At 51.9% G+C, this 71,090-nt stretch overlaps 1 protein-coding gene across 2 annotated transcripts; it reads right to left on the bottom strand.

Moving 5' to 3' along the window:
• Window positions 1-12,679: 12,679 nt before the first annotated feature.
• On the bottom strand, window positions 12,680-36,649 carry POFUT2 (protein O-fucosyltransferase 2). 2 transcript variants are annotated; one of them, XM_064279570.1, is made up of 10 exons: window positions 36,500-36,649; window positions 34,240-34,490; window positions 32,414-32,558; window positions 31,507-31,617; window positions 22,510-22,576; window positions 19,031-19,156; window positions 18,141-18,203; window positions 17,752-17,932; window positions 17,355-17,478; window positions 12,680-14,529 (listed from the first exon to the last, which is right to left on the bottom strand). In XM_064279570.1, exons 1-10 carry the CDS (start codon window positions 36,628-36,630, stop codon window positions 14,376-14,378), a joined length of 1,353 nt encoding a protein of 450 aa, XP_064135640.1. In that variant the 5' UTR covers window positions 36,631-36,649; the 3' UTR covers window positions 12,680-14,375. The 2 variants fall into 2 exon arrangements, with proteins under 2 accessions (XP_064135640.1, XP_064135641.1); XM_064279571.1 differs by lacking the exon at window positions 18,141-18,203.
• Between the last annotated feature and the right edge of the window lie 34,441 nt (window positions 36,650-71,090).

The raw sequence follows: 71,090 nt of genomic DNA on the forward strand, positions 1-71,090 counted from the left end.
TCCCACGGAGGGACTCCTTTGAAATATAGAGGACCCTTTTAAAATGGGTCATCTTCGAAAAATACAAGGGAAGTCACTTGTCCAGGGAGAGCCTTAGCTCAGCCATGGGAAAGTGAAACTGGGGACAGAGTGACTCCTGGTCTGAATCATCTGAGAGAGTGTGGAAACCAAACTCCCATCGGAGCCTGGGAAGCTGTGTTTCTCATTTTGTAGACCAAGGCGTCCTGGTTAGCTCTTTCTGCGTAACATATCACCCTCAAGCTTAGTGGCTTAAACAATGACATTTTATTCTCTTTCATGGTTTCTGTGGGTCAGGATTCTGGAATGGCTGTGCTGGGCTAGGGGTTCTGAGGTGGAAAATATAATCTGCCATATGAGGTGGCTGCCTCGGGCTTGAAAGATCCCACTGCCTCAGGCTCGAAGATTCCACTGCCCGCACCTGGGGCCCAGGAAGCATCTCCATGTTGTTTGAGAACCTGGACTAAGCTACTGCCACTTATTAGCTTCACTGGCCACTGGGGTCCCCACATTGTCCACCCACATGGTCTTGGGGGACAGGTGCCTGTATGGGCAGGCCCCAGGTGTGACCACAAGTGACATCCTCCCAGGCCAGGAACCAATACCCTTCTTGATCAGACACACACGTGGATTTCTCTGGCCAACATTTTGTGCAAGGACCATGTGGCCTTAGCACCTTTCTTCCGCCATTTGGGGCTTCTTCCTGTCTCATGGCTTGCAAAATGGAACTCTGCTTCCTGGGCCTTCTACTCGAGGTCTTCAACGTCACTCTCACGGCCAAGGCACAAGACCCCCACTCTCCTGCTGGGGCGGGGTGCTGTCAGGAGGCATCCCCATTACTTTCTTCTTAGAAATTAACACTCTGGAGGTAGGGACTACAGGTCACCTCTGAATGGCGGACACATAATAGGTCCTCACTCAGTCAGTGGCAAGCAGACGGATGGGTGACTCACAGCTAAGGGCTTGCGGTCCACAGCCAGAAGGCTGTCCTGTCCTCAGAACGTTGGGCAGCATGAAGGCATTGAAACAGGGAGACGGAGACCCTCTCGAAAAGCCTGTGAGGACACCCCAAAGCAGTTAAACTTACGAGTGCTTACCAAGCACCTGTCGCTGTTGTTAGCTGCCGTCACTTCTGACTCGTGGCAACCCCACGTGTACGGAGTAGAACTGTGCTCCATGGGGTTTTCCAGTCTGTGACCTTCGGGAAGCATATCAGCGGGCCCGTCTTTGGAGGTGCCTCTGGGGGGTTCAAGCCCCCAATCGTTTGCCTAGTAGTCGAGTGCCACCCGTTTGTGCCACCCAGGGACTCCCTACCAAGCACCTGTTATATTCAGAGCTCCGGGCTGCGCTCCGAGGGAGAAGCAAGGATGGCGGAGACACAGCCCACGCAGGACAGGAGGTCGTGGTCCCACGGGGGTGCACAGAACACTAGACACCCCGAGTCCAGCAAAGGTTTAGGAAACCAGTGATGTGGGTCCATGATGGTTTCTCAAAGGCGCTGAGCCCGGTCGCGCCCTCTCCTCCCCGGCTCCTGCCCACCCCTCCCCATCTTCCACTATATCCAGGAATGTGACATTCACTGTCCATCTGTTATGGGTTGAATTGTGTTCCCCCCAAATCGTGCTGGAACCCTAATCCCTGTGCCTGTCACCTAATCCCTGTGCCTGTCACCGTGATCCTGGCAGGTTTCCTTTGTCATGTTAATGAGGCAGTTTAGGGTACGTCCTGAACCCAACCCCTGGTGGGTTACAAGCACAGGCACAGAGACAGGAACACAAACAGGAAAGACAGAGGCCACAGGCAGATCCCCAAGGAACCGAGGAACACTGGGGCTAGGGAAGTTGAGGCAAGGGTCTTCCTCCACAGCCGACAGAGAGCCTTCCTCTAGAGCTGATGCCCTGAATTAGGACTTCTAGCCTCCTGAACTGTGAGAGAATAAACTTCTGTTCTTTAAAGCTTCCCACTCATGGTTACAGCAGCACTAGGAGACCCAGGCAGTATCTGACTTCTTTGTGTTGTTTGCTGTCTGGGTCCCCACAGGATGATGACTCCAGGGCAGGGAATGTTGCTCTTTTTTCTCCTCTGTGTCCCAGCCCAGGGCAGTGCCAGGCACAGAGCTGGGTACATTGAAGAGTGAATGAGGAGTATCTTGTCTAGAGAAGTGGGAGTCCTGGGTGTGATGTGGGGAGTTGCTTAGCAGCCCCTCCCCCCAGGACAAGGAAAGTTATTACTCAATCAGGCAGACCGGGATCCCATGGGCTGAATCTGGCTAAGGAGCTGTTCTACCCACCTCCCGACACCTCCACCTCTTTCTGGTCTGTGTCTCCCCCGTCCCCTGGGGTGAAGGCTCCCTGCCAGGGCCTTTATCTGCCTGGGCCTTGTGGGCTTCCTGCTTTCTCAGGTGGGCCCCACATTCCACCCAGCTCTGACTGGGCCCCTCAATCCTCCTCCTTCTGGATACTTCTTGTCTTCTTTGGTGTTCTCAGCTGTGCTGGGCAGACTTCTGCACGTGTGCAACCCAGAACTGACGTACTCACACCCCCCCCAACAGATGGGGAAACTGAGGCACAGGCAGGATGGCCTCTGGTCAGCTCCTCAGGAGGCTGGTGTCTCCCAGCCTGGTGATGCCTGCTCCTCTCACATCTGCTACACACATCCGAGTGCCCATCTTCACCCAGCCTCTGCCTGGAAGGACGGGGTGGACGCTCTCAGCTCCCTTCCTCCTGAAGAGGCAGTTGTGTCTCCCTTCCCCCCTCCCCATCACATGCCCCTCAGGGCCACTGCAGAGACCCAGCTCTGGGGCTCTGCAGTGTGAGCCCCACTGTGGCTGGGCAGGGACCCTCCCTTGGGCCTCACCCTCGCCGGCTTAGTCGTGCAGTGCTGAGGACTCGGGGTGACATGGGGTGGCTGCCGGAAGGTTGGGCTCCCAGCCAAAGGGGATGGAAGGGCAGGATGAGGGGTCGTGGGGCCTGAAGTGGGCTGTGTCTGTGGTGGTCCCTGTCCTGGGGGACCCCTGCCACTGTACCAAGACACTGAGGCCACCAGGGGTGAGAGAGCCTGCTAGGATGCGCAGCCCTGGGACTCAGAGGGACGTGGGGGCGTGTGCTAAGGAGGACAACACGTGTAGCTTGTTTCTGTCCCTCCCTGGGCTGCTGGTGTCTGTGATGGCAATGGTCAGCCCCAGGCAGGGGGACATGGATGAAGGGGTGTCAGAGAAAATGCCCCGAGGTCTGTCCTGCTGGAACTGGGTTCTCCTGGCCCTCTCAGCCCTTGCAGAGTCCCCACAGGCTGGGGTGACCCCCTCCCCAGACAGAAGACCACAGTGGGGCAGTTGGCCCAGCTCCAAGTGAGCACTGGGGGACTCCAGCACCGCTGTGCACACAGCCCAGCAGAAGCCAGTGGGGGAATGTCACGGCCATGTAGCTCACCTCGAGTTGCCTCTGCCCTGGTGTCCGCTTGGTCAACTCCCTCCTGTCCTGCCTTCTGTGGGCCTGCCCCTCCCCCCGTCACCCATGGCTCTGGCCATGGCCTCTTCCCTGCTGTTGGTCAGTGGGACTGAAACTTGTCCATTACTGAGGACAGCTTTGTGGCTTCCTAGCTCAGCCCCTGCTCCCAGATCTGGGAGGGAGAGAAGGCTGGCATCTTTCTTGCCACAAATGAGAACTGAAAAGCAACACCGTCCAGGGATCAGACTGAGGAGCGAGGCCTGAACTTGTCCACTCACAGGCTCCCCTGAGGAATTAAAGTTTCATTCTCAGGGTGCAGGCACAGGGGAGGGGTTGTAGGCCCCAGACACAGCACAACGCCCCTTGTCTGGAGGAGAGCAAATGGGGGACTGATCAATCAGTACCTCAGATGGCAGCTCCCCTCAGTCTGCCACAGAGAAGCTGTCTCACACTCACAGGTTTAGATGGCATTAGGCGTCTGAGGGTCCTGGGGCCGCCGTGACAAAGTACCACATGCCGGCCCATTTATAGGAACAGAAACTTCCTGTCTCACCATCCTGGAGGTGTTGGCAGGGCAGAGCTCCCTCCCAAGGCTCCAGGGGAGGGTCCTTGTCTCTTTAGCTTCCTGGCAGCCCCCCAGGATTTCTGTCACTTCTGGACAGAGCCTCACATGCTGTCTCCCCCTGCATGTCTCTGTCTCCATGTCTGTCCTCTTTCATAAGACACTACTCAGAGGGTAATTAGGGTTAGGGCCCACTTTTTTTTTTTTTTTTTTTTTTACCCTGGGTCAATGAGATGGACTGACACAATAGCCCCAATAATGGGCTTAAACATATGAACAATCACGAAAATGGTGCAGGACTGGGTACAGCTCACATTCTGGTTGGACTTCATTGACTTAACAGATAATGAAAGAAAAAAAAAAAAGCCCTGTTTCCGAACAAAGTCATGTTCACAAGTACAGGGGTTAGGCCTTTGACACAGTTTTTGGGGACATAACTCAACCCATAACAGAGACTGTCCAATATGTCATTGGCAAAATGAGGTTTGACCTCAGTCCCCGGAAGGCCCCCCGCCCAGGATGTAGGAAAGGGGAGCTCACGGTGAGACACTGTCCCTGCACTGCCAGCAGCTGCCCCCCTGTGCAGAGGGCACACTGTGAGGCACGGCCCCTCAGGCCAGACCCCCACCCCACAGGGGAGGCTGCGCTTGGGGCTGGCTGTCAACTGGACATGTGGTGGCTTGGCTTGGCACTGGGACCCGAAAAGGAGAAGATCACAGCACAGCTCCACTATCTTTCTGCTCCAGGGCCTGAGCCCCAGCTTCCTTGCTCAGCAGACTGGCCATGGATGTGGCTTCTTTGAGGGGCGTCGGGCCACACAGAACATGACTGATCAGAATGGGCTTTTGTCTGGCAGTTTCCGAGTCAGCCAGTTCAGGGTCAGACTGTGTACAAAAGTTGCAGCCAAGGTCAGGGTCTGCTTCCACCCAATACTAACTCTTTAGAGCCAGCTTGTCAACGAGCAAGAAGCAAAAGATGCTGAGAGGCTTTGCTGGTCTGTGAAGGGAGCAGGGGCGATGCAGGTCGCGTTCCCTCAGCCCGACCCTCCTCAGCCCGACTCTCCTCAACTGGACCCTCCAGGACCATCTTTGCTCAGGCAGGCAATAGGCCAGTGGAACCCAAGACAAGGGGCCTGTTGTGGGTTGAATTGTGCTCCCCAAAAGATGTGCTGAAGTCCTAACCCCTGTACCTGTGAACGTGACCTTGTTTGGAACTAGGGTCTTTGCAGATGTAATTAATTAAATTCACATGAGATCCTACGGCGGGGGGAGGGGAGGGGGAACAGTTGTTGTGGAGTCAATTGTGTTCCATAGAGTTTTCAATGGTTGATTTTTCAGAATTAGATTGCCAGGCCTTTCTTCCAAGTTACTCTGGGTAGGCTTGAAACTCCAACCTTTCAGTTAACAGCCAAGTGCATCAACCATTTGTACCAGCCAGGGACTATACCGGAGTAGGGTGGGCCCTAATCCAATCTGAGTGGTGTCCTTATAAAAGAGGAGAACAGACACAGAGAGAAGACAGCTGTGTGAAGGAGGCAGAGGTTGGAGTAATGTATCTAGGAGTCAAGGAAAGCCAAGGACTGCTGGCTGGAACAGAAGCTGGGAGACAGGCAGGGAACAGAGTCTCCCCTCAGAGGCTCAGAAGGGATCCACGTGCTGGCGTCCCAATCTCGGACTCCCAGCCTCCAAAATTCCGAGACAGTACACTTCTCCTGTTAGAACCACCCAGTTTGTGGTGTTCTGTGATGGCAGCCCTGGGACACTCAGACAGGCAGATGGGGGAGCATGGAGGACATGGAACATAGTCACGGTTATGGCAGAGGGGAGCAGGCCCAGAGGGTGGGGAGAGGTGGGGAGGGAGGTCACCGGACCCTGAGGGGCCAGAGGGAGAAAGAAGGGCGACTTCAAGGCGGGGAGGGGCTGAGGATTTTGGAGCAATTTTGCCATCTCAAGAAAAACCATCACAGCAACCACGGTGATACCCACGGAGACTCTGAGCTGGGCCTGTGCTTCTTCCAGCCTGGTGTCAAAAACCAAAAAAACCCATTGCCGTGGAGATAACTCCGACTCACACCGACCCTACAGAACAGGGTAGAGCTGCCCCACAGGGTTTCCAAGGAACTGCTGGTGGATTCGAACTGCCGACCCTTTGGTTAGCAGCTGAGCTCTTAACCACTGGACCACCAGGGCTCTCGGTGTCCCGCCTTATCTGCAGGATATGTTCCGAGACCCCCATGGATGCCTGAAACCACACAGATAGTCGAACCCTATACATACTGCTTTAACCTATACATAAACACCTATGATAAAGTTTAACTTACAAATTAGGCACAGTAAGAGATTAACAATAATAACTAATAATAAAATAGAACAGTTATGACAATACACTGTAATAAAAGTTATATAAATAGGAGGGATGGATTGAGAAGGCGTGAGATTTCACCAAGCTAATCATTTAACATTTTCGGACCACAGTTGACCACGGGTAGCTGAAACCAAGAAAGAGAAACTGCGAATGGGGCGGGGGGGTGGGGGGAGCTACACTATATTTGAGTTCCTTGTGAGGGCTCTGTGTAGAACTTGGGTCTAAGCTTCCTCAGCTATGAGCCCCTAGAACCAAACCAAGAACATCTGTCCCTCCCGTCACATGCCTGGTGGCTGGGCCAGTGGTGCAGAAGCGTGGGGACCACTCCCTGGCTGTGGAGGAACAGCCCGAGCAGCAGAGAAGGGGTACGATTATGTGAAGTCCCAATGCTCTGATCCACCGTCCATGTTTGCCCACGTGGGAGCCCTCGCTCAGGCTGCCCAGGTGGCCTGGGGGTGTGACAGGTGGACCAGACTCGACAGCATTTGGAGAGCTTTCAAAATTAAGAACAATTTAAGAAACTTCCTCATGGGTTTGCAGAATGGAAATGGCTATCTCACTTCAATTCTGGGCTGAATGATGCTGTAGGAAGGTGGAGTCCTTCTGTTGGGCCCAGCTGCCGGGGGACAGAGAGCCTGAGGTTTGGGGCACCTGACTGTGGGAATTGCTTCAACCACGTGTGTGTGTTGCTCCTCTGTCTTTTACATAACATCAGCCGGGAAATAGGGTGACTCTGTTTCCCTTCAAGACTTTGTTCAAGCTGTGGCCTGGGTCCTGGGCCCAAGGTAGGTGGTCTGGTTCCTCTGTCCCTGCTTTATGGGCAGCATCTGCTCCAGGTGGACGGGAGACCTGGCCAGGATCAGCTCCTCTTCAGCCCGAGTGATCTTTAGGAGGTCACACCTCTCAGTGCCTCCATTTCCCCATCTGAAATAGTGCCCGTGATGGTTAAGGTTGTGTGTCAGCTTGGCCGGGCCATGATTCTAGGTGGTCTGGCAGTTATGATGTAGTTGGGTAGTCGTATAATGATGTCATCACCTCCATGATGAGATCTGATACAATGTGATCACCTCCATGATGGATCTGCTATGAGTAGCCAGTCAGTTGAAAGGAAGTTTCCTTGGGGGCGTGGCCTGCATCCAGTATAGGTGGTCTCTTGGGCAAGGCTCATGGGCTTTTGCTCACTCTGGATCCTTCAGCTGGCTCCTGTTTGTCTGACCTCCAGTTCTTGGGACTTGAGCTAGAAGCTTACCTGCTGTCTTGCCTGCTGATCTTGGGACTGGTGGATCTTCGCAGCCTGTGAGCAAGAGCCCCGCTGTCTGACCTGCCCATCTTGGGCTCGCCAGCCCCTGTGGCTACAGCAATCAGGAGAAGCCTCCAGCCTTGGACTTGGGAAGTTCCAGCCTCTAAAACCATGTGAGCTATTTCCTGATATAAATCTATTTGGAGCTCTGGTGGTTCAGTGGTTAAGTGTTTGGCTGCTAACCAACAGGTCAACAGTTTGAATCCACCAATTGATCCTTAGAAACCCTATAGGGCAGTTCTATTCTGTCCTATAGGTCACCATGAGTCAGAATTGACTCAATGGCAACGGGTTTGGGTTTTTTTTTTTTTTTTACAGATATTATATGCTTTACTGGTTTTCCTTCTCTAGAGAACCCAGCCTAACATAGTGTCTAAGCCCCTGCCTGCCCCACAACTTTTCTGGGGCTGGAGCTGCCTCCATGGGGTTGACTGGGCCGCGCCCTGACTCCAGCAGCTCCACTGAAGCCAGTCCCAGGCTCAGTTCAGGGAGCCGGGAAAACAAAGATGAGCCACCCTAGGTGGGCCTGATTCAGAAGCTGATCCTTCCTTTCCCAGGCCCCCGGCCCCCTCCTTGGAGTCAGAAACCGTAGCAGTGACATATAAACAGTCAGAACGGACATGGCTGCTTAGAGTGGCCAGGACTGATCTCCCAGGAACCTCGGGGAGTTGCCAGATACAGAGTGAGTGGCCCCTGGTCCCTGCTGGGCAGGTCACCCCCACGGGGCCCTTGCACAGTGAGGGTTGGGGGTATCTCATGGGGCCGCCTGTGTTGGGCTGAGGACACAGGGACAGACATTACCTTGCCCCTGGACGACCACCATAAGCATCTGACACTGACGCTCTGGAATCTAATTACAGAGGTGCAGAAAGACAGCAGTTGGGAGGGGGCCCTCGCTCCGGTGGGTAGTATAGTGGGTGGGAGAAGGGAATTTATCTCTGAGGTCAGGCCTCACTCGGCTCCCAAGGAATTTCGAGTTTGTTTGAAGTCCACAGAATAATTAGTACATCAAACTCATTCCTATTCATGAGGTGAAGCGACAGCCCATCCTCCTGACCTTCTCTGGAAATTGTCATGGCTGGTCCCGCTGGCAGCTCCATGGTGGGAGGAGCAGGTGATATGGAAAGTTCACCTGTCTGTGTGCGGCGCTTCCCTTTTGTCTTTAAAGATTACATGGAAAAGGTTAGAAATGACTGATTGGTCCTTTGTCAGGGTCCGCAGGAAGGCACGGTGGCTGTCCTCGGACGGTGGGGGTGCGGAGGGCATTGTCCCCACTCTGCCCAGGCCTCCTTCTCACATGTGGACTACAGCCCAAGTCTCCCAGGGTGATGTTGTCCACCCCACTGTGTGACTCTGAGCGCTGCCCCCACAGCTCAGGATCGCCTCTCCTTCCAGCCAGGGACCTGGGGGCGTCCTGGGTCTCCCCTCTCCTCTCCTGCAGGTTAGGTGGGCTCCATCTCCAAAGTACACCCATCCTTGAGAGCACCTGGGTCTTCATGGCGTGAGAACGTGGTCTAGTCTCTAGGGTGCCTGAAGCTCTAAAGAGCATTCCCTGAATCAGACCAGCAGCTCTTCATCTTTCCCGCCAGGTGTTTCTTATAATGTCATCTCCTCAGAGAGTCTGAGCTGCCAACAGGGGCTCACACGGGCCTGTGGGATGGGGGCTGGGTGGGAGTGTGGTGGTGAGGGGGGCTTGCTGTGACCCTAGGACAGAAGAGAAACTTTCACTAGAGCAAAAAGAAACTGGAGGGAAAGTGAGGGGGTCTTTGAGAACACCGATGAGGGAGAAAGAATGTGTGGTGATGGAGGCGGGTGAGGCCCTTGGCCTTGAGGGGTCCTGTCCCCAGTGTCCTCCCACGGAAATGGGACCCCATCCCGGCAGGATCCCAGGGTGCTTGGTCTTCCTTCTCCTGCTGCCTCTCACTCTTACCCTCCCCACCTCTCACCTCTCACCTTGCACCCCCACCCCGAACCCCGTGTGCCCTCGCAGGAGCCATGTCTGGATGAGCAATCCTGGTCCCCCCACCCCCCAGTACCATCTGCTGGAGGATGCAGGGACCACATAGCTTGGACCCACGTTAGCAGTCGCTGCTGCAGGGATTTCACACAGGGTTGGCGGTCCCGGCTTTAACATCTGGGAGAGGTTATCAGCGGAGACTTGGGCCTTGGGTGGCATTGGTGCTGAGAGTGATTATCCTAAGAGTCTCCTGGAACTGCGCTTGGCGCAGACGTGACGCCAAAGGCACGACTGCAAACGGCTGTATGCACATGCTCCCTTCTGAGTCCTCCTCCACCCCAGCGCTCTGCTGCATGGACCAGTAAACTGAAGCTGCACAGGCCGTGCCGCCACCTTCTGGGCAGGCATCCCCATCTGCACTGTCCCTAGAAGCGCCCTCCACTCTGGGCAGCCCAGCGGCCACCATAGCGCCTAGCCATCCCGTCCCAGGGGACAGCATCTGAGGGACCCAGCTGAGATGCCCACTGACCAAGCTGGAGGGACCCTGGCCTGGGCAAGGGCTTCCACCCCAGCAAAGCTGCCTTGCCTTCCACTCCTGGGTCAGACTGTTGTGGAGGAGAGAACTGCCCCCCACATCCACACAGAGCAGAGTCATGGTTGGAGCCAGCTCATAATAAACTAGGTGGAGCCACGGCCACAGGCTGCTGTGAACCACGGAAGCCTCAATGTGTCAGCTGCGGGGACCTGGTGTGAAGGGTCCACGCCACTGTGCTAACCCCTCCCTTCTCCCCTTGCATCTACTCATCACCCCTCTCCTGTGCCCTGTGACCCTCACGTCCCCTGGTAGCTCAGATCCCTTGTCTCCCCCTCTTGCCTTCTTATGTTCCCAAGAGAGGCAGTTCTTGGGATTAGAGTCTCCCTCCTCAACGATGCTGACTTCCGCTTTCAGTTGGACCACATTCTTGGAGCTGCCCGCTAGTAGTGATGCAGTGAATGCTGATCCCAGACACAAAAAAGGGGTGTGGGGTGTGGTGTTGAACCGCTAAGCGGTCCAGGGAGCTACCCACTAGCCCCTAGCTTCTTACTGTTCTGAGGCATCCACTGGCCTGAACCTCCCGGGGCACTGATCATTCCTGTAGACACCTCCATGCTGTCTCTGCAAACAGTACCGGAGGCACCCACCTCATCCGGATCAGAAGCCCCCTCCACTGTCCCACCCGCCTCCCTGACATTGCAATGTAACCCTGTGGAGAATGGGGATTTCAGAACACTTAATTATGCTCATGAGAAACTTGTACATGGATCAAGAGGCAGTCGTTTTAACAGAAGAGGGGATACTGCATGGTTTAAAGTCAGAAAAGGTGTGCATCAGGGTTGTATCCTTTCACTATACCTACCCAATCTGTTACACACTGCCATCAAGTCGATTCCAACTCATAGCGACCCTATAGGACACAGCAGAACTGCCCAATAGTTTCCAAGGATCGCCTGGTGGATTCGAACTGCCAGCCTTTCAGTTAGCAGCTGTAGCACTTAACCACTACACCACCAGGGTTTCCTATTCAACCTGTATGCTGAGCAAATAATCCGAGAAGCTGGACTATACGAAGAACAGGGCATCAGGATTGGAGGAAGACTCACTGACAACCTGCATTATGCAGATGACACGGCCTTGCTTGCTGAAAGCAAAGAGGACTTGAAGCACTTACTGATGAAGATCAAAGACCACAGCCTTCAGTATGGATTACACTTCAACGTAAAGAAGACAAAAATCCTCACAACTGGACCAATGAGCAACATCGTGATAAATGGAGAAAAGGCTGAGGTTATCAAGGTCGCTGTGAGTCGGAATCCACAATCAACACCCATGAAGCAGCAGTCAGGAAATCACAAGATGCATTGCACTGGGCACACTTGCCGCAAAAGACCTCTTTAAAGTGTTAAAAAGCAAAATGTCACCTCGAGGACTAAGGTGCGCCTGACCCAAGCCACGGCATTTTCAATTGCCTCATTTGCATGCAAAAGCTGGACACTGAATTAAAAAAAACCCACTGCTGTGGATTCCACTCATAGCGACCCTACAGGACAGAGTAGAACTGCCCCAAACAGTTCCCGAGGAGCGCCCGGCGGACATGGACTGCCGACCTTTTGGTTAGCAGCCGTAGCGCTTACCCACTACGCCACCAGGGTTTCTGGACAACGCTCAAGGGAAACCGAATTACAGCTGAGGCCCTCAAATTGTGGAGTTGGTGCAGAATACTGAATATACCACACACTGCCAGAAGAACAAACACATCTGTCTTAGAAGAAATACCACCAGAATGCTCCTTAGAAGGATGGGAAGACTACATCCCGCATACTTTGGACATGTTATCAGGAGGGATAACCATGCTTTGTAAAGTGGAGAGTCAACAAAAAAGAGGAAGCCCCTCAACGAGATGGACTGACACAGTGGCTGCCACAATGGGCTCAAGCATGGCAACAATTGTGAGGATGGCGCAGGACCAGTGTTCCGTTCTATTGTGCACAGGGTCGCTATGAGTCGGCACTGACTCCACAGCACCTGAGGACAATACCACATCGTTCTCTCATCTTTTCCACCAGAGAGTGTTGTATCCTTGGTAGCCTCCACATTTTCTGTCAGTTGGAGCCCTTCCTCCCAGAGCCCCTGCTGTGACCTCCAGGCTGCTGTGGGTGGTGATGAGGCTGGTGATAGGCCCAGCACCTGCTTGCCCAGCCCCTCGTGCTGCCGACCTGCTAGGGGTCAGCTCCATGAGGACCCACAGGCTGGTGGGTCTCCCTCGGCCAGCCTGTTGCCCCTCTGAAGACCTCCCGCAGGCACACACCCATCATGATGCTGGCCCTCACCCCACCTCCTGAGACCTGAAAGGGCCCCCCACCCAGCCGCAGCCTGAACTCTGCACATGGGGCAGCTCACTTTCCATAAACACAAAGGCACGTGGTTACGCTGCCAGGATGTGTGCTCAGCCCTCAGCCTGAAGAAGTTCATGAAAAAGGCACCACTAACAGGATTTCAGCTTTCTAGAAAATTTTCTTTATTAATAATATCTGAATGTACAAATGGAAAAAGAATAAATATTTCATCATTTTACCCTGCACAGCTGTGAGGAACACCACAAACTCTCACACTGAAGTCAGAGTGGTAATGACAAAGGCATGTTTTAAAAGCTTTGGGAGAAAAATGCAAAGAAACACTGCACCCAGGGCCCTAGAGCCTGCAGGTGGCAACCAAGGATAGCATTTGAATTCCAGAAGGTTCTGCAGACTCCCTGTTCTCTCTCACCATCCACCAAGAACCGGGTCTGGATTCCAGAAGGTTCTGCAGACCCCCTGCTCTCTCTCACCATCCACCAAGAACTGAGTCTGGATGCCAGGAGGTTCTCCTTGTCATCCCTTGTCTGTCACCCGTCAGGCCCAGGGCTTGATGGACCATGTCAAGATGCCACTGGCAGACATGGAAGTGGCTTCCTGTCTTGGGAGGCCAGTGCTGGCTGGCATGGTTGACAGTTACACACATTGTGGTGGGAAGTGACGGTGGGGCTGCTGGATTAAGAAGGGAAGGGCCATTGCATCTCGGGGCGGTGGGACGGGTGCCATCAACGACATCGTCCGGGCCCAGCCTCAAAACTCAAGCCACCCCTCTAGACAGCACATGTCCACATGGTCGAGTCTGCGTCAGGGTGCTTGCTCCTCTTTGGCAAAATGCTCCTCACGGCGGCAGCACTGAAGCACCTGGAAAGGGCATCTTCACATGTGGAATGGAGCCCTGACTGGCAGGCAGTTTATCTGAGATGCCCCCTTGAAGCTGGTGGGTGCTGCTGCTCACTCTTTTCAGCAGTGACACAGGTTTCTGGTGGCCCCTGCACCCACTGCTGTGCTCTTACAGCGCTTCTGTGGCTGTGCAAAGGTGGGTGTGTGCAAGTAACAGGAGGCTACAGCCATGGGAGAAGCCATGGCGTAGGCGTGAGCACACGGAGCAGCTGGCACCCTGAAGACAACTCGCGAGGTGCCCCTCCCCCTGAAGACTGTTGTGGAACATTCCAGCACTCCCAGCATCTGGGGAGAGGAGAGTGCATGCTCCCCACTTTCCAGGGCCCCTCAAAGCCTCCACCCGGCCTGACTTTGCCTCCCACAAGGAAACAGAAATCACACGTGGGCCATGCTGGGAGGAAGAGTGAGGGTAGGAGTGAAGGAGATTCTTTGGTTGTCACTGTAGAAATTTAAAATCATCCTCGTACAGACCCAAAGAACACGTGTGTCATGTCACAGCCAGGATGGCAGAGCACTCACCTGGGCCCCCCAGCATCATCTGCGACTCACTCAGAATAAGGAGGAAATGGGGCAGTCGGACAGCTCACTAAAACTGAGGCTACCATAAATACTCTCTGTATTTTCTCATCATCACAGCGTAAGTGCTGCTTCACAGACCCTGACTAGACACACGACCCGAGTCCCCGGAACACAGCAATGCTTTCTGCCAGCAGACACCGCCAGGTGAGACCCAGCCACGGCCACTGCTCACACCACACCTCCAGGTTCCACCACGCGCTGCTCTGAGCGCAGCCTCCCCCGGGCCTGAGACCCTGTGACAGACTGTCGGTCTGCCCCCACTCCCCGCTGGCTGGGCACACAGAGCAACCCCTCACAGTGATGAAGGGTGTATCCAGAGGTAGCACACCGCGGGCCCAGGGAGGATGAGGCACCACTTCAGTACACGATCTCCCAGTGGGTGGGCTGCTCACATGCTTTCTCTTGGTCCCCACAGAATCTGTTGTATGTTGTCTTGGGGTCAAACCCCAGGATTTCTCTTTCCTCGTGAATCCGAAAGGAAAATGTTGAGACTGAGGTGCCGATAAAAAACCTGCAGAGTAACGTAAGAGGGTGAGCAGAGTTACACGGAACCAGCAAATCACACACACAACTCCAGATACTTGTGTAGTCACTGTCCCTGTAATCCTGAGGGACATTCCCTCTGACAGGGTGCTCGCTGTGGCCGCCCCCTCCCCCCATGGGGCCTCCATGGTTGTTTTCACACAATGCTCAGCATCCGACAAAAATGATCAGACACGTGAAGAGGTTCAAGAAGCTAAGCAGACCTCAAGCAGGGTAAGTGCACACATTAAACTGTTTAAAAAACAAAAACTAGGAGAAACTGTTAAAAGCAGCCAGAAGAAAAGACATACTCCCTTCAGGAGGGCAGTGCTGGCTGCTTGTAGGACCGTGTCTAGGAGTTGATGTCTTTCATCATTTTGGGCAGTTCTTGGACAGTATCTCTTCATCTATTGTTTCCTCCTCAATTGTTTTATCTTTTCCTTCTGAGATCTCAATTATACACATTAGATTGTTAGACCGTGTCTCACTTATCTCCTATGCTCTCTTCTGTTTTTCCACCCTTTTAAAAAAATCTTTGTGCTTCGGTGTGGAGATTTTCAATTGGACAGTCTTGCAGTTCACCAACCATGTCATCTCCAAAAAGTTCTTAATTCCAGATACTGTATGTATGTCAATTTGATTCCTTCTAATCTCTGCTGAAGTTCTGTATCTTTATTCTTATTTCCTTTTAACATATTAACCACTGTTATTTTAAAGCCCTTATTTGCTAACTCTAATACTTGGATCATCTAGTGTGAAGGGTCTGCTTATATGATTTTTTCCCCTCTTAACTATCAGTCACATTTCATGACTCTTCACATGCCCAGGCATTTTTTTATTACATGCTGGACACACGATAAACGCTGGGACTGGTCTGTTTCTTAATTTGGTTGCTGTGATAAGAAGCCCAAACTCCATTTTTTGATGCCTCACCATCTTTTTTCTTCCAGCCTCTGATTAAACATTACTTATTTCTCAACAGCAGGACTGCCTGCCTTCCTAATCAACTCCACATGTTCCTCCCTGCCAGCTCTCCCCATCCCCACTGACACTGCATCTGTGAATCTAGATAGGGACCCCTCTCCTCCCTGCTAATTCACGCCCCCAGACTCCCGGTTTCCCACTGCTTGCTTTAGTCAATCATGCCTAAGCCCATGAAATAAAGCACACTAAGCCCAGGTCCATTCGCTCTCTGACTCTCCCCTTCTTTGGCACCCGTATGAACTCTGCGTGCAGCCCTCGAGTGTGATCCCCTCTAGGACATTTCTTCACTTGCGTTGTTGCACATTAAAGAGTGGCTTTGTATCTGAAGAAAACCCTCACTTAGTATCCACGTGGGTGGTCTCACCAGCTGACCCCATCTGGGTACCTGGGTGTGTCCTTCTGCACTGGGCTCTCATTTACCTGTTCATATTTATCTAACATTAACACAGCCACGGTTACAGAATTGTGCTTGTCCACTTTGTGGAAATCTGTTGAATTGTACACTTAATTTCTACACTTTTCTGTATGTATATTACACTTCAAAGAAAATATTAACATAAAGTAATAGATGGATTAACCCCTAGCAGGTCAAGAAATGATCAGATGTGTGCCTCTCAATGAACACCTTTAACCTCTTACTAAATGAAAAATAAACTTAATTCAGAAAGGAGACCCGAATGACCAGCCAGCAAATGAAGAGATGTGCAAACCTACTAGTAGACTGAGAAATGAAAATTAAAATGAGATCCCACTTTCTGTCCCAAGTTGGCAACAATCAGAGAAGCTGGGTAATACCGAACACCGGCTTTGGTGTGAGGCAACAGGCGACCTCACAGGCTCACAGGTGGACGGTGCTGGAGTCCATCTGTCAATGTTTTATGAAATCGATCATGTGACAGCCCCAGGGCCCAGCTCTCCCTTTCCTGCCTACACGCCCAGAGAAGCTTGCTCTGAGGTGCGTAAAGGGACATGCACAAGGATGTTCACTGCAGCATGCCTGGTCGAGGTACAAAGTCGGGGGCAAAGCTGGTTTCTACATCACCAAAGGTCCAAATACGTGAATGGTGGTGGATTCAATGAACTAGAGTGTGCACCACACGGACAGAGCTTCACGCACAGGGCTGAGTGAGAAAAAGGAGAATGATAACCACACAACAGTGTCATTCACATCATATGTTTCACACACACACACACACACACACACACACACACACACACACACACACACACACACACAGCGATGGTGTGTCTGGAAATTCTGAAAACACAGGGAAAGTAAATTATAGTACTTGTATTTTCCATTTTGCTCAACGTGCTCTGACCTGAGCTCAACCCTGGTCCCCATACAGAGAATTAGGCCTCACCCCCACCCAGCTCTACCTCCCCTGTGAAAGATCCCATGAAAAGTGGTGAAAAAAATGGCCTGATGCTTCCCATCTTGCAGGATGCTCTGCATAAAGTCTTCAGTGACACAATGATACATTCTTAACCAAGGAGACAGTCAGTGGACACAGGCAGGTAGCTATAAAGGTGGGGGTAGACAGCAGCAGGGTTGGGCAATGAGGGAAAAGAAAGACAGGACGAAAGGTGAGTGGCTCTGGAATTAGCCATGATGACAGCCTGCCATGAGCACCTGTGCAAATGATACCAAGAGAGTCAAACGAGACGACCAGCCAAGGGAGCACCTCCACACAGGCAGCAGACGGGAGGGTTGTGAGCGAGTGCAGAAACACAGATGAGTACTAGGTTTGATGACTAAGTAGCCAAGCTATTAAGAACCTTTGAAAAACAAGCCCACATGCTCCCTGTACGTGCAGACACGGGCAGCACCTGGCATGGGAGCAGATCCACTGATCAATGATGGCGACACCACCATCTTTGTAGAGTTCCAGCTCCTCCCATGTGGGCTCGAACCTCACCATTTCGGGCAAAAGTTTCTTCAGCTCTTCATATTCTGTAAAGTACAGAAGAGGCCTATGAGCTGGAACCCACGGTGCAGACAAACACCCATTTGTAACGAAAGACAGGCACACTCTGCTACGCGTGAGTGCTTCAGGAAGGGGCCGGAAAGGCGAAGAGACAGCCAAGGACGGAGCCCGTGGACCAGGCAGCAATAAGCAGAAGCACAAAGTTCAGCTCTACCCTCCCGGGAACTGCGCGAGGAGAGGATTATGATGCGTGCCTAGCAGAGTCTAAAAGAGACAAGCCACGGGTCACAACTCCATACCCTTCCTCACAGCGTCGGTGGCCACGAACACCTTTGCAAGGTTGTGGATCTTCATGAGGCTGCGGATCTTCTTCACGGCTCCTTCCAGACTGGGCACATCCTCTCTGTGCCCCCAGATAAAGTCCTTCCTCCTCAGGTGAACGCCCAGGTAGGGACCCCCCAGCGAAGAACCCAGCTTGACCTAGCAAAGGACAACTGGGACATGCTGAAGCTGAACACAGCGGCTCTGTGTTAGCATCTGCGGGCAGCATGGGGCATGGGCAGGGCCACTCAGAAGCTGGGCTGGACAGGGCAGTGTGGGAGAAGGAGGTGCCTCCTGGGCACATAGGGGCCCTCACGACACAGGGGGCCCTTGGGATGGGGGGTCTTCGGGATGTAGGGACTTCTACCTGACATCCTCCAGGGCTGCATCTAATGGATTCCTCTGGGAGGAATCTGGGGGACTGGATGTCCTTGTAAGACCATAAAATGGTGAGTTACCACAGACTCTTTTACCCGAGTGAAACACAAACAGTAAAGGAAAACTTAAAAAAAAAAAAAAACCAAATTGGGTAAAAGAAAAACCTTCCATCTAACATTTCCCTTTTCCTAGCGAAGACTATCCAAATAGCCTAATAATTACTACCTGAGAAACACCCTTCCATTGGCAAACAGCCCAAATGTCCCACAGAAGAACAAACAGCTATGAAATATTTGCTGTTAAAAATAACAGTAAGAGAGATCATTAAAATGACTCCACAGTAGTGCCGAAAATAGCGTCAATTTTAAGAAGGGAACGCATTTGTGGAGATCACATTACAGGAAAAGCCTAGAGACGGCACTGGAACACAAGGGCAGCAGCAGCCCTGTGGGGTGATCTGGTGAGCCCAGTTCTCTCTCCCTCAGGGTTCACATCGTGGAGGGGGAGCATCAACGGGACTCCACCACCTCCTTTTACTGGTCACTTTCAGATTTGTCATCTCATTTTCTTCTAAACACAAATCTGGCTGGGACATGTCACAATCCCCATCTTACTGGAGAGAAAGCTGTGCTGAGTGAGTCCCCTGAGGTTCCACAGAGGCCGGGGGACTGGGGCCCAGGGCACGGATGTAGGGGGCCCGGGGCTTGCACCATTTCAGGCTCTGGCTCACCCCGCCCCTCGGGACCACATCCTGTGAGGGGACAGAAGTGTCCCCGTGACACACGCAGTCTTTGCTGACTTTCCTAAACTAAGGGTGTGTCACTGGGCCTCCACAGCAATCATCGACACTCCCCCCCTCAAGAAAAGGCGGGCAGCTACCTTCATCTTGGTCCAGTCCTCCTCGAAGGGGATCCTGTCGGCTTCATCGCTGGAGTTGAGGTGGCGGCTCCTGAACTCATCCCCCACCACTCGCAGGTGCTTGGCGAACACCATGCTCCGTCGGGTCTGTGGGGCCGAGAGGAGAGCTGCTGGGCGTGCTGGGGGGGTCAGGATGCACCCTCAGCTGTCTGAGCAGCTGCTCCACACACTGGCCTGGAGGTGCTGCTCCCCACCCCACCCCGCCCTCCTGCTACCAGCTCCTCAGTTCCTGCCAGCTCCACGGTTGCTGTAAGAAGCAAAGCTGTCTAACCAGAGCGTCTCAGAAACACCGGTGACAACCACCTGGTATTAGCGGACGGTCCCCTTGTGAGCAGGGCCATAAAATCGGTGCATGGGATTAAGTCCTTTGTGGTTACCATTAAGTTATAATTAGCTGATCCTAACAAAGTGCAACTAAGAGGAAGGTTATTAACAGCCCATCCCAGTATTATAAGCCTGGTGGTGCAGTGGTTAAGAACCACCGCCGCTAACAAAAAAGTCGGCAGTTGGCATCTACCAAGTGCTCCTTGGAAACTCTACAGGGCAGTTCTACTCTGTCCTACAGGGTTGCTACGAGTCAAAATCGACTTGATGACAACAGGTTTTGGGTTTGGGTCCCGGTACTGGAGCCCTGGTGGTGCAACGGTTAAATGCTCAGCTGCTAAGCAAGAGGTCAGCAGTTCAAATCCACCAGCCGCTCCTCAGAAACCCTGTGGGGCAGTTCTACTTTGTCTTACAGGGTTGCTAAGAGTTGGAATTGACTCAATGGCAAGGGTTTGGTTTGGTTTTTTGGATCCCAGTATCAGCCTTTGGGGGGGTGGAAGGAGCTCCAGCTGAGGGAGGGACGCAGCCCTGACCCTGCTGCACCGAGGGCCACGCGGACAAAGGCTGAGGGAGGGACGCAGCCCTGACCCGGCTACACCCTGGGCCACGCGGACAAAGGCTGAGGGAGGGACACAGCCCTGACCTGGCTGCACCGAGGGCCATGCGGACAAAGGCTGAGGGAGGGACGCAGCCCTGACCCGGCTACACCCTGGGCCACGCGGACAAAGGCTGAGGGAGGGACACAGCCCTGACCTGGCTGCACCGAGGGCCATGCGGGCAAAGGCTGAGGGAGGGACGCAGCCCTGACCCGGCTACACCCTGGGCCACGCGGACAAGGGCTGAGGGAGGGACGCAGCCCTGACCTGGCTACACCCTGGGCCACGCGGACAAAGGCTGAGGGAGGGACGCAGCCCTGACCCGGCTACACCCTGGGCCACGCGGACAAAGGCTGAGGGAGGGACGCAGCCCTGACCCGGCTACACCCTGGGCCACGCGGACAAAGGCTGAGGGAGGGACGCAGCCCTGACCCGGCTACACCCTGGGCCACGCGGACAAAGGCTGAGGGAGGGACACAGCCCTGACCTGGCTGCACCGAGGGCCACGCGGACAAAGGCTGAGGGAGGGACGCAGCCCTGACCCGGCTACACCCTGGGCCACGCGGACAAAGGCTGAGGGAGGGACGCAGCCCTGACCCGGCTACACCCTGGGCCACATGGACAAGGGCTGAGGGAGGGACGCAGCCCTGACCCGGCTACACCCTGGGCCACATGGACAAGGGCTGAGGGAGGGACGCAGCCCTGACCCGGCTACACCCTGGGCCACATGGACAAGGGCTGAGGGAGGGACGCAGCCCTGACCCGGCTACACCCTGGGCCACGCGGACAAAGGCTGAGGGAGGGACGCAGCCCTGACCCGGCTGCACTGAGGGCCACGCGGACAAGGGCTGAGGGAGTCACTGCCCTCGCGCTGATGGTGGTGGGATGACGCGGTAGTAACAGCATTACTGTGTTGACGACAACAATGACAATGCTGACAGCCGCAGAGGGACACTGATCAGACACTCGAGAGGGGCTAGTGTGTGGCCGAGGCACCGTCCCTGGAGTGGACAGCCCCCTGACAGGGACTATTACCGGTACAGGTCATGTGCTCAGAGCAGGGGTCTCATTTGGGATCCTGTGGGAGGTTGGACAGCTGCCCAGGGCCCTAGGTGGTTGGCAGAGGGGACTCGAAACCCATCTCTTCCTGCTCCCTGGACCCACAGCCTCGCAGGGTGGGGAACAGTGCCAAGCTGCAGTGCACAACTGTCACAGGTAGTCACTTACCCTGTGGTTAGTGGGCCCCCACTCACCACCTTCACAGTGAATTTGGTGCAGGGTGCACAGCTCAAAGCTGTTTTTCTTGAAAGCAAAATACTGTGTTGTTTTCCCAAAATTTAGCTACCACAAACAGGCCAGGAGCTTAATGCTATACTTGGCAGGTAAAAACGATGCCACATGCCTGACAGCTGGGCCACTGACAGAGGGGCTGCCGGAGCAAAGAGTCTGCAAGGGAGGGGAAGTGTCTCAAAGGAAATGTCTTCTGAGCACTGAGGGTGCCCGGAGAGTGACAGGGGTCAGGATGGCACCTCCACCCAGGGCCTCTGGTGGTGACGGGGGATGGACACACGCTCTGGCCACATCTTTCCACCCTGGCTTCCCCCAATTCATAATGTTAACTTTTACTCAGTCATTACTTCTGTTTTTGCCAAATGTTGTTGTTGCTAGGTGCTGTTGAGCTGGTTCCAATTCATAGCGACCCTATGCACAACGGAACGGAACACTGCCCAGCCTTACACCATCCTTAAAACTGTTGTTACGTTTGAGCCGATTGTTGCACTCCATCTCATTGAGGCTCTCCCTCTTTTCTGCTGACCCTCTATCTTACCAAACATGATGTCCTTCTCCAGGGGCTGATCCTTCCTAATAACATGTCCAAGTGAATCAGACTAAACTTCACGGCATCTTGCTGCAGCAAGGACGGCACCCCTTTCCAGCCCAGATGTCCACGCTGCACACCGCACCCAAAGCCAAATGCCTGCAGGCACCACTGCCACAGTGAGGGTGAGAATGCCCCACTTGTCCTGACCTCTGTCTCCATCTTTTCACGGAAGCCACCACAGCAGCACTGTCATCCAAAGCTAGCACTTCCCCATTAAAGCAGAAATCAAGTCCGATATTAAGGACCCACTGCAGAAAACATTCCTACAGCTTAAGGTGAAAGACAGACAAGCAGAGAGTGCTCTGTTCTGGCTCTGCAGGAGTCGCTAAGAAAGGGACAACTGGGACTCACTGTCACCCAGGGCCTGCAGGTGAGGGCCAGTGCACACAGGTAGAGGCCTGGTGGCCTGCGGGTGCCCGAGGACTGTCCCCCCGCCCAGGGCAAAGGAGATACCACAGCATCCTTCTGCGTGGCCATCGAAATTCACCGTAAGCTGCTAGTGGTTCAAACCACTACTTCTAAGAGTCATATGTTTTTAGTCAGCAAAGAGGAGTTTTTGATAGTTTTTAATTTTTTAGAACTAAGCCAACAAATTCAAACGATGTGAACTGAGAAGTGGCCCATCAGGAAATACTCACATCCCAGTACTCCTTCCCTCCATAGTGGTCGTGGAGCAGGTTCTCGGCTCTGTCCAACATGACAGACCTATTTTTAAGCAAAACAAAAATAAGGCATTTACTTTAAAAACAACTGTATCACACCCTCCAGAGAACACACAGTGGGAGAGCCCCAGGTCAGGGAATAACCAGGACTACTTCTGAGAAGAGTATTAGCTGTTCTGGGCCACCAGGGTGCATTTGGACCAATTATTGCTTAGACTCTAAAAAGCACTTGCCTGGCCTTCCACACTGTGATTCTGAGAGTGGAATTTTAATCTCCAATTAATTCTAAACACTGAACCAGGTGTCGCCAAACTCACTTGTGACTACGACCAAAAAGGAAAACACACAAAACAAAAAAATTAACAGAACCCTACAGCAAATTAATAAGACACCACGATAAACAGAGTGCATACCAGGAATGCAAAGATGGTTTGATATTATAACACTATTACTTAATTCACTACCAGGTGAAGGGGCAGAGCCATGGGCACCACAAGGCATTAAAAGTTAGATCTGTTCTGATGAAAACCATCACCACAGTCAGAGAGAGAAGACCCACTGCCGCCCAGCCAACTCTGTCTCACAGCGACCCTATAGGATAGAGTAGAACTGCACACAGGGCTTCCAAGGCTGTAAACCTTTACAGAAGCAGACTGCTGCATCTCTCTCCTGCTGAGCGGCTGGTGGGTTCGAACCACCAACCTTCCCGCTAGCGCTTTTAACCACTGCGCCACCAGGACTCCTTGAGATAGGGAAGAGGTGTTGCTTGTTCTGTGCATCTCAGCCTGAAGGTTTACCAGTGAACCCTCGACTCCCTCCCGCAAAGTGAGGGACAAGAACAGGTGTCTACCACCAGAGAAGCCACCCCAGAAACAGACCCACGTCTACTCAGGCTGGGCGATGTGGTGGTGACAAATGGGAGGAAGATGCTGTGCACACCCTGTGCTGGGGTGGGGGGCTTCTGGGGGCAGTCAGAGCCCGGCCCTTGCTCCTATCACAAAATACATCTTGGATGGCTCAAAGTTCACTGTAGAAAACAGACACTATCAACACAGACCGTGAAGGAATTTTTAAGAATACTGGGAAGGTGCGGGTTGGAGTAAAACACTAGAAACCTTTGTAACACCCTGAGAAATTGACTATATACAAACTAGAAATTTCTGCAGAGAAAAAACTGGCAGAAGATATGTCTTAGTCATCTGGTACAGCTATAATGGATACGCTACAAGAAGATGGCTTTAACAAAGAGAAATTTATTCTCTCACAGTCTAGTGGGCTAGTAGTCTGAATTGAGGGCACCAGCTCCAGGTGGAGGCTTCATTTCCCTGTGGGTTCTGGGGCAAGGTCCTTGTTGTCAATCTTCTCCTGGTCTAGGAGCTTCTCGGCACAGGAATCTTGGGTCCAAAGGACATGACCCGCTCCCAGCGCTGCTTTCTTGGTGGCATGCGGTTCCTCTCCTCTCTGCTTGCTTCTCTCTTGTATTTCAGGAGACTGACTCAAGATACAACCTAATCCTGTAAATTGAGTCCTGCCTCATTAACATAACTGTCTCTAATCCTGCCTCATTAACATCACAAGAGATTAGGATTTACAACACATAAGAAAATCACAGCAGATCACAAAATGGTGGACAACCACACAATACTGGAATCATGGCCTAGCCAAGCTGACACACATTTTTGGGGGACACAATTCAATCCATAACAAGGTAAGAACAGGTAAAAAAAAAAAAAGAACAGGTGCTCCAGAGAAATCAAAGAAATACAAATGAACAGATGAGAGTTTCCACCTTTCAATGTCCAGATTCAGAGACTAAAGCAGTCTGTGGTGCACCCACTGCCAAGGCGTGGGGGCTGCTCTGCGTCGCTGTGTGGGGCAAGCCAACAAAACCGTGCATGCCCTGGACCGGCGGCTCCTGTTCTGGGTGCAGGCCTACATTTTTACTCCCCAACATCTGGGCAGAGGCTTCTCTACAGAAGTGCAGCCTGTTTATAACAGCAAAAACCTGGACCCCGCCAAAGGTCTACGTGGACCCAGTCAAACCACTTTATACTCGTGCGTACAAGAGGTGGCTGCAGGAGAATGAGAGAATCTCTGTGCAAGGATAATAACCCCCCAGATCCAGGTAAGTGGGGAAACGCTGTTTGAGAACACGCATGTGTGCTGCCTATTTGTGTTTAAAAAGGGATGCCACACAAATGACTGACTTGAGGTGGATATTTCTGGAAGTAGAAATTCCGGGAGTAGAGGCAGTCCTCGACTTACAGGGGGGTTCTGTTCGGATGACTCAGTCATAAATCAGTTCTAAGTCGAATACCTCATTTTTTTTTTTTTTTTGGTTTTTATTATTGTCTATTATTATCTGTATCTTTATAAATCTGATCTTTCTCTTTAGGAGTTGGCAACATACATCTGAGAATGATAACATCAGCAAATTACGCACTGCAACACTGTATGTGGTAGTAGTATTACATGTAAAAAAGAAAAAGACACTCGTAACAGCACTTTGTCATCACTCGAATACGTCTTAAGTCAGGGACCACCTATAATCGGATACAGTGACTGCCTCCTTCTGCCGGCAGTAAGAGAAAAAACTCAGTTTTGGTTTTACTATAAAGTGTGATGACACATACAGAAATGTGTAAAGTTTACACCTGGTCCCACACCTGCCCTCCCACAGGTGCCCACGGTCAGGACCTTCCCGGAAATCCACCTTACAGCTCCACCTCAACACAAGGGTCCCTCCGCAACAGTTCTGCGTGTTTCTGAACTTTATATAAATGGACCTGACTATATTTACATTTTGTGTTTCTTATTCTTCATCCTATCTGTATGAATTATCTCTGCTAGACGCAGCAGCAGTTTGCTCCCTTCTTGGTTTGAATGTACAATGATCCATCAATCTCATCTACGATCCAGGACGTACGACTTTTCCAGTCTGGGAAGGGGACTGCAATGCCTGGGGGAACGCATGTCTGGGTGCGCAGAGGTGCGCGGGGAGGACCGGATGTGGTGGTCACAGGCCGGTGACCTGACTCACTGGATGAGGCCAAACGTTCCCCTCAGCAGCTCCCAGGTATGTGTCAGCAGTGCGGATGTGTCCCTGCTGACCCTCCTTCTGACTGTGGCTGGCGCTCTGGTGATAAGGGGCTTGGGCATCCCCTCGATGTCACGGCTGACTGCGTTCTCTCCTGTCAGGTGCCCGCTCCTCGTTTCACCACAGGTCGCTTGCCCTCTGCTCCCCGACCGGTAGGCATTTCTCCTGTGTCCTGGGCAGCCATCCTGGGTTACACAGGCTGCAGATACTCCCCCTCCTCCCCACGCTGGCTTTTCTTCTCCATTTTTTTATGGTGTCTTTTGATGGTCAAAAGTCCTTACAGTCAATGTAATCACATTTATCAGTGTTTTCTTTGTTGGCTAGTGCTGTCTGTATCCTGTTTAAGAACGCTTGCCCTACCCAAGCTCAACGGTTTCGCCTTTCACGTGAGGTCTTTAGCCCACCTACAAGTGAGGTTTTGTGTGGTGAGGAAGGGCCAGCTTTACCTTTTCCCACCTGCCCACGATGTCCTCTCCCCGCTGCTCCCCAGCGAGGTGGCTCCTTGACCACGGGGCCCTCTGGGCATGGTTCTCTCTATGGCTCCCTCCAGCCACTGGCCCCATTCTGTCCCCCTGCTCCTGCCAGTCCTTACAGTCTTGTACACATAACATCTGGCAGGGTCCATCCTCGCCCCTCACACTTTTTCCAGAGTGCTGTGGCTGGTCTGGGCCCTCTTGCAGGGCCACAGAACATTTTAGGATCAGCTCATCAAGCTCTTCAGTGTCATACGAAACACCTGCTGCAATCTGATCAGGGCTGCACTGAATTTATGAGTGAACCTGTGGACTTGGTACATCACTCCATTTAGTCAGGTGTTCATTAAAGTCTCAAAGTTTCCCTTTTGAATTTAATTAGATTTGTACCTAAATATCTGATATCTTATACTCTTGTAAAACAGTACCTTTCTTAAATGTTCATTTTTTAACCAGTTGCCATCGAGTCAATTTCTACTGAGGGCGATGCTATAGGACAGAGCAGAACTGCCCCGTAGAGTTTCCAAAGACCAGGTGCTACTTAGAAACTCTACAGGGCAGTTCTACTCTGTCCTATAGGGTCGCTTATGAGTCGGAATCGACTCATTGGCAACTGGTTTAGTTTCTTAGTTTTTCATACAGATATACAATTAATTTCCAAAAGTAGATTTTTAAATAATTTATTTTGGAACAGTTTTAGATTTACAGAAATATCGTGAGGACAGCAGAGAGTTCCGTATACTCACACCCAGTTTCCTGTTACTAACATCACACGTTAGCGTGGTACCTTTGTCACTACTCATGAGCCAATACTGATACGTTATCAGTCAAGTCCACACTGTATTCACATTTCCTCGGTTTTTCCCTAATGTCCCTTTTCTCTCAGGGCTCCATTTCAGCACAGCGTGGAATCTGAGATAAGTTTGGGTCCCGTCAGAACGGATGATGCTGACCACGGCTCGGTACACAGCCTTGATTGACGAGCAACCGTGTACTCCTGCACGTCTGGGACGGCCACCTGACTTCTCTCCCTTGCTGTGATCGGATGACACTGATTAAACCTCCAAGGTGAATGCAAACGTGCATCTCTGAGGCAGCTGGGCTTGGGCACCGGTGCTCTCCTTCTACGTGCTGCTGAGCTGGATACAGGTGCCCCGTGTCGGCCATGACGTGCAGCACTGACAGCAGGTGTAAGCAGCCTGGGGGTTCCTCTCTCCTGCGACCACGTTGGGTCTCGTGAGCTAACAGCAATTCCCTGTTCTTATTTTAACCAATTCATCTACATTTCTAAACTTCTTGGTATAAAACAGTTCACAGTGCTGTTTTCTTGCCTGTTTAACTGCCCCAGTGCATGGAGTGGCTGCCCTGGTTTTCCGGCTAATTGTGGCTACCTGGGTGTGGCTTCTCGACCGCTTGTTAGAAGTTCGTCAATTTCACTCATCTTTTCAAGCAATGTGACTTCCGTTGATCCTTACTATTTAAGTTTTTATTTCATTGACTTTCTTCTACCTTTGCTGTCATTTCCACCGGTTTATTCTGTAGTTCCCTCTTTTCTAACTTCTGCCACGGAGGCCTGGCTCATCATTTTCACAATTTCTTCACTTTAAATATATTCATGAAGTGTCACATTTTTCTCCAAGCACGGTTTTAGCTGTAATCCACAAGTTTTATGTCGTATTTCTGTTCTCATTCAGGGTAATTCCTACTCTTCATTATATTCCCGGGGGTTACTTTGAAGTGCAGGCTGTGTGGAGGTCACAGGAGGAAGCTGGATTTGGACGAGGGTGTGGTGACTGGACACGACCTTGGGGGTGTCCTCTGGAGCAGGCTGAGTGGATGCGGGGGTCATGCAGGAAGCTGCCAGGGCGCAGTGAGCATCTGTACATTTGCCCACCCCGTGCCCCTTGCCCCCACCTGCTAATTCACCCCAGCGGTGTTCCTCTGCCATGTGCGTGTAACCTCAGTGGGAATGCTGAGTGGCTGACCCCGGCTGTGGAGTGGCCACACCTTGGTCGGGCCCCTCAGACTCCCCATGAGTCTGGACCTCCTGTGTGTGATACAAGGACTCATTCCAGTGGAAGCACCAGATGCCAGCCGCTGGTCCTACACCAAGACTTGGGGTTTCCTGGGTCCTCGCCCACCCCAACAGCTGCACCGACTGTGCTCTCCCCCAGCCCGTTCATGATCCCAAGTCCTGCCGATGTGAGCCCCTGTGAGTTGGGGTCAGGGGTTGTGTTCCCCAAGAGCCCCAGCCGAGACCTCAAGTCATAGCAGTTGATTTAAAAGGTTTCTATAAGTAAACCCTGGGTGGTACAAACGGTTAACACACTAGTCTGTTAAAGGCTGGAGGTTCAAGTCTACCTAGATGCGTGTCAGAAGAAAGGCCTAGCAATCTACTTCCGAAGACCCAGCCACTGAAACTCTATGGGGCGCAGTCCTGCTCTGACACACAGGGGGCTGCCGTGAGTTGAAGCCGACTCCACTGCGATTAGGTTTTTTTTAAGTGAACTCAGTCTCTTAAGTGTATAGGGGCTGTGGCAGACCTGGTCGCAGATAAACTTGGACGCTGATGGTCACCATGCCAGGTTTCCCCATCAAGGACGGGGGCTCTGTTTTCTGTGGCTCCCGATGATGTGACTGCCAGGTTCATGTGCCCGAAAGCAGAAATCATCCAAGAGGCACTCAGAAACACAACAAGAAAACGGACAGACAACAACACAAGCTCTGTGTGTGATGGGGGAGGGGGTGGGCAAGGACCCCAGCTGAGCAGGGAGGGCTGGGGGAGGCGGGAGGAGCCGTGCAGGGTCCCAGCGGTTCTCTCGGGAAAGGCCCAAGGTCTGGGCCTGCCACACTCACCTGACCCTCCTTGTCAGGGTGAGGAACTGGGACATCGCCCTGACACACCACCAGGTATGCCACAGATCAGTAGTGTAAACAGGCAGCAAGGGCACCACCTGAGGGTTGACCTTCCGCAGGGGTGACGCAGGTCACCGTGGCCCTAGAACTTCTCCATCTAGAAGCAAGGCTAGCTGACAAATGAATGTGTGTCTGAAGGCTGAGAAAAAGGGCCGTTAAGAATACCAGACAGTAGGGAGGGATTAGCAAACACGTGAACAAACCAACCACTGGCTGGCTTGAGTTCCCAGAAGGAGAAAACAGAAACGGCAGGGAAGGGGCTGGGACAGGCCTGGCCAGTTTCCTCATCATGGCTCTGACTAGGCGGATGTGACCATGAGCCTGTCAGGGTGGCCTGAGTTCCCCCAGCTGTGGGGCGAGGTATGTGGAGAGCACCCCAGCCTTCCTGGTTGCCTCGTCACCACCCAGCGGCTGCTTCGGAAACTGGGCTGGTAGCAGCGTCTTTGGACACTGCGCCTTGAAATGTAACACACGTGGGTTTCCTCTAACGTATGGATCAAGACAAAAACTATTCTTCATAGAGGTGCAGGGTGCGTGGTGCCAGTGTCACTCCTGGGAAGGCCAAGAGTCTTCCTCTACCAGTCAGTGGTCCACACAGTGCCTCCCAAACACCCAACATGTTGGCGACACGAACATATGGTGTGGGGAAGCAAGTCGTTCGCCTGGAATGTACTCTCCTGCTCATCTAATTAATCAACTACCCAGAGAAGACATCCCAGAGACCCCACCAGCGGGCAACAAGGGGGATAAGGGTCAGGCAATGCCCAGCTCAGTTCTAACTTGCAAAATTCCAGTCAGAAAAACTAACCAGTAGCATTACACATCCACAGACCAAGAACAACCCTAGCCAGGTCTGCTTCTGAAGCCCAGACACACTGATGAAAGTAACTGCTCCATGGCAGTATTAACACTGGGTCCCACACCCAGATCTTCAGTCGAGTTTCCTTCAGCAGCTGGCACTCCTAGTCTTCTGGATGTGAAGGTGTGACTCTCTAAGCACAAATGCACACTGGCTTATGCCGTGCTTGTTATAAAGACCCCACACCCCGACCACTGCTCTAACGTGGTGAGTGCTAAAGGAAGCCAAGAGGGCGTCTCTGGACCTACGTGCTGGAACCTTTGAGCTGGCTGCAGCAGCTGTGACACGGGCGGAAACAGTGCTGCCTTCCATTCAGAGGTGGTCTACACAGCTAGGTGAGGCCCCCGCTGGCTGTGGAGCTGCGCTGAGCCCTCAGAACGCTGGGCCTCGTCCTCCCATCCCTCCCCCCTCCCCATTTCAAGAACCCCTCCAGGCATCTCTCTCAGCTGTCTAGGGAGGCGTGGTCCTGATCTGTCATCACCTGCTTTGAGACTGACAATCCTACTGGGGCTGTGGGGAGGCTGAGGGTGGACAACAGAAAGGGTGTGCCACCACGGGGTCCATGTCACCACCACAACTCTACTCAGAATGTGTCACCAGCACTCCCTCTGAAGGAGATGGCCACACAGATCCCCCTCTACTCCCCTGACAATATCTGGGTTCCCTCAGGCCACCCCTCCAGGCGGCTGCTGTGTCTCACTGAGGCCGCCCGCCACCGTGTGGTGAGAGGGGTGAACCACACAGAGTGCGGCACTACAAAGAGATCGTCCTCATTCTCCCTCCCGAATGCAAAGTCACCAAGGCCACCAATGCTCACTCATGCTACTCCCAAAAGAAGGATCAGGACCTGTGTGAACAAAGTCACCACAGCCACCGCTCACAGCTCGTCACTCCCAAATAAAGATCGGGACCTGTGTGAACAAAGTCACCACAGCCACTGCTCACACAGGCCACTCCTAAAAGAAGGATCAGGATATGTGAGGGCTCCCACCCCAGCCCCGTCAGCAGTGCTTCTGGAAGAGGTCAGCAGAACAGGCACTCTCCTGGCTGCTTTTCAGAGCGATCGCTGGCCACACAGACATCCTGGCTTCCTAGGAGCTGGGTGTGCAGACTTAACTCCCAGAGTTGCTGCCATCACTCAACCCCTAGGGGCTCTGGCATTAGCTCCCCGACACCCTCCTGTCACCCCGGCTGGTGACTTCAAGTCCCCAGAGCCCTGCCCCCCCCAGCCTCTGCCCTGTTCCAGCCATGCACTCCCCACCACGGGCATACTCCATAATCACCCAACCCAGAAATAGGAAAATGAATCAAATTCACTGTGGCGGGGGGGTCTTGTTGAAATACAAGAACACAACTTCAGAACAACACAGTCCCGTCCGAGATGCCCCTGTGAGCACAGTGGCCTCGTACATGGCACACGGAGCGCTAAGGGCTATGGAGCATCTCACCCTAATGGGACCCCATACTGGGCTTTCCTGCCAGGATGAGGGCAGCCTCTTCCTAAACCCCAACCCCAGGCGCCTCCTGGGGAGGAGCCCCCCTCATGTGGCATCACATAGACGTCCCACTCTCCAGGGCAGGATGCTGACGCACTGGTGGGCCAAGCAGAGACGCAGTGGGCAGCTTACCGTGCTGACGTGTTCTTCAGAAGAACTGGTGCGATGACAGATGCCGATCCTTGGACAGACAGACAGGAAACGTTCAAACCCCTCGTCTCTTCATAGCCCCAAAACCACCCTCTGGAAAATACAAGCCCACATGCTTCCTGTCAGTTTGGTTTGCTTTCACACTGCAATAAGGAAACTCTGGATTTACATGTACATACAGCTCGACCCTGAGAAAACAAAGTGCTTCTCTCGTAATGACAATCACTACAGGCAGGCACGTTTCTCCACAAACGTTAAAGGAAAATCATAGAATCCGATCTGATATGATGTAATCTGGGGAATGACACCAAGAAGGAACAGCACGGGACAGTCCTGAAGCAGCCTTCACACCTGAAGGGCCCTGTGGCTCCAGTGGAGCTGCAGACGATAGACTCCCCTACAGAACTTGTCCACGTTCAGGTTTCAGAGCCAAACCGTTTACAGCTTCGCACACGGACGCTGCTGAAGGGCAGCCTGCCTCAGGGGTCCGTGACAGCAGAGCTTAGGTGCCCACTGGTGTTTGGGCTGACAAGGCTGCCATCTCTGCAGCCGTGTTCAAATGCCTTTAAAAAGGTGGGGAAAAGTGGACTGCTCTTAATTGGGTTTTATTTTTTAAAGGAGCTTCGGACTCCTCATCTGTAGGTTGTGAGGATGAAAGAAGGTATCTTGCCGAGAACTCAGGGCAGGGCTGGTCGGGGGCCCCATGGTGTGTACTCTTGCCAGGGTGGTCAGCAGCGCTTGTGAGGATGCAAGACTCCAAAACACTGTGTCGTGATGTAAATGTATAAAATGCGCGGGCACCTGGGAACCGCAGGAAGTGGCCTCGTGTTGCTGAGAGACCGGAGATGCCCACGAGCCCAGCACACCTGTCCCGCTGCGGCTGCATTACCTGTAGTACTCATGCTTGTCCTGGGAATAGAGGAGCTGGTCGAGGCAGGGCCGCTCGTCGACCTTCTCCTCCCAGGTCCCTTCTTTCCAACCCTCCGCGTAACCCTGCAGGACGTAGACCTGGTCAATAAAGGGCCCGCCAGACTCTGAAAGAGACCAGGAAAAGCTCGATAGGGCAGTAGGAGTCACAGAGCACATTCATGGCACGTCCCGAGCTGGCACTGGTGCAGACATGACCTTCAATAATTCATTTAACCCACCTTACTCCCAAGAAGGACTGGACGAAGCTTATAAATGCATAAATAGGACAAAATAAATGCCATTAAGGCATAGCACCCCCAAAAGGGTTGGTGAGGACCCCTGGGGGGTGGAGCTGGTTGAGTCCTCTGGCCTCCTCCTTGAGCTGCACCTCAATGCCCTGGCCGCTCCTGGGCTCCTCCTCTTCCCAAGCCTGTCCCCAGCCCCATTCTCTCTTGTACTGCCCCCCATTTCCCTACGAGCACAGCCCAGTGCTCACAGCCATCCACGGGCCCCGCCCGCTGTACTCCCCCTCCCCTGCTGCCTCCCACTCCTCCTGGGGCCACAGGGTGCTCCCTCCTCAGGCCTCGGTCAGGCCTCGGCCAGGACCGCTTCTCTCCTGGGCTTGTTCTTGCCTCCCTGTGATGCCTCCCTAGCCCCGTGACGCTCAGGGGGCCTTCCCTGAAACTAACGCCCAGCCACAGCTCTCATTCTCACAAGCACAGTTAAAAAGGAAGTCAGGGAAGCACGCACAACGAGAGTGTGCTTTGCACATTCAGACTCTGCTTCTTCAACACAAATGATGCTCCCTCGGTCAGCCCTTGCCCACAGAGTTCACCAGAAGATTTACTCTGACATGAAAACAATTCAAAGTGACGAAATGTAAGTGGCACAGAGAGAGAAAATGCAAGGAGGCAGAGCTGGCTGAACTTCCAGGTTGCCGTACTGTGGGAGCTCAGTACGTGCCACAAAGTAGCGGCCTGCTTAGAAACTTGGACTCATTCTTTTCACCGGTTGCCCCTTGTGTGTCAGGGTAGAACTCTGCTCCGCTGGGCTTTCAGTGGCTGATTTTTCAGAAGCAGACCGCTACGCCTTTCTTCTGAGGCACCTCTGGGTGGACTCAAACCTCCAACCTTTCGGTTAGCAACCAAGTGCTTAATCATTTCCACCACCCAGGGACTCCCCTTCTTCAAGGCCTCTCAAATGTCGCTGGGAAAAAGCACCACTTGTCTACGTCCTGCAGACAAAGCAACGGTAAGCCTTAAATAGCTTTAAGGAAGTCTTCCTCTCCTTCAAAAAAATTAAAACAGAAAGACTAAACAAGATTAAATTATACGAGGTATACCTTCCTAAACGTCTTCACCTGCACCGCATAAGACATCACACAGTCAACCACAGCAACGCAGCCTGTGTCAGCAATGGTCCTTCAGAAACCACAGCCCTTCTGCCTGGAGAGCCAGGTGCTGCCCCTGAAAGGCCCACCGGGTGGCCGCTGCACCCTTAGCACTCTTCCACAGTTGTAATCACACTTCCTCTACCTACCGGGCTGCCGCGTGTTTTGGAGATGAGAGCACCTAGCTCGCCGACTTCAGATCTATTTCCCTAGGATCACAACGTAAAGATCTCCGGCGGGGGAAGGAATGGAAGCTGCTTCTCAAAGAGCATGCACTTCAGCACGCCGGACGGGAGGGCGTGGCTGGGACACGGGCTCCAGCCAGGCTCGGCCTGCTTGGTCACAGATGTAGGCTTGGCCTGACATCTACCCCAGGGCAGAGTAACTGCTGGCCCCAAGCTCGCTGCAGCCCTTACCTGCAATGAACTGCTCGTACTCGATAACAGGGATGTTCTTATTGAGACTTGGAAGATCGAAAAACTCAGCCCAGGGGATGCGGACCTGGTGGATGTCAGGACTCTGCCAGTGGTAGAGGCGGCCCCACGGGGGAAGGACAAGGACCCACTCCTCCATCTTCAGCAGAGTCTTCAGCAGGGAGGCGACGCGGATGTAGACATCCCTTCGGAGGTTGAAGCCTTCTGGGGGGTTGACGTCGTACAGAAGGTACCTGAGCAGGGAGTGAGGATAACAGTTCTTCAGGGGTGAGGTCTCTGTGCAGGAGAGCACGACCTGCTCATGCTGCACAGCCTGTCACTCATACTTCGGATGCTTTTAGTAGCTTCTGATTTCTGAAGTGGAGGCAGTTGCCCACCCATTTCCACGTGAGTAGGAGCCGCAGACTCCTGGGCATCCATTTAACAGTTTGCAATAATTCAACACTAAGACAAACAGAACCTCGGTAGACTAGATGCTTAGAATCATTTAGTCCAAATCTGTACTCCAATAACTCTCAACATTGAGCCACTGACAGGGATCACAATAGAGGGTCCCAGACAGAGCTGGAAAAAAACGTAGAACTAAATGCTAACTCAAAAAGAAAGACCAGACGTGCTGGCCTGACAGAGACTGGAGAAACCCTCAGAGTGTGACCCCCTCTGGACATCCTTTCAGCTCAGTAATGAGGTCACTCTTGAGGTTCACCCTTCAGCCAAAGATTAAACAGGCCCGTGGAACAAAACAAGACTAAAAGGGTGCACCAGCCCTGGGGTGGGAACTGGAAGGCAGGAAAGAACAGGGCAGCTGGTAAGAGGGAGCCCAGGGTTGAGAAGGGAGAGTGTTGACATGTCGTGGGGTTGTTAACCAATGTCATACAACAATGTGTGTACTAACAGTTTGAAGAGAAGCTAGTTTGTTCTGTAAACCTTCACCTAAAGTACAATTAAAAAAAAAACTTTTTTTTTTTTTGAGCCAAAGACTCCTTTTACACTCTTAATTATTGAGGACACCCACTAAGCTTTTGTTTATGTGGGTTAAATTCACTGATCACTTCTACATCACAAATTAAAACCAGAGTTTTAAAAAACCATTTAGTTCATTTAAAAAACAGTGATAAAACTATCACATGCTAACATAAATAACGTTTTCATGAGAAAGGACTATGCTTTTCAGGATGATTAGAAGTGTGGCAATGTTTTTCATTTTGCCAATTTTTGTAAGGTCTGGTCACAGCCGGGTTCTCCTACTTGCTTCTGCACTCAATCTGCTGCCATATCATGGATTATCTAGAAAAACTCCACAGTAAACTCCGGAGGGAATGAGCGTGAAAAACACAAATAAGGTCCTAGTATTACTACAAACTCAGAAGAAAAGCCTACTGACTGGCTTCTGAAAAATCTGCCACTGAATCGACTCCATAGCGACTGGTACTAGTAGCATTACAGATATGTTTCTGAAGGCCCAGGAGTCCCTGGAGAGAATTTAAGAGCTGCTAGCCCTACCCAAAGCAAGACGCCCCTCTAAAAAGCACGCAACCACGACGAGCCCTCCCGTTTCTACTAAGACAGTTACTATTAACGTCACTCCTCCCTTACAGGCTTCCCTGACTACAAAAAAACCTACAGATGACAGCTATTCCGTAATCCCTGGTTTACCCCTCAAGCCCCCTAAGACTGGGAACACCTAGAGGAAGTGACCCCCCAGCACCTCTACATCCCTGCACCCTAAACAGGGTCTGCTTGCACCAGGTCCTTAATCTGTAACTGCCAAACGTTATTAATATGTGCTTTTTATCTCTAAGACTTAACCCGCTATCAACATATGAAGGCAAACTGAACGATTCCCTACAAATAAATAAGGCTGCGCTTCCTCAAGAGCCGGCCCATTCCAACAGCTGATTCTAGGTCTCCGCAAACCCAGCTCAAACGTCTAAACGGGGGTCCCAGTGCTGCCTCTTAAGGCTGAGCCCGGGCAGCGGCCGGCCGCGCCTCCTGCTGGGCTCCGGGAGGCTGCGTCCGCCGAGGGTCCCGGGAGCGGGGGGCGACCCTAGCTCGCGACTGCAGGCCGGGCGTCTTCCGTGGGGCGGCGCAGGCGGCGGGAGAGACAGGCCGCGGACGCCGCCACCGCCCACCGGCCCGGCCGGGTCCTGCCTACCGCCGCCCGCCCCCCGCCCGCTCCCCGCCCGCTCCCCGCCCACCGGCCCAGCCTCTGCTGTCGGGCCGCCGCGGGAGGCACGTTTACCGTCTGCGGGACGCCGCCCCCGACAGAATATCGGCAGCCGACTGACCAGGCCAGAACTCTTCACCCGAGGCCGAAGTTGGCGGCCAGGATGCCACCCCAACGAGCAGGCAGACCACGCCAAGCGCCGCCATAGCCCCGGGCGGCCACGCACTTCCGGCATCCGCGCCCCGCCCCGGAAACGTGCGCCCGCCCCCGGAACGCGTCCTCTGTAGCCACGGCAACACCGAAAAGCCCGCCCCACCCCGGAAGCGCGCACCCGCCCCTCCCCGCTGTGCGCGTCTCTGCAGCCACGGCAACGCCGGAAGGCTCGCCTAACGCATGCGTCCTGAGTCTTTCCGGCGGCAGGCCCGCGCCGTTAGGGCTGACTGGGGTCCGGGGGAGTTCCGGGGCGGGAAGGCGGGAATGGGCGGAGGGTCGCCTCGGTGAGGGCAGGTGGAGGAGGGGGAGACGGCCTGAGCGTCGAGGGGCTGTCATCCTTCACCTTGAGGTCCAAGAGCAACTCTGGGGTCCTCGGGACGACCTCGGCACTTGTCCCCACGGCGGGATGTTGGCCGTCGCTCACGGGGCCAGTGTCCTAGTCTTCAAAATGACGGTGTGACGTTTGGGATTGCCTCTTGCGTTCCTGGCCCAAGGGAAGGTCCCTGGTCAGCTGTTTGTGTTTTTTATCCTGGAGACAAGTCGGAGATGGGGGTGGGGGGCGGTCAGTGCAAAAATTATTGAGAACATCCAGGCGGCGGCGACAGCAGAGCAGGGCATTAAACTGAGCCTGGGCCTTTTGAGTGCGGCCCATGCCTTTGGGCAGGAGAAGACCCATGAAGCCGAACTTGTCAGAAGACGTTAAGAGTTGGATCTACTCATTTGAAATTCAAAGAGGAGGGAAACAAAACAACACTTTGCAGGGGAGTCAATTCTGATTCATGGCGACCTCACGTGTTACAGAGTAGAAGTGCTCCATGGTGTTTTCAAGACTGTGGACTTTTGGAAGCAAATCTCTGGGCCTTTCTTCCTTGGCACCCCTGGGTGGGTTAAAACTGCCAAACTTTCAGTTAGTAGTGGAGGATAAACCTCACAGGCAGGGACCTCAAAGAGGAGGAGAGGGCTGTAAATAAAGTGTGTGGGGAAGGGTAAAGGGAAGGGGTTGGTTTGCTGTTGAGCATAATGGACACTAGTTGAAGCCCTATGGGGTCCCATGACCTGGAGAATAAGGAGCGGGGAGGGTTGGAGGAGGCCCAGGGGAGTCGGTAGGAGGTTTGGGAGGAGATGGAGTGGGCATGAGCTGGTTGGAGAAATGAGGTGAAACTGCCAGGCAGTGGGGAAGGTCCCCTTTGAGGCTCCCGTTGAGGGCATTTCCCCTGCAGCCCTAGATGAGAAGGTAAATGTTAGGGCTTCTCTGGGCTTTTGCTGGACTAGGAGGGCAGTGGGACAAGGGGTGTTTTGTTATCTGTGGGAAATAATTTGTAGTGATTCATCCAAGCCGCTAAGCTCCAGGTGATGATCTGAGGGGTGGTGGCTGGGGGAAAGCGGAGGCCCAGTAGGGGTGAATGGCAGTGAGGTTGGGGGCGGAAGGTGTTTGAGGAGCAAATCTGTAAGGACAGGAGATGGCCAGAATGTGGGGTTTGAATTCATGATGTTTAGGCAAGTCAGGGGGATGACAGGCTCAAGGTTTGCCCATGAGAGGTGGTGCAGAGAAGATCAAGGAGTGCCAGACCAGATGCATCCATGTTGGAGATGATGGGAGGGGGTACAGCCCGACACTTAGAACAGCAGGTAGAGAGAGCAGGAGGTGGCATCAGTCTTGACTGCAAAGCCAGGGCTCTTGGCCCCTCTGTTTACCAGGACATTTAGGGGATGGAGGGAGGAAGCTGCCTTGGAGAAATTGGGACATCTGGTCCCAAGGATGAACACATTACATGCTCTGTGAATAATGCCTGCTGCCTGGCTGAGCTCCGTCTGCCCCTTGCTCAGTGCGTGCCTCACACTCGGGACATGGCCGAAGATGTGGGGCCTCAAGACAAGGTCATGGAAGCTCCATAGACACATCCAAACTCCCTGAGGGATCGAATTACTGGGCTGAGGGCTGTGGGGACCATGGTCTGGGGGAACGTAGTTTGTAAAGAAAATGTTCTACCTTCCACTTTGGTGAGTAGCATCTGGGGTCTTAAAAGCTTGCGAGTGGTCGTCTAAGATACTCCACTGGTCTCAGCCATCTAGAGCAATGGAGAATGAAGAAAATGAAAGACACAAAGGAAAGATTAGTACAAACGACTAATGGACCAGAAGTACCACAGCCTCCATCAGACTGAGTCCAGCACAACTAGATGATGCCTGGCTGCCACCACCGATTGCTCTGACAGGGATCACAACAGCAGGTTCTGGAGAGAGCTGGAGAAAAATGTAGAACAAAATTCCAACCCCCCCCCCCCAACACACATACAAAAAGATCAGACTTACTCATCTGACAAGAGACTGAAGAAACCCTGAGAGTATGGCCCCTGGACACCCTTTCAGCTCAATAATGAAGTCACTCTTGAGGCTCACTCTTCAGCCAAAGATTAGACCGGCCCATAAAACAAAACGAGGTTAAAGGGGCACACTAGCCCAGGGGCAAGGATGAGAAGGCAGGAGGGGAACAGGAAAGCCGGTAATGGGGAACCCAAGGTCGAGAAAGGGAGAGTGTCGATGTGTTGTGGGGTCGGCAACCAAGGTCACAAAACAATATGTGTATTATTTGATGAGAAACTAAAGCACAATGATAAAAAATAGATGTGGGGCCTCCGGGAAGTAGTGTGCCAGACCCTCTTCTGCTTTTCATTCCTGGGCAGGGGGCCTTGCAGACAGCAGCTCTTTTCACCCCCTTCCTTAGACTACCAACTCAGGATCCCACAGTGTGTTCTCTTTGCTGGCACTGCTCTGATAGAATGTACTTAGCTTCTGGTGTGCTCTGTGCCTAAGGGGTGGAGGATTGCACCTGACCCATTTGGGCCTGCTATGGCCTTGCAGTTCCCATACAGAAGAGTGCCCCGCCCATCCCCGGAGGAGGGGTTGCCTCAGTTTCCCATGCAAAGTGTGCCTACAGCCACTATTGCCCAGCAGGGAAGGGACCCTGAGGAAGGCAGTGCAGAAACAGGAAGGACTGGAAGATGCACAAAGCAACCACTGAAGATGACATGTCTCCAGACTCCTCATTATATGGAGTCATTACATGTTCTTATTATTTAGGCCTGTTTTTACAAAAACATCTAGAACCAGGTGTGTTTGGTTGCTGCCCCTTGGTGCACAAAAGCACACACCAGTACCCTGCATGTGCCTGAAGGCCACTGGCCTCTTTGCAGGCGGAGCACTCCAGGGCTTGCCAAAGTCTGGCAAACCTCTTCGGAAGGGACTCCATGCTAGCATTGCTAAATGCCTGCATTTGTGGGCCTAGAATGGCCAAAACAATTTAGAAAAAGTTGAAGAACTTAACACTACCTGATTTATAGACTTATCTTAAAGCTACGGTAATCAAGGCAGGTGCGGGACTGTCAAAAGGACACGTGTAGATTTGTGGAACAGACCAGAGAGCCCAGAAATAAACTCATGTGTGGTCACTTGATTCTCAACAAAGGTGCCAAGGCAGCTCGTTTAGGAGAGCATAGTCTTCACGACAAACGCTGCTAGAGCAGTTAGACATCCATTGGGGAAAAAAAGGAACCTCGGCCATTACCTCACACAATACCTCACCCTAATATGACTCGTAAAAGATCATAAGCTTACACAGAAAGCTAAAGCTATACCACTTCTAAAAGAAAACAGGAACAAATCTTTGTGATCTTGGGCCAAGCAAAGATTTCTTAAATAGCGCACAAAAGCATGAACCATAAAAGAAAGAACGTTGGACTTCATCACAGTTAAAACCTACTCTTAGAATGGAGCCCTGGTGGCACAGTGGTTAAGAGCTAGGCTGCTAACCAAAAGGTTGGCAGTTCGAATCCGCCAGTTGCTCCTTGGAAACCCTGTGGGGCAGTTCTACTCTGTCTTACAGGGTCGCTGTGAGTCAAAATCAACTTGACGGCAGTGGATTTGGTTCGTTGGGCTCTTTGAAACAAGGTTACTGGGTGGTGCAAATGAGTAAGCACTCGGCTACTAACTAAAAGGTTTGAGCCCAGCCAGAGGTGCCTCAGAAGACAGGTTTGAAAGATCAGCCATTGAAAACCCTATGGAGCACAGTTATACTCTGACATGCATGCAGTCGTCATGAGTCAGGATTGACACACTATTAATTTTTTTTTTTCTCTTTGAAAGACACTGTTAAGATAATGAAAAGGCAAGCTACACATTGAGAAAAAATATTCAGGATCATCTGCCTAACAAAGGACTTGCCAGCTGTTCTCACAAATACCCAGACCCTGAGCCACCCCATCTGTAAGCCATGCTGGGGGTCTACTCCCCCTCTGGCTGTAGTTCAGGACCCCATTCCCATAGATGACAGATTGCTGTGGGGGTGTTGGTAGGTGGCATGGGGTCTGGGTCTCCTGCTCAAGTGGCTCACTCTAGCCCTGCTCAGGCTCAGTCCCGGGTAACCCACTTCCACCAACTCTCAGTGGACGGCTGCTGGGCCTGTTGGGTTTTACAGCGTGGTAAGCTCAATAGCACAGACCATAATGGGAAGCTGCGTGGTCGCCTGGGGTCCAGACACACGTCCCTTCTCTAACAGCCCAGAGATGTGCCAAGAGATGTTCTGAAAAGGCATGTGGGTCTCCACAGATGACTGAGCCTGGCCCCAGAACCCCAGACGAGCATGGCGACTCCACATGGACCCCTGACACCTCTCGCCCCATTGGGTCTGCCAGATCATGTGGCCATTTGCCAGGGCCTGGGGCCAGCACGGGTCTGCTGCACAGATATGTTCTGCTCTGGGGCCTGGAAGCTAGCCACCTTCATGACACCCCGGACATGGGCTGGAACAGTATTCCTACAAGGGGAACGTGGTGTCTTCAGAACTCCAAAGGCCTGCCTTCTCTGTTGCAGCAGTGTGTCTTTTACTTCACAGCAGCTGTCCCAACACACCCTGACTACTGGATCCTGAAACCTCACTGAAGTTCAGGTTTCTGTGTCATTATAGGGTTTGTCTCCCGCCCTTGGCAGTACATGTGTCTCAGGAGACTCCAGCAAGCTGACCCCTGTCTTGCTTGTCCTGCCCAGTCAGCAGGTTCATCCACACCTTTAGAGTCTCCGAGAGTAGTTTCCTAAAGATAGCGCTGACTTGAATTCCCCCTGCGATGATGTCACCACAAGAGGGCAGAGGAGCTGTTCTCATGAAGCCCGCCTCCCCTTCTGGAGGGGCTGGGAGGAATGGGGCCAGTCAGTGCCCTCTGAGAAGCGTAGAATGAGAGAGAAAGGGCCTCCATGCTGGGGAGGAGCAGTCACACAGCCCACACCCTGAGCTGCCGGTCAGCAGACAGTTTGGCAAGAACTCTGGGTTTTCAAAAGCTGAGAGGGGACTTGGGGCCTCCAGGAACGTGGGGGCAGGAGCAGAAGGCAGGAAGGGAGTCACTCGGGTGAGCTCGAGGAGGGGAGGGAGGCTGGGGAGCCTGGGGCGTCAGCCAATCTCAACGGCCTACGCTCCCTGCTACTCTTGGGACCATCTGTGTGCTGTCCACTTATTCTCTCTGTGGCCCCTGCAGGCTCCTGGGGTGGCCAAGTCCAGCTATGCTGACTCTTTGGCCCCGGGAGGGCTGTCTCCTCACCAAGGCCTTACAGAATCCCAAGGCCTTACAGAATCCCAGACCAGCGCCTCTAGAGGTGGGTGAGTATCCTGTGGCTGCAGCAGCAAAGCTCCTCACACTGGGAGGCTTGCAGCCTCAGAAATGCATCCTCTCTCAGTCCTGGGGGCCAGAAGTCCAAAATGAAAGCGTCAGCAGGGCTGTGCTCCCTCTGGAGGGTCTGGGGGAGCCCGTTACCCCACCAGTTGAAGACAGAGCCAGTAGCAGTGGAGGAAGGACTACGGCCCACAGTGATGGTTCCGGAAAGCCAAGGGACCTCCAGGGGAACCCCAGTTGTTATTCTTCAGAAATGATGGAATCCACATACCCAACCTTGGGGCTCCTGTTCTTTGGAGAAGCGGGGGCAAGATGGGGGACCCCCAATCCTGTTGGTTTTCAGGGGCACCTAGTCCAAGTCACAAGAGGCCCATGTCATCTCCCAAGGGTCAAGGGGCAGCAGGTGCACCTCACTGATTCTGACTTCAGTCTTCCCCATCCTAAATAAAAGTGGATCCGCCCTTCAAGCCCAGGGCCTTCCAGACTCTGTAGAGAATGATTCTCCTTCCTGGAGTGTACAAGTGCGGGTTTGCAGATCAATAACTAACTCCATGGAGGAAGGGATTTCACGCTGATGCCATGGCGCTTCGCCACCTGGTGGCCAGTCGGTTGCCAAGTACAGGGAGATTGCTCGCCCGCCCAGCTGAGCGTGGCCATGCCCTGGAGGATGCAGGCCGGAGGGAGGCCCTCCCGGAAGAGTGGACATGTAGACAAACACATCCCTAAATGACACTGTCCATGCCCTGCTTTTCCATTTGTAAAGTGAGCTTCCAGGACCTATGTGCTAGAAGTTTCTGAACTTAACGTGGAACTTCATCTCCTTGCTCATCCCCATTCACGGAATATAACTCCTGCGTTGTCCTTGGAATATCCAAGGGGAGATGGCTGCTTTGTGAGTCACGGAACTTAGCAAAGAAGGGGGCTCTGGTTTGCCGAGTCCTTGGCCATGGACCAAACTACAGCGCTTCTTAATGGGAGTGTCAGGGGGCCACCCTGGGGCCTGCCTTCTTGGGACTGGCCAGCCTGGTCTGTGGCCTGGGGAGGTGTCCACAGGGACTGGGCCACAAAGTGACCAAGACACGCAGGTGCCTCTGGTTTCTGGCAGGCATGTCAGAATCTGAAGGAATCACTGGGTCAGCACCTGCTTGCCCCACTGGGCACCCTACAGCTCACCCGTGCCTGCCCCTCCTGGCTCTGGAGGATCCCCAAGAGGGCTGGTCCCAGGGACCCCTAGTGTCCTGAAGACCCAGTGAGAGCTTGACACGTTGGTGTTCCCCATGGCTATGCCTGGCCACCTGGCCTGGAAGCAGAGTTGCCCCCTCCCTCCCACACCCAGGCGTCTCCCTGGGGCGAGCTCGCCTGGTCACTCAGTCCAGGTCTGCAGGCATCTCATGCCTCTGAGCTCCGAGCAGCTGTAGGGGTGTGGGTCATGTTGGTGAGAGGTGTGGGTTGTGGTGAGACCAGTTTCCAGGGATGAGTGCTAAGAATATGGGGTCAAGAGCTCCACCTGGGAACCCCACCCTCCCACGGTGCCCAACGGGACCTCTCCTTGGGTGTAAGTGCCTCTCTCCCTGGGCGAGATCCAACAGGTGGCAAGACTGCGGGTATGAAGAAGTAACAACTACGCTCGACGCCTTGGCAGTTAGCTGCTTCCTAAACAAGAAGCTTGAATAAGGAATCTGACACATTTCAGTTCAAAAACATAAAAATTGGCCACCCAAATGCAGGTGACTCAAAAAGTCGTGTGACAATTTCCTGGGCCCCCAAGACATAAACATGGCCAGCTCTTGGCCTCCGTTCCTCTGCTTCCAGAAGGTGAGTTTTCTGCCCCGAGGATGGTTTTTCCAATGCCCTGGAACCTCTCAGCCTCTGCTGTTTCTGGGGAGCCACAGTCCAAGGGGCAGGGTCTGGCTAGAGCGGGAACTGTGCGTACGGGAGCAGCCTGGTGCAGGCAGGAGGGCAGGGTGGAGCCGGTCCAGTCATGGGGTTCTGTCCTGAGCGACAGAGTGTGGGAGTTCCTCCCACAGATGTTCTGTGGTCCAAATTCGGGCAAATGTCAGAGAGCATGTTTGTGTCTTCAAACAGGCTGCTGCTCCTGCTCAGAGAATTGTCTCCAGACCTTGTGCTTGGAGCTGATTGCGTCAATGGAAACGTGGGAGGAGGGGTTTGGGGCTTCCATCTTGGAATGACACACACAACAGTGAGTTTTGCTGATTCTCAAGGAGGCACTGTGATGGATTGAATTGGGTCTCCCAAAATATGTGTTGGAATCCTAACCCCTATGCCTGTGGTGTAATCCTATTTGGGAATAGGGCTTTCTTTGTTAGGTTAATGAGGTTATATTAGTGTGAGATGTGTCTTAAGCCAATCATTTTTGAGATACAAAACGAGTAGATTAGACACCGAGAGAAGCCAGCACAAATGAGGGAAGATAAATGCCATGTGGAGATCCCCAAGGATCCGAGGAACACCGGGGCTATGAAGGCTGGAAGAGACAGAGATGTTCCCCCACAGCAGACAGAGGCTTCCCCTAGAGCCACACTCTGAATGTGGACTTCTGGTCTCCTGAACTGTGAGAAAATAAATTTCTGTTCTTTAAAACCTCCCACCTGTGGTATTTCTGTTATAGCAGCACTAAGAAACCAAAACAGCACTGCCCGCGGGTAGGCTGCACACGAAGCTCCTTTTATTGGGAAGACCTGACATTCATATCCAAGGCCCCCGGAGGTGGGAAGCTGGTGACCTGGGTCCAGAGTCTGCTGCCAAATTGCTTCTGCCAGTGCCATTTATAACACCACAAGCTTACCATTGGCCCATGCAACCAATAGCAGGGCTCTGGACCCGTCCTGTGTGAGCTCTGAGTGGGCTTCCAGAAGGAGGACATGCACATGTCTGGGGACCTCTTGGCCTGTGGTAACCTGGACAGTGTGGTTGTACACCTGCAGAAGTCACTCAGGTAGCTGTGAGAGGCTGGGCAAATTTTACCTCAAACAGGACTGCTGGCTGCATCTGGGACTTCAGTTGCTCCTTTCTCTTTTAACTATCTTTCAGGTTTTAAAATCTTCTTCACAAGATCAGTGAGTGTGGTGGACGCCCATTGTTTGCTGTGCTTGCTCACCCTGTCCACTTCCTGTCCATCCTTTCAGTGGGGTGAACCTTGTTCATGAACTGCCGATGGGTCGAGAGGAAGCTCCTGGCCCAGCTGAGCCAAACAGAGCCCAGCCAAGGACTCGGGCTTGGGGCTATGATGGCCCAGTCCCCTGGTTGGAGGAGAGTGGACTTGTGAGCTAGGTGGGATGGAGGTGGGGGAGGGGGTGAACAGAAGGTCTGTAGAGAGAGGAGGGAGCTAAACAGATGCAGAGAGAAGGCAGACACAAGGTGGTGAGGAGGCTCCTCTGGCCTCTCGTGCAGTGTGTGAGCCCAGTGGTCACTCAGACCTGGAGCCTAGCACCCCTGCCCTGGGCCTGTGCCCTCTTCCCGGCCTCATAATGAACTGCCCTTTGGGCTCAGTGGTGCTGGCTTCATCCCATCCAGAGCAAGTCAGCTAACGTCCTGTGTAAGTTTTAGACATCCCGTAAGGAACAGAACCAGAGGTCCTGATGACATTCATTAATTCAGTCTGGAAATGCGTTGAGGGCCTCTGTCTTGCCTGCCCCAGGTGCTGGGACACAGACCTGAACAGCTCTGCTCTCGCGAGGGCAGAATTAGACAAAATTACAAAACAATCACTGGTGGAATCGTAGCCCTGGGAGCACAGGGGAAAGAGGCTGCCCCCCTGCCCTCAAGTTGAGGGGTGGGCTAAGCCGCCAAAGTCTGCAGCCTTGCAGCAGGTGAGTGAACGGAGTCGGGTCACCAGGCAGCAGGGACTTGTCTGAATGTCCCTTGGCTGCTGTAAAAAGCACCACAAACTGAGGGCTCAAGGCAACAGGAATTTACTGTCTCACAGTTCTTGAGGGCAGAAGTCTGACATCCATATGTCAGCAGGGCCATGCTCCCTCTGAAGGCTCTAGGGGAGAATCCTTCCTCATCTCTCCAGCTTCCCGTGGCCCCAGGTGTTCTGTGGCTTGTGGCTGCTTCACTCCAATCTCTGCCTCGGTCATCACATGGCTGCCTTTCCTCTGCATCTGCTTCTCTGGGTCTCTTCTCTTTTTATGAGAACACCAGCCATATTGGATTAGGGCCCGCACTACTCCCATATGACTTCATGTTAAAACTTAACTAATTACATCTTCAAAGACCCTATTTCCAAACAAGGTCACAGTCACAGATAGCAGGGTTTAGGACTTGAATACATCTTTCAAGGGAACACAGATCAACCTATAACAGAGTAATTATGTCCATATTATAAGTCTTCTTGACCTATCAGCTTGTGCATGTGGCTATATGTGATGTGCGTGAGGGCACATGTGAGCGTGAGAGAGTGTGTGAGTGTGTGTTATCCATGCCATTGTTATTTAGGCTTTTGAGTACACCATAAAATGAATTGTGACGCTTTTGTCTTATTTTTGTGCTTGGGAACAACATACCTCTTAATAACAGCTCACCTGTATGGAGTGCTTAGTACATGCAGCAGAAAAGAAGGTAGTCAAAGATTTGTCCTTACAACACACAATATAGGAGACATCAGCACAACTGGACTAAACCAAAAGCAGTTTCCTGAATAAACTGAACTCTTCAAAGGCCAGCGTAGTAGGAGTGGGGGTCTGGGGACTATGGTTTCGGGGGACATCTAGGTCAACTGGCACAATAAAATGTGTTAAGAAAACATTCTGCATCCCACTTTGGTGAGTGGCATCTGGGGTCTTAAATGCTAGCAAGTGGCCATCTAAGATGCATCTATTGGTCTCAACCCACCTGGAGCAAAGGAGAATGAAGAACACCAAAGACACAAGGTAATTATGAGCCCAAGAGGCAGAAAGGGCCACATAAATCGGAGACTACATCAGCCTGAGACCAGAAGAACTAGATGGTGCCCAGCTACAACTGATGACTGCTCTGACAGGGAACACAACAGAGAATCCCTGATGGAGCAGGAGAGCAGTGGGATGCAGACCTCAAATTCTCGTAAAAAGACCAGACTTAATGGTCTGACTGAGACTAGAAGGACCCCAGAGGTCATGGTCCCCAGACCTTCTGTTAGCCCAAGACTGGATCCATTCCAAAAGCCAACTCTTCAGACAGGGATTGGACTGGATTATAAGACAGAAAATGATACTGGTGTTGAGTGAGCATCTTGGATCAAGTAGACATGTGAGACTATGTGGGCAGCTCCTGTCTAGAGGTGAGATGAGAAGGCAGAGGAGGACAGGAGCTGGTTGAATGGACATGGGAAATACAGGGTGGAGAGAAGGAGTGTGCTGTCTTATTAGTGGGAAAGCAACTAGGAGTACATAGTACACAGTACAGTGTATATAAATTTTTGTATGAGAGACTCACTTGATTTGTAGACTTTCACTTAAAGCACACACGCACACAAAAAAGATTTGTCCTTAAAAAAGGCACCAGGTCAAACAGTTTTATGTGTGAGTTTCAGTAGTCTCTAAGCAGTAGGTAATCTCTCTGCAAGAGAGAGGCATGATCCTGCATTTTCTGTTTTCCCCATTAGACTAATTAGGCTTTCTACTTCTACTTGAGTCATCCACTTACTCTGGATTTAAAAATTGATTGATATGAACTAGAATGTGGTAGTTTCATAATTTAAAAAATTCCCACCATTTCTTTTCTCCTTTCTCCCTTTCTTCTGGGGATAGAGAGTGATGTGTCCTGGGTGTCAATCTCTGTCATCTGAAATCTTCTGGGTGGAGGCTGGGTATGGGGAGCAAGGGTAGGTGATCGTGAAAGGCAGGCAGAGGCTGTGTTGTGTGAGTGCTCTCACATGAATGCCTGCTCTTTCCTACCTGCAGAACTTACAAGGAGAATTGTTATAAGTCCTGAGTTGCTTCCATTCTTGGCATTTTTCCAAGTTCTGTTTATTCCCCGGGTGGTGCAAATAATTAAGCCTCGACTGCTAGCCAAAAGGTTGGCTTGGAACTCACCCAGAGGTGCCTCAGAAGACAGGCCTGGAAATCTGCTCCTGAGAGGTCAGTCACAGCCTTGATCCCTATGGAGCTGTTCTCTGCACACATGGGATCGCCATGAGTTGGAACCTGCTTGACAGCAACTAACAACAACAAACTCGTAATGTGGTTTTCATACATTTAATAGAGAGTAGGTCTGATGACACAGGAAAAATATTGTCAACATGAAGTGGCTGAAAAAAATTTAGAAGATATGTCATATATTTCTAAGAATAACTCACCCAAAATCACTTGAAATATTCCTTTACACCATTTTGATAATTGATGGAAATGTGTCAAGAAAGGCCCTTATCATAGAAGAAATATAATAAAGTTATGTCTACAGACACCACTTCAAAATTTGGGACCCTCCAGTTAATTTATGGTTTTCAGCATGTTGATGTCACCCACTTAGCATTACAAAGTCTCAAAAGGTGAAAGAAGAAAGAAGAACGGACATGAAGCTAACTGTGGCTGAGCGCAGTGCCTGCAGGTTGGTGCAGGTATGTGCACCACAGGGAGTTTTGGCCATCTCCTTGGGACAGAGCACGTGCCATGGCTAGGAGCCACCGAGGCAGGAGTCTGAGCAGAGGGGAAGCTTGGGAGGCCCTTGCCAGACCACCTTCTATGTGGAACCTTCCTGACAAGGTAGTCACATCTAGGCAAATGTTTCCTAAGGCGTGTAGGATCAAAACTCCAAGCAGTACCTCAGGGAGTGGAATGCTCGAGGTTCACAGTCAAAATGGAATTTATATCAAACACTGAATATTAAAATGCTATAAGTAAAGCGGACTCATGCTGAAGTCTTGCCAAAAAAATGCCTAGCCTGGGCTGGTGCTCACCTGTGGCCACTCTTCTGAGCTCTTATGAGTCCTTGGATAGAGGGCACTGGGTGGCACAAACAGTTTGCACTCAGCTACTAGCCTAAAGGTTGGCAATTAGAACTCACCCAGCAGCCTCACAGAAGAAAGGCCTGGCAATCTGCTTCTGTAAAGATTATAGCCAAAAAATCCTATGGAGCAGTCCTACTCTGTAACAGAGTCAACTTGATGGCAACAGGTAAGAGCCCTTGGAAGTGGGTGCCCTCCCTCTCCATGTGCTGCCTGGGCCCTGGACTACAACCACTTGGGCTAAACAGAAGACTGTTCTGGGTTTTACAGCCAATCAGTCAGAGTGGGGAGAGATGATTGAGACCTGGGGCTCTCTTCATCCATACTGGTCCTTAATGTCTCTCTGTCTATGTCTATCTCTGTCTGTCTTTCTGTCACTTTCTCTGTCTCTTCCTCTCTCTTACCCCCCCCATCCCTCTGTCTGTGTCTCTCTCTGACTCTCTCCCCCATCTTTCCCTCTTTCTCTGTCTTTCTTTCTCTCCTCTCTCTCTGTCTCTCTCACTTTCTTTCCTTCTTTCTCTTTGTCTCTCTCTGTCCCTCTGTGTCTCTCCCCCACCTCTGTCTCTCTTGCCACATCTCATCCCAGCCTCTATCTGCAGACAGGGCTTCACTGGTCAGTGGGGTGGCCTGGTAAGAAGACCTCAGAATCCACGTCTAGAAAGGAGGGCCAGACATGGAGCAGACTGGTTCGTCAGGGTATCCCTGGGAGGAGTGAGGGGCTGTTGTTGATTACTGGGGTTAGAGGATGGCAGAGTTAGACCGGACTTTAGAAATCACCTGGTTTTACGGATGCAGATACACAGATATGTGAACCCCAATCAAGCATTTTTAGCCAAAGTTGGGACTGGAACCAGGCTGGCTGACCCCAGTCCAGTACTCCGCCCCCGATGCTCTTCTGTGAAGGAAAATTGGCCATCCCCACACTGCAACCGCCCTGTGCCCCGATTTGCCAGTGACCCCATTGACTCCGGGGTGGGCCATCCTGGGTCTGAGAGAGAGTTCCCACAGCTGCTGGTCTGTCCAGACCACTTGTGGCGTCTGAGAGCCTCTCTTGGGTGAGACCTACAGGGTGGAATGTTCGTGATCCAGCCGGATAACTTTCCATAAACCACAGCTTTCAGTCTGCAGCTCATGAAACCCGGAAACTCAGGGCGGGAGAATGTCAGGACAGTGCTTTGCACGCTAGCCAGTGCCCAAGCCAGAGCACAGGGATGGTCCATGTGCTGGAGCGTCTCTGCTCAGGACATGTGCCCCCCAACCCTCCACCCTGCCCCTGGGCCCCTCAAGGCCAGCTCTCCATCATCCCTCAGCTCCTCTTGCCGCCACCTCCCTCTCTGTCCAGCCTAGATGCTGTGGTTTCTCATCGCCTTCACTGCCTGGCTCCCTCTCCCTCCATGGCTGTTGTCTGGGACCCCCCGCCCTGAGTGTAAACCACCCTCCCCATCAAGCAGCTAGGTACCTAGAGAATCCCGCAGAAGCAGGCTATCTGATTTCACGGGAGAGTTGTGAGCACAACTCTCCAAAGGGCAAGGACCCCGATCACTGTCCCATGGGCTGGCCCTCCGTCCCTCCACAGGCTGCGTCTGGCACCTCTCCCAAAAGCTGCCATTCACCTCTCAGCCACCTGCACCCCTGTGTCTCCCTCCCCGTCCATGAGCCCCTGCCTGCCAAGGTCCCTCTGGTTCCGCCTCCTCCGGTCATTCCCTCGCCATCCATTTCTCTTCTCTACTGCTTAAGCACATCCCTAATACTTCTCATCCCACAAACAAAGCAAAACAAGCCAGACAATTTCAAGTGACCTTGACCTTCTACAATATCCCCCGCTCCCCGGAGCCCTGCTTCCCAGAAACATAGTCACCACGCAGCCACCGCTGTCTCTCTCCCATTCCCTCTTTGCGTCATCTTGTCCTTCCCCCGACCCCCATCACTCAAAAGCCCTGGACAAGGTCAACAGCCGCCTCACACTGCCAAACGTGGGCACCCAGTGCTGCAGCCACCCAATCTCCTATGTTTCCAGTGTACCCCCTTCCTTTTGTTTTATTTTTAGGGGGAGGTCTTTTGGAGTCCCTGGGTGGTGTAAATGGTGAACTCACTCATCTGTTAACCGAAAGGTTGGAGGTTCAAGTCCACCCAGAGGTACCTTGGAAGAAAGGCCTGGTTGATCTGCTTCCACAATATCAGCCATTGAAAACCTTGTGGAGCAGAGTTCTGTGCTGTGCACATGGGGTCACATGGGCCAGAGTCGTCTCCATGGTAGGTACTCTACGTTCCCCCCATGTCCGTCCTGTTCCTTGGGGCACCCCTTGCACACAATGCGTAGCAGATCCTCATTTAAGTCTGTCACAAGTGAGGAAGGGACAGTCCCTGTGAGACTGAACAGCTCGTCTGAGAAGCCCGAGAATGAGTGTGGGGCCTGTGGGTGCTGCCCCCCAGGGGCTTGACACTTTATAAGGGCCCTCAGCTGTGCCTGTGGGTTGAGGGATGGTAGGGGACTGACATTTGGGGCACTCTTGCCAGGGGCCAGTGCTGCCTGGAGCACGTCTGGTGTGTGTCCTGGGAGGTGGTACCACTGGCCCCAGGTTAGAGCTCACCCCACGCACCGCAGCCTCAGGCCCCCGAAGGAGACCTCAGAAGTGACCCCGCTCCTCCCCAGCACAACGCCCCAAACCCATGAGGTCCTCCCAGCACAGTCCTGCTCTCCTGGGCACTAGCATCCCCTATCACATGCCCTCAGACCAAAGGTCACAAATGCCTGCGCTTGGCTGAACAGACTTCTGGGTTCCAGAAGCTTCGCCCCGGCCAGGAGCTGGGCCTGGATGTTGGGGACTTGGTCTGTCCTGGATTCTGCCACTCAAGGGGTGACACTTGGGCTCAGTGTGTGACTTCTCCAGCTCCAGAAGGTTGGGCTAAGCCCACAGGCCCTGGACACTTTGTGTTTGGGATGCAGAGGCCTGGGTCCAGCCAGCTGGCCTTCAGATGGATGGGCTTGGCCCAGAGCCACCCACGCCAGGAGTGGTCATGGACACAGGCACCACTCACATGTGACTCAGAGTGGATCTAAGTCCTGTGGCTGGCAGGAAGGCTCTGGGCAGACAAGAGGTGCCCTGACCCCTTCTACCACTGAGCCTGTGTGGATGGTACTACCCCTTCTCTGGGTTCCCCTGGGCCCCTCGTGGCTGCTGCCCGGTGCTGCCACTGGTTTTCTGAGTCACAGGCATCACCTGAGCCCAAAATGATGTGCTGTGCCTGGCCCGGTCAGACAACTGAAGGTGAGGACGGGGGCTGGGGCCATGTACCTTCAGCCCTGAGGAGCCAGGTGTCCCTGCCCAGCCCAGGGCCATGGCTCCTGTGACATAGCCAGTGCCAGTGGCAGCACCAATGTGACTCACTGTCATAGGTCTGCCCATCCTGCGGCTTCTGGCTTCTGCGGGTGAAAGGCAAGCTGACTCCTTGGGGCAGGGGAGGGGTGCTCTGGCCTTTCTGAGCTGCATCCCATAGAGCGAACTGCATGAAGACGTCCTCAGACACTGGAGTTTCACAAACAGCTCTAGGGGCTTCTCTTCCCTGAAAATATGTGACTGAGCAGCCAGCCACCCACTCAGAGGAAGTGTGTTGCCCTGGGTCTGGCCGCTCTTACCTCCTGCCAGCCATATCCCAGCCGCCATGATGCGTCCCTGGGGACTGTCCCCCCACACAGTCTCACCTCTCCTGGCCTTTCTTGAGGGGCAATGATCAGCACTTTAAACAGACATGGGAGGGCAGGGCCCCTGCACCAAAGTCAGGCTTGCAGCCGTGTCCTCATGTGGCCTCGGCCAGGTGTGGAGAACCCATCAGCTCTGGACGGCATTTCCTCCGTCTCCTGGAGGCCTGATGCATTCCCCACGTGTGCCATGTCCCGGGCGGTGTGACTGGCCAGCCGCAGTCGCAGTGAGACCGGCTGCTGCCTTCATAGGGGTGGGCTGACTCTGAGCAACTGATGAGTAGGCTATCAGAGCCACTAGTCATGCTGTGGGGTGGGTGTGGGCTACCTTGGGCCCTCTGAGCTGCAAAGGGGTTCAGGTCCACCTCTTGTCATCGAAGGATGTTGGGCAGCCTCAGCCACTTCTCATCCCCGACACGGGAAGACGTGGCCGTGCCGCCTCCAGGTGTCCTGGGGAAGCTGCCGGGAAATAGCAGAGGCACCAGTGGAGTGCTGGGCACAGCCTCCCTGGGGTCCTGCCCTCGGAGGGCCGCAGAGTAGTCCTGGCTTCCTTGAGCCCCTGTAGAGGTCTCCTGCCCCTGACTCCTGGGAGATCTGCAGCTGGAGCCCACGAGGAAGACAGAGGGGCAGTGCTGTCCAGGAGCAGCCTGCCACCTGAAGCCCACGGCCCTGCAGCTTCATCCTGTGATGTCCGCAGAGGATGGACCAGCAGGTGCTTGTGAATTTAGGAGGAGCAGAAGTACGTGAGTGAGGCCAGTCCTACGCTGCTGCTTTGGAAGCATCTCCTGATGGCCTTTGGGGGGAGTGTCACACTGAGGGTGCGGGGTCCACATCACCATCAGATCTACCCACAGGGATGGAAGGGACATATCCATACCTGGGTTAGGTAGCAAGGAAGAAAGTGTCGATCCTCTGGGCCAGCATCGCTGTTCAGAGTGGCCTGTGCTGGCCCCGCCAGCTCACCTCTACTGACAGTGGTCGCCTGTGTAGTGCCCAAGGGGGTGACTGGTAGGGGTCTGCGGGGGGTGACCTGGTGGCTGGCAGGGCTGAGGAAGGTAGTGACTGCCCTGGAATGGTAGATGTTAACACCTGATCATTAGTGATGTTTAATGAATAATTGTCATCATGACTAATTTAATACTGCTAAAATTCCAGGTTTGAAACATCTCAATTGGACATAGCACTGGAAGTGATCACTCATTTATGCCAAGAAATTTGGAAGGAAGCTACCTGGCCAAATGGCTGGAAGAGATCCGTATTTATGCTTATCCCCAAGAAAGGCAATCCAGCCAAATGTGGAAATTATCAAACAATATCATTAATATCACATGCCAGCAAAATCTTGCTGAAGCTCATTCAAAAGTGGCTGCAGCAGTACATCGACAAGAAACTGCCAGGAATTCACGCCAGATTCAGAAGAGGATGTGGAACCAGGGATATCATTGCTGATGTCAAATGGATCTTGGCCAAGGGCAGAGAATACCAGAAGGAAGTTTACCTGTGTTTTTTTGACTATGCAAAGGCATTCAACTGTGTGGGTCGTAACAAATTATGGATAACATTGCAAAGAATGGGAATTCCAGTACATTTAATTGTGCTCATGAGGAACCTGTACATAGATCAAGAGGCAGTCATTCAAACAGAACAAGGGGATACTGCATGGTTTAAAATCAGAAAAGGTGTGCATCAGGGTTGCATTATTCAATCTGTATGCTGAGCAAATAATCTGAGATGCTGGGCTATATGGAGAAGAACGGGGCCTCAGGATTGGAGGAAGACTCATTAACAACCTGTGATATGCAGATGACACAACCTTGCTTACTCAAAGTGAAGAGGACTAGAAGCACTTATTGATGAAGATCAAAGACCACAGCCTTCAGTATGAATTACATCTCAACAAAAAGAGAACAAAAATCCTCACAACTGGACCAATGAGCAACATCATGATAAATGGAGAAAAGATTGAAGTTGTCGAGGATTTCATTTTACTTGGCTCCACAATCAGTGCCCTCGGAAGCAACAGTCGGTAAATCAAATGATGTATTGCACTGGGAAAATGTGGTGCAAAACACCTCCTTAAAGCCTTCAAAAGAAAGATGTCATCTTGAAGACTAAGGTGCACCTGACCCAAGCCGTGGTATTTCCAATTGCATTATATGCATGAGAAAGCTGGACAATGACTAAAGAAGACAGAAGAAGAACTGACGCCTTTGAATTGTGACGTTGGCAAAGAATATTGAATATACCACGGACTGCCATAAGAACAAACAAATCTGTCTTGAAAGAAGTACAACCAGAATGCTCCTTAGAAGCAAGGATGGCGAGACTTCATCTTACATACTTTGGACATGTCAGGAGGGATCAGTCCCTGGAGAAGGACATCATGTTTGGTAAAGTGGAGGGTCAGTGAAAAAGAGGAAGACCCTCAATGAAGTGGATTGACTCAGTGGCTGCAACAATGGGCTCAAGCATAGCAACAACTGTAAGGATGGTGCAGGACGGGGCAGTGTTTTGTTCTGTTGTGCGTAGGGTGGCTATGGGTAGGAACCTACTCGACGGCACCTAAAGACAGCAACAAAATTCCAGGTGTGTTTTTCTGCTTCAGATATTCCTTCCAGAATGGTGATGTTTGGCTTTGACCGATTATCGGCCTTAACCCTCAAGCCACTCGGCATTCTGCGCAAACACATGTGTGCTGTGCTGCTAAGGGCAACGGTCCAAACTTCAGGGACCAGCCTCTTAGCACGTCCTCAGGGGCCCAGCTGAAGTCCAGCATAGTAGTTCTGGGTGACGTCCTCCCTTAGGGTGGTCTAGGCTCCAAACCTTGGGCCCTTCCTACTTTGCCACCCACGGCTCTGATCACAGGAGTACAACTGCAGGCAGTGGTGTCCTGACAGAGCATATCCACTAAAGCATTTGATCGTCCTACTGAATTGAGCAAGTTGAAGGGACAAGGATAGAGATGAGAAACTAATCCCTGGTCAGCAAGGCCTCTTTGTGTCTCCTCCAGCCTTGCTCCTTCCTGTCTCTAGGTCCTCAATCCCAGTCCCTCGGCCCTCAACCCTGGGTCCTTTGGCCCTCATTCCCTGTTCCTTGGCCAGCCAGGGCTGAATCCCAGTCATGTCTTCTTCTTTTTTTTTTTAGTTCTTTTTAAAATTTTTATTGTGCTTTAAGTGAAGGTTAACAAATCAAGTCAGTCTCTCATACAAAAATTTATGTGCACCTTGCCATATACTCCTAGTTGCTCTCCCCCTAATCAGACAGCACACTCCTCTCCACCCTCTATTTCTGTGTCCGTTCAGCCAGATTCTCTGCCTTCTCATCTCCCCTCCAGAAAGAAGCTACCCACATAGTCTCATGTGTCTACTTAAGCCAAGATTCTCACTCCTCACCAGTATCATTTTCTGTCTTGTAGTCCAGTCCAATCCCTGTCTGAAGAGTTGGCTTTGGGAATGGTTCCAGTCTTGGGCTAACAGAAGGTCTGGGGACCATGACCTCTGGGGTCCCTCTAGTCCCAGCCAGACCATTAAGTCTGGTCTTTTTACGAGAATTTGAGGTCTGCATCCCACTGCTCTCCTGCTCCATCAGGGATTCTCTGTTGCGTTCCCTGTCAGAGCAGTCATCAGTTGTAGCTGGGCACCATCTAGTTCTTCTGGTCTTAGGCTGATGTAGTCTCTGGTTCATGTGGCCCTTTCTGTCTCTTGGGCTCATAATTACCTTGTGTCTTTGGTGTTCTTCATTTTCCTTTGCTCCAGGTGGGTTGAGACCAATTGATGCATCTTAGATGGCCACTTGCTAACATTTAAGACCCCAGATGCCGCTCTTCAAAGTGGGATGCAAGTCATGTCTTCTTGAGCATGGAGCAGAAGGCTGTGTCTTAGGGATTGTTGTCCCTCTGGCTTTTGCAAGCCACCGCCTTATATTTGGTTTTCAGAATGCCTTCTTTTGGTCTTGTGAGGCCACACTCTCACCTCCATGGGCCAGCCTTTAGACCGTTTTATGTCCTGGGCTTGCAGTAACACAATACCACACAGTGCCAGGTTGGCGGGGGGTGGTCTTTAAAGAACTGGAGTGTATTCTCTCACAGTTCTGGAGGCTAGGAGACCAGCGTGTAGATTGCTTCTGGGGGCCTTGCTCCTATGTCCCGTGGCTGCTGCAATCCTTGGTGCTCCTTTGCTGCTTATAGATGCATCTGCTTCTGACGTCCCATGGCGTCTCCCTCTGTGTGTGTCTCTCCATGGCTATTGACCCCTTTATAAGACACCACTCAGAAAGGACTAGGTTTAGGATCTGCCCCACTCCAGAACGACTCCACAAACATCACAAAAGAAACTCCTTATTTCCAAACAAGATCATATTCACAGGTGAAGAAGTTAGGACTTCAATGTATATTTTGGGGGACACAATTTAATGCAGGCACAGTGCACAGGGCTTGCAGGCAGCTGCTGTGAACTTGCACCCAGAGAGCCTACAGATGCTCAGCCTAGCCTATCTCCTGGGTGTGAAAGAGACAGGCTTCGCTGCCCACGCCAACTTCCTGTAAAACAGAGAAGGCAACAGGCGAGTGGCCAGACAGACACAAGACCCAAGCTCCCACCACCGTGGGCGAGTGGCGGGGGGGGGGGCGGGAAGGGTCACAAGGCCTTGTGGCCCTAACTCCCCCGTGAGAGTCCACACCTCTTCCCACCCTCCCCGGACATCAGGGATCTGGGACGGGGCCTGGGAATGTGTATTTTTAAGAAGTGACATCACATCAGGGGAATAGGGCCTGGTTAGAGATGTCATTCTGGTGCTCCCCTGGAGGTCGTGGCCTCTGAAGGCTGAGAAGTGGGGTCCTCAAGCCCACCTCAGCCCCTGAGCTCGGCTCTCATGGAGTGATGAGTGTGGCTTCTGCCACCTGGCCTCTGGTGTGGCCATGTTGACGGCAGGGCTCTGGGGGCCAATGAGGTGGGGCAGACTTTCAGCTGTGGGATGCAATGCCAGGCCCCAAATCAGACTAACCAGGGGATAGCAGGCAGCTGTCTTGAGCCCAGGAGCTGGGAGCAGGCCCTAACGTGGGTGTTCACAGTGGGCTTTTATGGGTGGGTGGTGGGCACAGGTAGGGGCTCAGACTTGATTGGGACAGAGGTTCATTTGCCATGCCGTGTCCACCCCTCTGATTCAGCCTCCTTGAAAGGGCCGAGCGTGCAGGTGTTGACCTCCCCACCTGCTGGCTCCCAAAGTCCTAAGCAGCGTGTGCGGACCAGGCAAAGCAGCCTCCCTATCTCTCTGGAACTCCGTGGGACCAGGCAAAGCAGCCTTCCTCTCTCTCTGGAACTCTGTGGGACTGTTTTCTGAGGAATGTGGCACGCGACACAGATGGCAGCAGACACTCTGGATACCAGCCATGTGAGGACTTGCTTTCTTTTTTAATTTTATTTTTTACTTCAAAATGATTTCAAAATTTTCAAAATGTTGCAAGAATGATGCTAAGAATGCTCATATACTCTTTACTTGTTATGGACTAAATCATGTCCTCCAAAAAGATATGAGGATTTGTCTATAAGCCAAGGAATGACAAGAAACGCCCGAGGCTGCCAGAGCTGAAAGACGGGCTCCACTGAACAGGAGGGGCACAGAGCCTCTGCCCTACCAATCCTCACTGCCCCCCTGTGGGGCCTGGAGGGTCCCCTGTAGGCCTGCCGGGGTCTGCAGTCCTCACTTATTGCTTCAACTCAGATCCTCGGACCATTTTTATACTATCCTGGTCTGAAAATGCTTTACTTGGGGCAAGTGACCCCTGCCTACCGCCAGTGTCCTGGGCTTCCCCTGAGACCCATGGACAGGGTTGGGATAATGAGAGACTGGGTCATAGGCACTGCGGGGACAGATGGAGAACTCTTGTTTCCGGGGCAGCCAGGCAGCCAGACAGCCGGCCCGTTCAGCATCTCCATTGGGGCCCCAGCTGCCCAACACACAAAGGGCTGTTGTCCTCACCCAGGGGCTCCCTGCACCCTTCTTGGCCTCCCGGGGCATAACTGGGTGTGGGAACTATTTCCCTGGTGCAGTGCTTGACATTTGCCATTCACTTGGTGGGGGGGGGGGGCGGGGAGGGAAAGGGTATCTTCTTGTGGAGGGCTGTGAGGAGCTTCATCCCTCGACAAGCTGTGGTCAGGCTGCGGCCCCAACATCCATCATCTTCTATGTCAGAGCAAGGCCAGCTTGGCTTGGGAAAGGGGGCAGAGAGAAAAGAAAGAGATGGAGCCAGGTAAGACTACTTCATGAGGGATAGTGATGGTGTACAAGCCTTCTGCTGAGGATATTTGCATACAGGTGCGCCTGTGTGGTGGTCCCTGTGTGATGCAAATGGTTAAGCACTCCATTACTAGCTGAAAGGTTGGTGGTTTGAATTCACCCAGAGGTGTCTCAGACTATCTGCTTCTGAAAGGTCACAGCCTCAAAAACCCTATGGAGCAGTTCTACTCTGCACACATGGGGTCCCAGAGAGTCAGAATCAGCTTGACGGCAACTAAGAACAGTTAACACTGTTCCGTGGGAGTCCCTGGGTGGTGCAAATTGGTTCACGCATTCGGCTGCTAACCAAAAGGTTGCAGGTTCAAGTCCACCAAGAGATGCCTTGGCAGTAAGGCTTGGCGATCTACTTTCAAAAAATCAGCCGTTGAAAACTCTGTGGAGCACTGTTCTACTCAGGCATACATGGGGTCGCCATGAGTTAGAGTCAACCCAACAACAACTATTAATATATACACACAGGCACATGCTTGTACACACTTAGGCATAAGCAAGGCCCAGCTGACCCCAGCAGAGATGTAATCTCAGTGAAATCACGGTGCCCAATGTGAAACGCAACTTCCAGACAGGCCCCCAGTCCCTTCCTGCCCCTGGTTGCCCATGCACTGCTCTGGCCAGGGCTCTGCTCTTAGGCATCCAGCCCAGTGATAAGGACTCTCCTCAGTGGCTTCCTTGTGCGGTCACAGGCTGGGGGGAAGCTCCCCTCTACTCTCCGATTCCATCGTAGTCCCAAAGACCCTGCGGCTGGGAGCATACTGTTTGCAACTGTCCCCAACCGCTGAGGGTCAGCACAAACCACAATTATGCAGCTGAGCCGCTTGTCCCGCATGTTTACAGAGTGTCGAGGGGAACGGAAAGCTCCTCTTATAAACAGAAGGAGACAATTGCAAAATTGCCTTCTCAAGGGCCCGCAATGTGGAGTGCAAATGTTATGTGGCAGAGCCTTTGGGGGGTCCTGGGGATTTAGAGAGGAAGGCTACTGCAGGCAGGGGTAGGGGGGACCACAGGAGCAGAAACACCTGGCTTCTGGGCCTGAGGTCTTCAATAATAGCTGACCCCTCTGCCCTGTACAGCTGGGAGGGAAAGGGTGGACCAGGGCCAGGATGGGTTCCCCCTCCTGAAACCCATGAGCTGTGCCCACGCTCTCTTCTGCAGCTGGTCCCCTCCCTGCCCGACTGCTACAGACCCGCCTCCACCGGCTCTTCTGTCCTCCCTCCAGTTCCACACCCAGGGCGTGTGATGTGCCATTGGCTGCTGGATATATGGGGAGAAGGCTTTCTTGTTTTCAGCCTGTGACTGGCTGAAAAAGGTCCCTCCAACAGATATCCAAGTCCAACACCTTGATTTTGGACTTCTGCCTCCAGAACTGTGAGACGATAAACCTCTGTTGTAAGCCTTCCAATGTGCGGTGCTTTGTGAAACAAATACAGCCTCCTGCTTTCAAACCAGAGAAGCACATTTTGTCGAAACTTCCTCTGACACCAGGGACACCAGGACCAGGGACATGGGCAGCTCAGAGCAGTGGTCGTCTGTCTCTTTTGCAAGAACATTGATTGCTGATAACAACTCATGGCTTTTGACATTTCCAAAAATAGACTTGGAGTCTTCTAAACACTAATCAGAAAATTAAAAGCTAAACAACTACAAAGCAGGAGACGCCTCGGGCACCTCCACCCTGTCTCCATTAGCGGCCCTCAGAGAGCACAGCCCAGGCCCCAGGCCGGCATCTCCCGCCGGACTCCTGCAGATGTTGCTGCCTCATGAGCCCTCAGAGGCTAAGGATTCCGGAGCCCAGTCTTCTCCTAAATCAGTCGACCTCTGAGTCCCTGCTCTGGGACAGCCTGGGTCTTTCCTTCACTCACTTGTCCTTAAACGAGAGAGAAGACCTGGCTGAAGTCAAGCGGCTGCTCCTAGGAAATCAGCTGCTTCTCAGCCCCGAGGCAGCCTGGCACTCCAAGTGGGGAGAGGCTGAGACCTCTCCAGGGGCAGGGTGCCCTGTCTGGGAGCTGTGCGGGCTATAGGCACCGACTGGAGGGGTGGCTGCCCCTGGCTGGAGCTGGGATTCGACTCCCACACCATCCTGCGTAATGGAGAAACTCCCGGAAGGCACATGCACAAATACACACAAACATATGCACACATGCGTGCACACACACAGATACACACAAAACACACATGTGCACACTTGCATGAGCACATGTACACATGCACAAACACCCACACGCACACATTCACACCCACAAATACAGTGCTCATGTGTGCATACGCATATGCACATGGGCACACACAAGCACACACAGACACACGTGCTCCTTTATGCACCCATGCATCACACACATGCACACATGTACAAACACACTCAGAAACACACATGTACACATGAGCACACATGCACAAATACACAACTCACAAATGCATACATGCACACACATCTACACATACATACAAGCACACGTGCACACATTCACATACTGCTACGTGCATATAGCATATTCATGTGGACACACATGGACACATGTGCACGCACACAGCATGTCCACAAGTGGAGGTGAGTGGGGAAGGTGTTCTGGCCAAGTGATAGCAAGAGCACAGGTGTGCAGGGGGACAACCAGACAGGTGAGGATGGCATGTACTCCGTCTGTTCAGGAGGGCTGGGTGCCCGAAATCTGATACCCCCTGACTTCCCACAGGTCCTGCTGGCTGTGGTGGCTAAGTGCCCTGGAGAACAAAGACCAAACAAAGACCAAATCCCAAGAGTCCACGTGAGGACCTCTGTGAACTGGGGTTCCTCCCGGGAGCCCCATGGATCCCGAGACCTGGCTGGGCACCACAGCCTTTCCCAGAGCCAGCCCAAAGACCGAAGACTAAACAACTCCATCCACTTCTCATTTCCTGAAAAACACTTTCTGCCAAAATAAATAAATGGTTATCAGCTACTGGCCATAAAAACATCGGCCTGCTCAAGAGGCAGAAAAGCTCACGCTTCTGAACCGTGAAGCGATCCACGCAAGATCATTGTGAAAAGATCACAGAACTGGCTGCTGTGAGTATGAGAAACTTGCTTCTGAGATGGCACTACCTATGGAATGGGCTTGGATTTGCTCACCTGGATGCAGGGGGCATCGGATAAATCCGAGAGGCGCTCTTTCCTGGGGCTGTACAAGCAGCCCCGGGGGTTTTGAGACTCCAGAAAGATCGAGCGGGGGCTTTGTTCGTCGGCCAGTACGTAGTAGCTGACATTTTGATGCTCGCTGCCCTAGTCCACACCACCCATCTGAACTTGCAAAGCTTGGCCTCATCCTTTCAACTCAGAATGCAACCTCTTCTCCTCCCCAACGTGATGCTTCTGCATAACCCCGTCTGTGGGCTGGAAGTGCAAATCCTGGTTCCTTCAATAGGTGGTGGTAGGGGGCAGGGGGTGGGCTCAGGATGGTTGTTAATTTCTGTTGAGTCAGCTCTGGCTCATGGTGACCCCAAGTACAACAAAACAAAACATCTCCTATTCCTGTGCCATCTTCCTGATCGTTGGTACGCTTGAGTCCACTGTTGCAAACATCATTTATTTTTAGTGCTTTCCAATCTAGGGAGCTCATCTTCTAGTACTGTATCTGTTGTGACCCATAAGGTTTTCATTGGCTAATTTTTGGAAGTAGATTGCCAGGCCTTTCTTCCTAATTTGTCTTTGTCTGGAATTTCTGTTGAAATCTGTCTACCATGGGCAACCCTGCTGCTATTTGAAATATTGGCGGCATAGCTCCAGCAACACAGGAACATGCGAACCACCACAGTGTAACAAACTGACAGATGGTGGGGGGCATCAGGATAGCCAGGACTTTTAGATACACATCCTGAGATAGACCGCTGTCATGGATTGAATTGTGTCCCCTCAAAATATGTCAGCTTAGCTGGGTGATGAGTCCTGGTATTGTGTGATTGTCCACCATTTTTTGTGATTTCCATGTGTGTACTCTCAAATAAAATTAAAGTTAGACCCACTCCTGATTTCATTCATAAGAAAATTTCATCCTAAATATAAAAAATAAAACTATAAAAATATTAAAAACCCAAACCCCAGAGCCGTCAGAAGAGAAAAATGTAAGATCAAGATTTTGTGTGTGTGCAGTTTAGGTGAAAGTTTACAAAGCAAATTAGTTTCTCATTAAACAGTTAATACACAAATTGTTTTGTGATATTGGTTGCCAACCCCGAGATGTGTCAACACTCTCCCCTTCTCCACCCCAGTTTCCCTGTCTCCATTCATTCAGTTTTCCTGTCCTTTCAGGCTTTTCATGTGCCTTTGGGCTGACTTGCCCCCTTTGTCTCATATACATGATAGAACTATGAAGCGCATTCCTCACATGTGTTATTGCTTGTTTTATAGACCTGTCTGATCTTTGGCTGAAGGGTGAACTTTGGGAGTGACTTCAGTACTGAGCTACAAGGGTGTTTGGAGGCCCTGTTCTTGGGGTTTTTTCAGTCTCTGTCATACCCATACGTCTAATCTTTCTTTTTTTTTTTTTGTGAATGGAAGGTCAAGATTTTGACCTTAGAGTTGGAATAATCTTCTTAAACTAAGACACACCCATACAAGATATAAAGAACAAGATGAATAAACTTGACAAAACACTCCTGTCATGGAGTGAATTGTGGTCCTCAAAAGTATCTGTCCACTTGGTAGGTCATGATTCCCTTGTATGATAGTCTACTGTTTCATCTCCTGATGTCATTTCCCTATATGTTGTAAATCCCATTGCAATGATGTAATAAGATGGATTTGTGGCAGCTATATTGATAAGGTCTACAGGATTAGTGTCCTAGGCCAATCTCTTTTGAGATATAAAAGAGAGAAGTGAGCAGAGAGACAGGGGGACCTCACACAACCAAGACAGCAGCGCCGGGAGCAGAGCACATCCTTTGGACCTGAATTTTCTGTGCTGAGATGCTCCCAGACCAAGGGAAGACTGATGACAAGGACCTTCCTCCAGAGCAGACAGAGAAAAAGCCTTCCCCTGGAGCCAGTGCCCTGAATTCAGACTTCTAGCCTACTGGACTGTGACAGAATAAACTTCTCTTTGTTAACACCACCCACTTGTGGTACTTCCGCTGTAGCAGCACTCGATGACTGAGACAACTCCCTAAACAAAGTAAAAATCTAAGCGACTGACCTGGGGATAATAGCTCCATGGTAACCAAAGAAAATACATATTAGCACAAATGGAAATGTGTGACTGTTGGGGTAACATAATTGAAGAAGAACATGACCTTTATCCAACCCAGAAACCCTCTCCACAACGGGAGAGGAGAACGTAATGGTTTATAATTAAATGATCACTAACCCAGAACGTGATGCTTCACAAGCTACGTGATGAAGAGATTGCACGGACAGAAAGAAGCCTGACCCTTTATAAAGCCAAGCAGAAGCAACCTACTTCATACCTGTTCTTCAGGTAAAGGATAACTAGTCCCCAACAAGAGGACCTAACGGCACCATTTGTCATGCATCGTTTACCCTAAAATCACCTGGTTGTTGAGTTAGGCACCAGTGTTTGTTAGTTGGCTTTAACCAAAGGAAAAATCAACTTCTTGTATCTTTATGACAGGCAGTAGTCTTACAGCTTGGAGTCCACAGAGTTAGGCTCTTACTCTGTCTCAGGGACACACGGGGGCTGTCTTGCTTCATGTTGTTGGTTGTCATCGAGGCAGCTTTGAGTTGTGGTGACCTTCTGTTGCCAGGTCCTGTGCCATCTTCATGATCGTTGATATGCTTTGAGTCCATTGTCTTCTGTACTGATTACATAAAGAGATGGCCCCTGGATCCTTGAGGAAACATTCCTGGGTTGTAAAACTGGCAAGGAGCGTATATAGCCTTTCAAGAGTGTTTCTTAAAAGAGGCAGAGAAAAACTTACAATGACAAGGTTTCTAAAGTAAACGCTCTCAGAGAAAGGAAGGGGGATTCTCTTTCTCTTTTTGCATCAGGGAGAACTAATTTTGTTTTTCTTCTTTTCAATTTATATTTACCCTTACAAGACCATATCAAGTGTTGGCAGAGTATGGGTGATGGAAACTCTGAGAGCCGCTGGTGGACAGGAAGGAGTATGGGGACCTTTGTCCAGGTATAACCCACGCTGGCCTCAGGAGGCCCCTGAGCAGGTCAGCACACTCTTTTGGTAAAGGGTGGGATGGTAAAGATTTTAGGTTTTTCCAGTCATAAGGCTCTGTCCGTAGGGGTTTTTGGCCATTGATTGCCTGGCCTTTCTTCCTAGGAACCAGAATGCTCCTTAGAAGGGAGAATGGCGAGACTTCAGCTTGCATACTTTTTTTTTTAATTGTACTTTAGAGGAAGGTTTACAGAGCCTATTAGCTTCTCAGTAAACAATTAATACACATTCTTCTTGTGACGTTGGTTGCCAACCCCACACCATGTCAACGCTCTTGACCTTGGGTTCCCTGTTACCAGCTTTCCTGTCCCCTCTGCCTTCTGGTCTTTGCCCCTGTCAGCTGGCATACTTTGGACACATTAGGAAAAGGACATCATGGTCGGTAGAGAGTCAGTGAAAACAGGGGAAGCTCTCAATGAGATGGATTGACGCAGTAGCCACAACAATGGGCTCAAACGTGCCGATGGCCATGAAGATGGCGCAGGACTGAGTAGTGTTCCGTTCTGTCGTACGTGAGGTCCCCTCGAGTTGAAGCTGACGCCACAGCAACCAACAACTACGCCGTCTCTGTCGCAACTCCTTCGCTCTGCTGTTATTCTTCTTTTGAGGGGTTTTTTTTTTTTTTTTTTAGCCTTTAAAAAATGTGAAGTCCACTCTTGGCTCACAGCCAGGCCTGGGGGCATAGTTTGCACCCCACGGCCTAGAGCAATGCTGCTCAAAGTTGGCCCTTGGCCAGCAGCTCTGGCCTCCCTGGGAGGTGGTTAAAAACGCAAAGTTCCAGGCACCCTCTAGGCCTTCTGATGCCCTAAGGGTTGAGAAGTCTACCTTAGAGAAACTCTGGCACAAAGGTACAAGAATGCCCTGGTGGCTGTTTACAGTCGTGATTGATTGGAAACTTTCTGAATGTCCATCAGTGGGGAAATGGAATTCCCTGTGTCTTGTTAAAATGCAGATTCTGGTCTTTGGAGGTAGAGAGTGGGGTTGAGAGTCGGTGTTCTAACCAGCCCCAGGGGCTGCGGAGGCTGCTGGAATGTGGACCACACTTCCGGGTGTTTGGTGCTCGTAAAAATTCCACGCACCAGAGTGGTGCTTTCAGCAGCCTTAGTGTGGGCTGCGTGTACACAGACATTGAGGTGCGGGTGGGTTGGAAGTGCTCACGGCATTTTCCATGACTGTTTCACAGAAGAATCCCCACCCCCTTTTTTTGCAATTAGAGCCTGGTTTTAAGGAGGAGCCTGGAATAGGAAACAATGCCCGCATCTCTGTCCCGGAATGAGGGTGGGGAAGGAGGGGCGCTGGCCTCGCAGCTGAGTCACAGCCACAGTGAACGAATCTCAGTGTTTATCTTGAAAACTCACCCCATTGCTCTGATGTGGATTTGCTGCTTAGGCCTGGAATCCCACCTCAGCAGCCCTCAGTGACCCTGTCTCTGTATACAGGTGGGAGCAGTTCCCCCGTGCACCCCTCTGTCCCCCTGTGTGGGGATCTAAGGGCCCAGGGTGACCTCGTCTGTCCCTCTCCAGTCCTCCTGGTCTTGTCAATCCCCCAGCTGTAGAAGGAATGGGAGAAACAGGGCTGGGAGACAGCAGAGTGTCCCTGAAACGTGCGAGATGCTTGAGACAGAGGCCTAGCCTGGCCTGTTAGCCCGGATTCAAGGGCTGTCAGGGCTAGGGGCCGAGGGGCTGTATCACCGAAGACCCCTGTTACAAGCTGGCCCTGTGTTAGGGGAATACAATTTTTTAAAAATTTGCTCCCAAACCAGAAAATCTCTCCACAAAGGGAGAAGAGAATGAAAACAGTTTATTATGGAATAAGCATTAATCCAGAATGTGATAAAGAAATTGCACAGACGGGAAGCAATCTCCCCTTTATAAATACAAGTAGCTGCAACCCATTTCATACCTGTTGTCCAGGTAAAGGCTAACTAGTCCCCAACGAGAGGACTTGATGGCAGCACTTGTCACACATCGTTTATGCTAAAGTCACCCGGTTATTGAGTTAGCCACCGGTGTTTGTTGTTGCCTTTATCCAAAGGAAAAATAAGCTTCTTATGTCTTTATGACAGGAAGTAGTCTTACAGCTCGGAGCCTGCAGAGTTAGCTTACCCTCTCACAGACAGACACACAAGGACTGTCTTTCTTGTTATTAATGGCCCTAGAGTTGGCTCTGACTCATGGTGACCCCATGGACAACAGAATTAAACGTTGCCTGGTTCTGCGCCATCTTCGTGATCATTGGATGTTTGAATCCATTGTCTTCTGTACTGATTACATTTTAAAGAGATGGCTCCCAGATCCTTGAGGAAACATTTCTGGGTTGTAAAACTGGCAAGAAGCTTACTTAGTCTTTCAAGAGGATTTCTCAAATGAGACAAAGGAAAAACTTACAATGACAAAGTTTCTAAAGTAAATACTCTCAGAAAAGGGAAGGGGTAGTCTCTTTCTGTTTTCACATCAGGAGAAATTATATATACAGATGTATATTGCAGTGCAATGGATTGCTTTTGTCTGACTTTTCTCACCATGGTCTTGTAACTCCCACCCAAGCGATTGGGTGGGACTATGCAAATAGGGTGATCGTGGCACACCAGGGGGTTTGGTCAGTTTTGCCATCCTGCTGGGCTTGAAAGAAGCCATCCCAGAGGCAGAAAAGAGAGGATCCCACCACCACCAAGGAAGAAGAGCCAGCATATCCTTTGGTCCTGGGATCCCTGTGCTCAGAAGCTCCTGGAACCAGGAGATGTAACACAGGATATCGAAAAACAGTAGCAGAGGAACGGCGGCAGGAGAGAGCAGCAGCAAGAGTGGTATGGTGGGTTTCCTGGCCCACAGAGCGAGAAAGCTGAGTTCCTTTGGGCCAAGGCTTACTGGCGGAATGAGGTGCCTCTGGGCATTTATTGGCAGAGCTAGAACAGCTTCATAACACTTGCCTGAGCAGGGCAGAGGCCAAGGAGCCAGAGAGAGGCCTGCCTGTGAGCACAGCTGGGTAGAGGCTGTCCTGATGGAAGAACTGTATCCTGAGCGCTCATTCCTGAACCTGAATTGTAACCTGTTACTTCCCTAATAAATTCCAGAATTGCATTATCTTTGAGTTCCGTGTGGCCATTGCAATGAACTATTGAACCCAGCAGAGAAGTAGAAAGTGCTGTGAGAGGGACAGTTGGAGTCAGAATTGGTAAAGATGGCAGAGAGAGGAGACATGTCTGACTTCAACCTCATAGGAATCAGACTCGGGCTATTGATCTTGATTCTTCTTCCCCCTTGTGAAGTTAGGGGAGGTCAGACACTGCCCCCATGCCACTTTTACACACATATACACATATTTTTTTTTTCACAATTATGGGGTTTATTAGAGAAGTAACAGGTTACAATTCAGGTTCTGGAACACTCAGGATACAGTTCCTCAATCAGAACAGCCTTCTTTCAGCTGAGCCGGCAGGCATGCCTCTTCCTGGTCCTTGGCCTCTGCCTTGCACCAGCAAGTGTTACAAAGCTCTTTTAGCTCTGCTGATAAGTGCCCTGAGGCATTCCACTCTGTCAGTAAGCCACTGCCCAAGGCACTCAGCTCTAGCTCCCTGGGTCAACAAACCTCGCTCCACCAAGCGCCTGGAGGTACCCTACTCCGCCAGCAAGCTTTCTGCCCAAAGGCACTCAGCTTTCTCTCTCCATGGGCTGGGACACCCACTGTGTCATCTCATGCCTGTCTGCGGGTCCCTCCTGCTACTGTTTCTCTGCCATCCTTTCTCCCCGTCTTCAGTGTTACAGCCCTCTCTCTCTCGGTCTTTGGTTCCAGGAGCTTCTCGGTGCAGGAATTCTGGTCCAAAGGATGCGCTCTGCTCTTGGCTCTTCTTCCTTAGTGGTGGTGAGATCCTCCGTATATATATGTTACAGATTGGATTGCGTCCCCCAAAAATATGTGCCTTGGCCAGGCCATGATTCCCAGTATTGTCTGACTGTCCTCCACTTTGTGATCCAATTTAATTAACCGATGTGTTGTAAATTCTAACCTCTATGATGTTAATGAGACAGGATTAGAGGCAGTTATGTTAATGAGGTAGGACTCAATCTACAGGATTAGGTTGTATCTTGTGTCAATCTCTTTTGAGATATAAAAGAGAGAAGCAAGCAGAGAGACAGAGGGACTTCATTACCACCAAGGAAGAAGAGCCAGGAACAGAGCATGACCTTCGGACCTGGGGTCCCTTTGCTGAGAAGCTCCTAGACCAGGGGAAGATTGAAGACAAGGACCTTTCCCCAAAATTGACAGAGAGAAAGCCTTCCGCTGGAGCATGCCCTGAATTCAGGCTTCTAGCCTCCTAAACTGTGACAGAATAAACTTCCCTTTGTTAAAGCCATTTACTTGTGCTTCTGTTATAGTAGCACTAGATAACTAAGGAGCCCTGGAGGCACAGTTGTTAAGAGCTACAGCTACTTACCAAAAGGTCGGCAGTTTGAATCCACCAGCCGCTCCTTGGAAATCCTATGGGGCAGTTCTACCCTGTTCTACAGTGTTGCTATGAGCCGGAAACGACTCAGTGGCAACAGGTTTTGGGTTTTAGATAACTGAGATGATATACATATATTTTTAAAAATTTTTATTGTGCTTTAAGTGAAAGTTTACAAACCAAGTCAGTCTCTCACACAAAAACATATACATCTTGCTACATACTCCCAATTACTCTCCCCCTAATGAGATGGCCCACTCTCTCCCTCCCCTCTCTCTTTTCGTGTCCATTTCGCCAGCTTCTAACCCTCTCTACCCTCTCATCTCTCCTCCAGGCAGGAGATGCCAACATAGTCTCAAGTGTCCACCTGATCCAAGAAGCTCACTCCTCACCAGCATCCCTCTCCAACCCATTGTCCAGTCCAATCCCTGTCTGAAGAGTCAGCTTTGGGAATGGTTCCAGTCCTGGGCCAACAGAAGGTCTGGGAGCCATGACCACCATGGTCCTTCTAGTCTCAGTCAGACCATTAAGTCTGGTCTTTTTACGTGAATTTGGGGTCTGCATCCCACTGCTCTCCTGCTCCCTCAGGGGTCCTCTGCTGTGCTCCCTGTCAGGGCAGTCATCGGTTGTGGCCGGGCACCATCTAGTTCTTCTGGTCTCAGGATGATGTAGTCTCTGGTTCATGTGGCCCTTTCTGTCTCTTGGGCTCCTAATTATCTTGTGTCCTTGGTGTTCTTCATTCTCCTTTGCTCCAGGTGGGTTGAGACCAATTGATGCATCTTAGATGGCCACTTGCTAGCATTTAAGACCCCAGAAGCCACTCTCCAAAGTGGGAAGCATAGTGTTTTCTGAGTAGATTTTATTATCCCAATTGACTTAGATGTTCCCTGAAACCATGGTCCCCAAACCCCTGCCCCTGCTACGCTGGCCTTCGAAGCATTCAGTTTATTCAGGAAACTTCTTTGCTTTTGGTTTAGTCCAGTTGTGCCAACCTCACCTGTATTGTGTGTTGTCTTTTGTGTCACCTAAAGTAGTTCTTATCTACTAATTATTGAACACCTCTCTCCTAGCCTACCTCCCTCCCAGCTCCTGTAACCATCGAAGAGTATTTTCTTCTCTGTTTAAACTGTTTTTCCAGTTCTTATAATAGCGGTTTTATACAATATATGTCCTTTTGCAACTGACTAATTTCACTCAGTATAGTGCCTTCCTGGTTCCTCCATGTTATGAAATGTTTCACAGATTCCTCACTG

The sequence above is a fragment of the Loxodonta africana genome, chromosome 2, assembly GCF_030014295.1.
Source record: "Loxodonta africana isolate mLoxAfr1 chromosome 2, mLoxAfr1.hap2, whole genome shotgun sequence".
Lineage (NCBI taxonomy): Eukaryota > Metazoa > Chordata > Mammalia > Proboscidea > Elephantidae > Loxodonta > Loxodonta africana.

Coding starts and splice junctions, on each gene's coding strand:
- POFUT2 (XM_064279570.1), bottom strand. CDS start 36,630: ATGGCGGCGCTTGGCGTGGTCTGCCTGCTCGTTGGGGTGGCATCCTGG. Junction 19,157..22,509: donor GAGGGAAGGAGTACTGGGAT/GTGAGTATTTCC, acceptor TCGGCCCCACAG/ACCCGACGGAGCATGGTGTT. Junction 17,933..18,140: donor GCAGCCCTGGAGGATGTCAG/GTAGAAGTCCCT, acceptor GTCCTTTGCTAG/GTCAAGCTGGGTTCTTCGCT.